This window comes from Narcine bancroftii, chromosome 8 (genome assembly GCF_036971445.1).
Source record: "Narcine bancroftii isolate sNarBan1 chromosome 8, sNarBan1.hap1, whole genome shotgun sequence".
Classification (NCBI taxonomy): Eukaryota; Metazoa; Chordata; class Chondrichthyes; order Torpediniformes; family Narcinidae; genus Narcine; species Narcine bancroftii.
In genome coordinates, this window is record NC_091476.1 from 80846713 (window position 1) to 80918801 (window position 72089).

General features: G+C 42.3%; 2 protein-coding genes across 2 annotated transcripts; one reads left to right on the forward strand and one right to left on the reverse strand.

Moving 5' to 3' along the window:
* Nucleotides 1-30269: 30269 nt before the first annotated feature.
* LOC138740968 (late histone H2A.3, gonadal-like) lies at nt 30270-31137 on the reverse strand. Its single transcript, XM_069894342.1, has one exon. It carries the CDS (start codon nt 31087-31089, stop codon nt 30829-30831), a length of 261 nt encoding a protein of 86 aa, XP_069750443.1. The 5' UTR covers nt 31090-31137; the 3' UTR covers nt 30270-30828.
* Nucleotides 31138-38009: 6872 nt separating this feature from the next.
* On the forward strand, nt 38010-38988 carry LOC138740965 (histone H2AX-like). The gene has a single exon (XM_069894340.1). The coding sequence runs from the start codon at nt 38051-38053 to the stop codon at nt 38429-38431; it is 381 nt and encodes a 126-aa protein (XP_069750441.1). The 5' UTR covers nt 38010-38050; the 3' UTR covers nt 38432-38988.
* Nucleotides 38989-72089: the final 33101 nt, after the last annotated feature.

Here is a 72089-nt window from a genome sequence, read left to right on the forward strand (position 1 = left end):
TGCTGCCCACATCTTTGCACAGCCACAGAAATATATCAGTCTAAGACACAGATTTTTATTTACTTTGTAACCAAAACATCCCTATGCTGAACTGTCCAGAACCAATAATCCATCGTCGCACTGTCCTGCAAGGGTATACCCCAATAAAACACACTATGCAGGGTTACAAGGCATTGTAATCCAGGGATCCAGACCCCAACAACCTCAGCATTGCTCTTCAAGAAGGACAATAGACAGAGTAAATGCTTTTCCAGAGTTAAAAGTGAGGTACATAACAGGGATAAAAGGGGAAAAGATTTTGGTGGAACTTCTTCACAAAGAGAATAGTGGGAATGGGAGTTCAGAATGCAGGCTTGTTGTAATATTTAGGAAAAAATGTGGACATTCTTGGATGAAAAAGAAATGGAGAGCTGTGGACTGGGTACAAATGAGTGAAACTGGGCTCATTATAGTTTCGCACATATTAGATGGGCCAAAGGGCATATTTTCAGCATTGGATGTTCTATGGTTCTAACATTATATTGACAGAATTGTAAATTAGAGGAATTTTTACACAATGTAATACACAATACTGCTTCCACATAAAAACAAATTTAATGACATGCTCATGACAATAAACCTGATTCTGACAGATACTCACTGTTCACTGCCCAGCAAGCTGGAGGAGAAGACACTGAGGTCCACAGTGGAAGAGCAGTCAGTCCCACCAGTCGTATCATAGTTCCACATGGGAATGGCAGAGAGAAAGGACCAGCTTGTTAGATAGCTGCAATCTCCATCTCTCCACATCAATCTGCAATCCACAAGAGAAGACGATCAGATCACCTTTCATCCTTCTAAACTTCACCAAGTACAGACTGATCCCACCAGTTCAGGCCTTGATCTCAATTTCTAATATTTGGACGGAAAATACTGCAGATGCTGTAAATCCTAAAAATCACAGAAATCGCTGGAAATGCTCATAGCTCAGGCAGTAACTGTGAAGAGAGAAGCACAAGAACATAAGAAATAAGAGCAAGTGTTGGCTATGTGGCCCGTCGAGACTCCTCCACCATTCAACGAGATCATGGCTGATCTGATGATGGGCTCATCTGCACCTACCTGCCTTTTTCCCATATCCCCAACTCCAGTAAAAATCCAAAAATCCAGACTTCTCGGAAGTTTTCAGCTGAAAACTGGACCACCTGAGAATACAGACTCCTCCAAAGCACTTGACTTTTGCATGTGTGTCTAAGTGCCACAAAACCACAGCCGCAACAAATGACCACTTGGAATTCATGAAAATGAAATAAAAATTATTGATTTTTTTGTACTTTGTACTTTATATGAAAAATGCTTCATTAATAAATTATTAAAATTTTCATGTTTATTCTCCTCAAATGAGAATTTTAAAAATTCTGCTGAGAATCTGAAAAATCAAAAACTCCAGTCTGATCCAATTCCTGAGCAGACCGGATTTTAGGAATTTACTGTATATAAATATCAATCCAACCTTGTCATTAATACATTTGTTGAGGACACCTCCACTGCTTCCATTGGCGGAGAATTCCATAGATTCATCACCCTCTGGGAAAACCAGTTCCTCCTCATCTCTGTCCAAAATCTACTACCCTGAAAATTGAGGCTATGTCCCTAGTTCTAGCCTCCCACCAATGGAAATAACTTTCACAATTCATGTCCAAACACTTCCACATCCCTCTGCACATCACTTCCATTTAAATAATAATCTGATCTATTTTTCTTTCCAAAGTGGATAACCTCACATTTACCAACATTGTACTCCATCTGCCAGACCCACTCACTTAACCAAGCTACATCTCTCTGCAGCCTCTCTGATTCTCTGCACAATTTGCTTTTCCATTCAATTTAATGTCATCAGCAAAGTTCAATACACTTTATTCTGTCCCTCTTCCGGATAGTTTATATATACTGTAAACAATTGCAGGCCCAGCACTGACCCCTGACGTGCCTCTGTCTCTTCTGTGTACTCAACCTGCGTCCTTCCATCTATAATATAACTGTGTTGGGTCAAAACTCCCTACCAGACCAGTCCATTTTTCTGATGTGATGGAAGTTCTCCTCCACTTCAGCCCAAACCTGCACCAGTTCCTCAGCCACAGAATCAACTTCACCATCTTTCAATTCCTTGTTCCTCCATGGCACATGCAGTAAACCTAAGATGAAAAGCTCAAGCCTTTTTAAAAAAAAAACTAACAAGTCTCGAGTTTTTCTTTGAAGAACCTCATCTCCTTACTTTGCCCACGTCATTGGTACGAAGGACAACACTGATTTGTAAACATCCCAACAGCTCTGGAAGAGAGCCCATCACACCTGCACCAACTCTTTCATCACATGTTTCACTAGAAGGTCTTCTAATTCCTGGCTTTATTACATCATTGCTTTATTGCATTCTGAGGTAACAACACTGCATTTCTAATTCTGTATGCTATAAACTCTTTCTGTAAGATCTCACCTCTCTTTTCGCCAATGTCATCAGTATTATGATGAACCACAAACTCTGGCTCCTCCTTCTCCCCCTCCAGGATACCTTGAACCCACTGTGACCCTGTCACCAAGGAAGAAACTGCCCATCCTGGATCCCCCCTCACACAAGTCCCTGTGTGTAGCCCAGACTAGAGAGTCCCCAGTCACTGCTGTGAGAGATGGGAAAACTGATCTAAAATTATGAACATGAAGGAAACTAAAATTCATACATCAGTTAATGGCTGTAACCAGTACAAACAGGATGAGCTTGGGAATTAGGATGCAGGAAAGCAGAGTCAGCACGATTAACATAAGAATCTTCTAGTCTTTGTGACAAGATCAATGAGCCACCATAAGAATAAGATAAGGAGCGGTAAGGAACAATAGAATGTAGGAAGTTGAGGTAGTCTGGATAGACAGAAGTGCCAAGTTCTACATATCTAATTAGTTAACCTTACACAGATTTACAAAGTTATACATATTAAATTAGCCAACCCTAGACAGGATTAGCCAACTCTACATACCAAGAGACTGTAGCTCCGAGAATCAGGAAGGTGTGAATAAGGACAATAACATGAAGGGACACTGACAGAATACTCCCTGGTCTTCCAAGTATACTGAAACTGCACGTAGGCAGGAAGGATTGCCTCTGCCAAACCCATCCAGGGGGCAGAAGAATGTAAGGGGGAGGGTATTCTGATACTGAAATTTACTGTATAAATGTTGGGTGAGCCCCAGTGTATGTGTGTATTCCCAGGGTAAGGGGAAGCAACCAACTTTGCATTGTTGTTGTAATAAATGTTCTTTGTTCTCAATTTTTGTCTCGAGCAATTTCTTTAAAGGTAATTCTGTTTCTAACACTGCTCATTGGGACTGTGCGCCACCCTGTTTCACAGCAGCCCCAGTGGCGGGGCCACTGACCTGGCTGGTGCTGCTGTTTCCCCTGAGAAGGGATCACCCCTAACTGGATTTCCCCGCATGTCCGCGTCTGACCGCCGGCCCTGCCTGCCCCTCCTGTCTGGGAGCCTGTCTACCTCCTGTCCGTCCCTCCATCAGTCCGACTGCTGCTCCCACACATCCGTGCGGGAAGGGGGGGGGAGAGGGGCTGCAGCCTGACACACTCGCTGCCCAGGCCTTGTCAGGGACATTTCTCCCTGATCGGGTCCGTGTGACATGAGGAGCGGTCCCTGCACTCACCCCCTTCTGTCCCCGGTCCAAGTGTGGGGATACGAGACCCAGGACCTTTATCCCGATTGCTCTCCTCCCCATGGTCGCACTCACATTCTGGCAGCTCCTTCACCTCAGGGAAGCGCGGCGCAAACAAAGGCCAGGCCCGCAACATGGATACCAGCTGCTCATGACCCACAATCCAGCCGCTCCGCCCGAGTCAAGTCTCACCTCCACGCCTGGGCCCAGGCCGCGGCTTCCTCCGTGGACCGACCGGCTGAGGGAAAAGCATTCATTGTCGTTGTTGGGCGCTGCGACGTCTTGACCTGGGCAAACCGTCACCAGCAGTGAAACATTCGTGACCCCAGCGTGCAACAACAGCCCGGGGAGAGGAGGGGGGTGTCAATCAGAGGAGCAATCTGTGCACAGGAGCTTCACAGAGATAGTTCCAGGCCCAATCTGCACCCAGGGAAGATAAGTGTTTATACTGACAATAACCACACCATATCACCACATTCACCCCCCTTAAAAAAATTGTTATTCCGCAAACCCCCACTGCCCCATACTTACTTTCCTGTTTATAAGTTCATAAATCCAAATTTTTCATGGCTTCCGTTGCCTTCTGGACCCTCCTCAGTTGTGGCATAGGGTGGGGAGTGCAGTCTGCCTTTCGGCCTGTCTTGGTGGAGGTTTGGGAGTGGGAAGTACTCGATGGCCATGTGGGCTGGGGATCTTCTTGTATGGGATTAGGTCCTGCCATCAAGTCTAGGGTGGTAATATTTTGTGGGGCGGGTGTACCCAGGGTCCTGATTTTCGGGGTGGGTGGTATAGTCCTCTAGGATAACTCGATGCACGACTGTTCTAGTGACTGCTGCTGCGCTCCTTGTTGCCCACGTCATTGGTACGAAGGACAACACTGATTTGTCCATATTGTGTTTTCTCTGTGTTGTTCACACATCCGGCCAGTGCGAGATCCCTGGTGGCCACCAAGTCTTCTCTTCCATCTGGGAATGTGACGAAGGTGTACTGAGGGTTTGCATGCCTCAACTCCACTTGATTCACCAGTGGGTCTGCTTTGTGAGGTCTGCAGTGCTTATGGAGGAGAGTAGGTCCTGGTGTCATCATCCATTTAGGCAGCACTGTGCCTGTCATGGCTTTCCTTGTGAAAGAAAAAATACGGTCATGTGGGGTCATGTTAGTGGCAGTACCCAACAAAGAATGTATAGAGTATAGGGCTTCTGCAACACTTTGTGCCATCTAGTAACAGGCAGGTCTTTTGCTTTTAAAGTCAAATGGACCATTTTCTAGATAGTGGCATTTTCCTTTTCGACTTGTCCATTCCCCCTGGGATTGTAACTTGTAGTGTGGCTGGTAGCAATCCCTCTCTCGTGCAGGTACTGCAGTACTTCTGCGCTCATAAATGCAGCACCCCTGTATGTAGTTTGGGTACCCAAATATGCTGAAGATGGGTTGGAGGCATTTTATAACAGTGGCTGCTCTTACCTCAGAACACGGGATTGCGAAGGGGAAATGGGAATATTCATCTATTACATTTAGGAAATAGACATTTCTATTATTGGATGGGAGTGGGCCTTTAAAATCGAGGCTGAGGTGCTCAAAAGGTTTGGTAGCTTTTATCAGCGTGGCTTTGTCTGGCCGGTAAAATTGCGGTTTGCCTTCTGCACAGATGGAGCAGCTCTTGTTCACTGACCTCACTTCCTCTATGGAAAATGGGAGGTTTTGGGTTTTAATGAAGTGAAACAGTCTAGCGACCCCCCCGCCCCCCCCCCCCCCCCACCCGGTGGCCCAGCTTATTGTGCAAGCTCTGCAACTGGGACGTGTGGTTAAGGATGGCACAAGTGCCTCTGGACAGCTGTAATGGAAAATTCTAACCTGTTTTTTTCAATTTGCTGCTCTTGGTTTTGCAAGGCTGAGAACCTGCTTGTGTTTTAGAATCAGCAGACATAAGCAAAATTCCACCGAGGGGCCAAAGATGCTGTTATCTGAAGAAAGGACATCTGTGTACCGAGAACATTTAATTTTCCTGCTTGTTTTAATCACAGACTGTCAGAGACCTAGCCTTGATGTAGAATAAACCATTGTATTCAAAGTGATAAGCTGAAAATTATGTTACTAGTTAGAAACCTAGTATGCTAGCTTTCTTGCTTATCTTTCTTGCTGTGCTGGAAATAGGTGCTTGGGTAAGCAGTTTTTGGGTAATATAAGCCATGGTCCCGCTGCTGAAGAGAGAGACTCTCCGAGAGGTGGCAACATCTCTCAGCAAGAAGAAGAACTTCTAGAGTCCAGCCAACGTCCCGGTCAGGGGAGGTGGAGAAGCTGCTACCGGCGCTCTGACAACCTACTACAAGTATGCAGTCGTTGCCTCGCTTCGGCAGTTGGGACCAGTCCAAGCATTGATAAGTATAGTTGGGAAGGGCTTGCATATTGTAGTGTGAAATCAGCTTTTGAATTAGTAATAAACATTTGTATAATCTGAACTGCTCTCGGTGTGTGTGTCTATATTCTTTCGTTAGTTCAAACACTGTGACCAATCTAAAACGAACTAAGTGAGAGGTACAAGTTTACCCAAGACAACAGCATGTCTGGGGGCTCGTTGTGTCTCCAGGGACGGTATAGAATGTCGTAGTTAAATGTAAACAATTCTATCCGCCAGTGCAGGATTTTATCGTTCTTAATTCTCCCCCTGTTCTGGTTACCGAACATAAAAGCCACAGATGAGGGTGATGTGCTTGCATGCCAAATAATGTCGCCAGTGCCTTACTGCTTCCACAATGGCTAGGGCCTCCTTCTCTACTGCCGAGTGTCTTACCTCTGACCCCTGTAGGGTTTGCGAGAAAAAGGCCACTGGTCGTCTGTCTTTAGGGTGGCTCTGGCAGAGCCATATCGGATGCATCCATTTCTACTTGAAACGGGATCGACTCATCTATGGACTTCATTGTAGCTTTAGCGATTTGGCCCCTAATGTCCCTGAATGCTCTGGTGGCTGCTGGGCACAGTGGGAAAACTGAGGCTTTTATAAGTGGGTGGGCCCTGTCGGCATAGTTGGGGACCCATTGGGCATAGTGAGCAAACAATCCCAAACACATTTTTAGTGCTTTCAGCGTATGTGGCACTGGGAGGTCTAGGAGAGGGCGTATACAGGTTGGGTCTGGCTTGATTTCCCCGATCTGCACTATGTAGCCCAGGATTGGCAACTTCCTGGCGCTAAAGACGCATTTGTCCCTGTTGTATGTCAGGTTCCTTTCCTTGGCTGCCTGGAAGAAGCATTTTAAATTTGTGCCATGATCCTCCTGAGTATGGCCACAGATTGTCGCATTGTCTAAGTAGGGGAACACCAATTTCAGTTGGAACTCATCTACTATTTGGTCCATTTCTCTCTGAAACAGGGACACTCCATTGGTGACACCAAAGAGGAATCGCAGAAATTGATACAGCCCACCGTTTGCCTCAAATGCCGTGTGAATCCGATTGCTGTTTCTAATGGGCAGTTGATGATATGCTGCCTTCAGGTCTATGGTGGAGAACACCTTATATTGTGCAATGTTGTTGACCATGTCTGCTATGTGTGGCAGGGGGTAGGCATCTAGTTGTGTAAATGTATTGATTGTCTGGCTGTAATCCACTTCTATGTGCAGTTTTTCTCCTGACTTTACTCCAACCACCTGGGCTCTCCAGGGGCTGGTGCTCTCCTCTATGATGCACTCCTGTAGTAGCCTGAGGACCTCTGTGCTAATGAAGGCTCTGTCCCTTGGGCTGTACCTCCTGCTGTTTGTGGCTATTCATGTGCATTCTGGGACAGGTACATGAACAGCGGAGGGGGTTCTATGTTCAGGACAGACAGGCTGCAGTGTTGTTTCTTCGTAAGGCGTAGTTGGGGTTGAGGCCTGTTGTGCACTATTGTAATGCTTTCTAACTGACACTGAAAATCTAACCCCAATAGTACTGGGGCAAAGAGGTGAGGGAGTACTAGTAATTTAATCCTTTTTATTTTGTGACCTGGATTTCTAGAGTAACCCTGCAAAATTGTTTTACCTCAGCCGCAAGGCTGCTAACAGGATCTGGTGCTCATTTGGGTGTGTGGGGAGGGCAAGGCAGTTGATTAACCCCTGGTCAACAAAACTTTCAGTGCTTCCACTATCTATTAAGAAATTTACCCTCACATCATTAATTTTGATGCACACAGTGGCATCAGATAAATTGTGTGGACTCGCCTGATTCATGCATAGGGAAGAAAATCTGGCGTGTCCTTCCATCCGATAGTACTCGGTGTCATATTCATCTCCTGAAGACTGTGTCCTCTGCTCTGTAGCATTTGTCCAAGATGGCCGGCTGCACATTTTATTCTTCTTCTTCTGTTTGTCTGTGGAGAAAGAAGAGCTTTCCCGCCTCTCATTAGCATGAGAATGGGCCTTGGCTGTGGCCTTGGGGCTTATGTAGACTTTTGCATAATGCCCACGTTTTCCACAGTTGGAACAGACATTTTCTCTGGAAGGGCAGAGGGCTCTGGGGTGCTTTCTTTGTCCATAGAAAAAGCTCTTGGGACCCTCAAGGTGCTGCTGCTGCTGTGAATTCCTGTGAGGCAACATACTTTTCTTTTCATGGGGCTAGAGAGTCCAGCAGTGTGACGTTTGTCCCAGCCCCAGGGTCCTGTGAGTACTCCTCCAATTCTTTCCTGATGCTTTCTAAAGCTTCTGCAATAGTCTCTGCCTCATCTATCTCCACCATTCCTTTCTCCAGCAATCAATGTCTCATCTCAGTGGACTGTATGCCCACAACTATTCTGTCCCTAATAAGGCCCTCTGCATACTCCTGAGCTGATACTGCTTTAAAGTTGCAGCCTCTCGCCAGGTCTTTCAGAGAAAGTATAAAGTCTCTGGTAGATCCCCCTACTTGTTGTGACCTGGTCATGAGCCTGTACTGGGAGTGGAGTTCGCTATGCCCCTCACTGTAATGCCTCTATAAAATGCTCATTGCCTCTTGGTAGTGTGAGAGATGAGTAAAACTAACATGAAAATATGAGAGATGAAGAAAGCTAGTATGGATATATGTGTTAGAAACAGAAGTACCTTCACAGAAATTGCTCGAGACAAAAATTGAGAACAAAGAACATTTATTTTACAACAATGCAAAGTTGGTTGCTTCCCCTTAGCATGGGAATACACACATACACTGGGCCTCACCCAACTTTTATACAGTTCATTTCAGTATAGGAATACCCTCCCCCTTACATTCTTCTGCCTCCTGGAGAGGTTTGGCATTAGGTAATCCTGCCTGCCTATGTGCTGTTTCTGTCTTATCATGTCATTATCTTCATTGTCCTTATTCACAACCCTGTCTTTGTTCTAATTTACACCTTCCCGACCCTCAGGGCTGTGTCCTCTTCAGATGTAGAACTGGCTAATACTGTCTAAGGCTTACTAATTACATATTCAAACTTGCTAATTCTATCTGGGGCTAGAAGACCCTTATCTCATTCAGACTAACTCTACTTCCTACATTCTATTATCTATTGTCTATCCTTATCTCATTCAGTGAACTTGCTGATTCTGTCTAAAGGCTAGGAGATTCTTATCTTACTCAGACTGATTCTGCTTCCTGCATTCTAATATCCATGTCTCATCCTGTTTGTATTGGCTTCATTCATTTACTCAGGTCAATTTTTGTATCTTCATGTTCATATTTGTATATCAGTTTTTATCATCTCTCACATATGTGTAATGAATAAAGCCCCAGTATGAAAAGGATAAGGGTAGATAATAGAATGTAGGAAGTAAAGTTAGTCTGAATAAGATAAGGGTCTTCTAGCCTTAGACAGAGTCAGCAAGTTCCGCATATGTAATTAGTAAGCCTTAAACAGAATTAGCAAGTTCTGCATATAAGAGTTAGTAAGCCCTAAGGGTTGGGAAGGTGTGAATAAGGACAAAGGCAGGTGAATAAGGACAATGACATGATGGGACACAGACAGGATACCCCCTGGTCCTCCAAATTCACAGAAACAGCACGTAGGCAGACAGGATTGCTTAATGCCAGGAGACAGAAGAATGTTGGGGGGGGGGGGGAGGGTACCTCTACACTGAAATGAACTGTATAAAAGTTGGGTGAGCCCCAGTATGTGTGCGTATTCCCAGGGTAAGGGGAAGCACCCAACTTTGCATTGTTGTATAATAAATGTTCTTTGTTCTCAATTTTTGTCTCGAGCACAGTAGGACCTGGCATCCTGTATAAGGGAATAAAGGTGCATTAACAGAAGCATTAATAGCTCTTTATCTGATGCCTCAGCACCCTCCTCATAATTCAGAAAGCATGTCTACCAGCAGCCGAAGTGTGTGCCGGCTCCGGGATTTCTGGGGTAGAGCTCCAGCCTGTCTGGTTGCAGCATTTGGCTAAGCTGCAGTGTCTGGTCCCTTAAGTGTAGCAAGGGCGGACCCTGGGGTACTGGGAGCTGCTGGTAGAGCTGCTGTGTGGCTTGTGTCTGATGGAGGAGTAACCTGGGTGCTTGGGCCTGTGAGCTTAGTTTCTGGCTTTAGGATGTTTGCAGCGAGCTTAGTGGGGATCCCAGCAGTGGTGTCAAGTCTCCGTGGTACTGGGGAAACTGCTGCTGGGGGAGTGACAGTAGCGGTGTCTGCTTTGCCTAGCTCTGGAGTGGTCAGGAATTCTGCACATACATGGCAATCGGGAGTATGACTTGTGAAGCTCCTTCCACCTGTGCTTGTAGTGGCCCCTTTCTGATTGGACTGGGGTTTAGGGTCAGCAGCACTTGTACCGGTGAACCCATGGCCAGGCAGGGCTCTTGGACATTTCTTACCTGCCCTATCATACTTCAGTTGTCTTCCCCGCGTTCCACCATGATTCGAGTACAGCAGTCCCTCGCCATCTCTGTCCTCATGTGCACGTGCGTGCTGGTTGTCCCCACATTCCATTCCTCAGGAAGAGTCTCTAGGTGGTTGGGATGCATGTTGGAGCAGAAGCAGCTTATCATATTAGTTTATTAAATTGTACTTTCAATAACCACATCAGCAGTGCGAGTATAAGACAGATTTAATAAACTAATATGTACACTAAGAAGTCTTGTCTCTCTGCAAGACGAACCTGGAAGGCTAGACTAGCTCTGGACTGCTTTATATACAAGGTTTCCAGGATGACCCCTGGTGACATCTTGGTGTAATTACATATCACCACAGTGTTCATTGGAACTGGGAACAAGGGGGGGGGGGGGGGATAAAGCAGCGATGGATGAGAGAAATAATTTAAGAAGGGATAAAAATGGGCTGAAATGTGAAAAATAGACCATCAGAGTTAATGTTGAGGTTTTTAAAAGGAAAACTGTGAAGAAAGTGAGGGGTGAAGCTGTGCTCAGTGAGTCTTGGGCAGGATCTGGGCTCAGTGATGGACAATAAGGAAATAGTGTCATGGTTTGTCGAATGCAAGAATGACCAGGAGACACAGAAGAATATTCAAGAAGTTTTAAACATTTATTTGCAAACAAAAGCCGTGGCAATCAAAGAACTAGTCACTGACTGCCCACAATACAGCGCGTAGCCTTTTTTAATATTATTGTCCTGACTTAATCTCATTTCTGCACCCTGTACCACCAATTAATCGGACAGAGTATCATGGTGTTTAATAAGCTTTATTCACCTTAAAGTGTCTGCACAGCTTGCAAGTTGCTGGTCTGGTTCTAAGGCGAGTACTGAGGGAAGGATATGTCTGGGAGGGAGGAGTCACAGGTTCAGGGGACGGGCCAGCCCATACAGCACACATATTAATGTATACGCATCGTGAGAGTACCACACACACAATCATTCATAACCACATATCTTAGCAGTTTGTCAATCCTTTGGCTAGTCACAATTATCTTCATTATTTTCCACCCATAAATCTCATCATGTTTTGTACCACATGTTTCATCATATCCTGCAACTGATACCTTATCCTTGACTCATTCCCTGTGGCATAGTGTAGTAAATATATAATGAATTGTTATTTTGTATAATGTGAGTAAATTGTTACCTTAGTAATGGATTACTGAAAACAAAATAGATAGTACATAGTTCATGCGGTTTATTTTCCACAATAGCAGATTGAGAAAGAGGTGTTTAGCATCATCCTGGTTCAATGTTGGTTTGAACAAGCTGGAGGAGTGTGGAAGTTCTGATCCCCATCCTGTAGGAAGGACATGACTGCAGGGAACAGGGTGCAGAATGCAGGAGGTTGTCTGAAATGGAGCCTTTGAGTGAAGGTTAGAGACTGGAAAGGCAGGCTTTGTCCTTCTTGGAATGGAGGAGGTTGAGGTGATGTGATTGTGAGGGGCTCAGTCAGGGTGGGCAGTGAGGAAGTTTCCTCCATAACAGCCACGTTAAATTTAAGTCCGTCGGTGCCGGGTAAGGAAGAGGTTTGAGGGGACCAACGATGTTGGATTCACCCAGAACGTGGTTGCAATCGGGAACGAACTGCCTGAGAATGTTGTGGAAGCAGGGAATCTCACATTTCCTCTCATGTCCGGATGAACAATCGGATCATCAAGAACAATGCTGATCAATTCACATTATGTAAATAGTGACCTGATATTCAGCATTGACTTGGTGGGCCAAATGCCCTGTTTCCATAGATTCACAGGAGACTGTAGATGCTGGAATCCGAATCTAATCACAAACTGTGGAGCAACTCAGCGGGTCGAGCGGCATCAGTGGGACAGAAAGAAATGGTGAACTTTATTTTTCTCCCACTGGCACTGCTTCACCTACTGAGTTCATCGAGCAGATTATGTTTGGCCAGTTTCTATGTTGTATGATCACAGGGGTCGACATGGGATACAGGTAACTTACCAGAAGTGGTTGTCTGTTCAGATTTGGAAAGGAGGGGAATCTCAAAAGATTACATTCAACAGGGGAGTGGTACTGAGCCCAGCGTTGGAGGTGAGGGCTGACAAGTCTCTGCGTCCTGATGAACTTCATCCCAATATCTTATAGGTGAATGGGTTAATGACTCGTTTTAAACTTAATAAATGCCCAGGATTTATGGATGATTCTGTGAATTTTTCAATTTAACGAACTGTCGAGGGAAATAAAAAGGTGAGAAGCTGTTTCTGAAGAGGTTTTTTTTAACACGACTGTTCAAAGTAAATGGAAATTGTGAAGAAGTTCTATTTGATTGACCAATTGAACAAAATTCTTTTGAAAGTGATGTGTTTTGGATCAGGTGTTTCGGCAGATGTACTGAGGCTTGCAGGAAATTAGTCCTCTGTGAGATGGCAGCGTGAATCTTGTGTCCAAGTCAGGTTGCACAACCTCAGGAAAGACATCTGCCGCTGAAGAAGGGCAGAGACTGTTCCCAGCATTGACAGGACTGGTTCCTATGATGGCAGGTATGAGTAGATTGGGCTGGTCTGGGGCTGTGCTGGCTGGAGGGCAGAATAATTTGGCGAGACGGTGAGAGGCATTGATCGTGTGGATGGCTTGTTCCCATGGCAGAAATAGCTAACTGGAGCAGCACACTTTGGGAGAGAGGTGTAAGAGGTACATTTTTAACACAAAGAGTGGTTGGTGGAGAAGTTCAATTTGATTGACCAATTCAATGAAATAGTTTTGAAAGTAACATATTTTGGTACAGGTGTTTCTGCAGATGTACTGAGGGGTGCAGGGAGTGCTTGATAAGGTGACACGTTGAAGTTTCGTGCAGAAGTTGAAGAGGTGGTGACACAAGACTGAACATATTCGGGTGAATAAAAGATTCCCTGTTCACACAGCAAAAGGGAATGGGAATTCATGTGTGTTTTTCTGGTTAGCGAGGATGAGTGGTACGTCAACAGGATCAGTGCCAGGGCCTGAACTAAAGTAATGAAATTATCTTTTAATCAGACGGCCTATTGTTTAAAGATAAACTCATTTAACGGAGTTGAGGCGGATCAGAATCCAGGGTAGAGAGACCGTGAGGAGCGTCGTACTCGGAGAGTTTAAATGAGCTGAGAACAAGTACTTCCCGAGAACCGCAGCAGAGTGGCACAGAGGGTAAAACATGGTGGGGAGCTGTGCTTCGGTCAACAGTTTGTGTTGTAAATGTGGAGATGGTAACATTGTGTGAAAGAGAGTGTGTTCAAGAGGCGGTGCCTTTGTTTGTGGGTGTGATCATATCACCGGGTTTGCTAGCCCCTCCTGTGGAATATGAAAAGATTTCCCTGACACGGTAAAGCATCGCTTCCCAGTTCAATCCTGAAATGGGAATTAACCGCAACTTTCTTGTTGGTTGTAATATTTCTGTTGAAAAGCAGCGAACATGTCTCTGAAGGGATTCTCTTCTGCTTCTCGCTCTCCTGTTGTTAGGGGCGCCGGGCAATGCTCATGGCGGCTCTTTTTTTGCCTCACGCCAGACACTAGTTGAAGTGTATCATGTATTTTACGTTTTAATGTATTTTTATGTGAGGATAAAAGAAACCTTTGATTGCCCAACCCTGAATGAATCACATCCCAGATCGTTAAAGGAAAGAGGGGATGTCACTGTTCCCTTTCTCCTGCTGTGGGGAGCAGGACCAGTGGAGTAGGGGATGAGAACATCCCATGGTGTGAAATGTCAGGTAAGTGTGGACTAAGTGAATCCAGTTATGGCGACAGTTGGCGTAACGGTTAGCGCAATGCTTTCACAGTGCCAGCGTTTGGGATTGGATCGTGGATTGAATCCCGTGCTCTCTGTAAGGAATTTATATGTTCTCTCCATACCTGCATGGGTTTTCTCTGGGGCTTTCGGTTTTGCTCCCACCATTCAAAACGTACTGGAGGTGGTGAGAATAGGGTATAAATTGGACCTAAATGACCTGTTACCACGCTGTATGTCTCAATTAAAATTAAATTCATTTGGAAAGGAGGAGATGAATCAGAGTGGGGTCACGGTTGAATTTATTGAGGTGGAAAGCTGAAGAGGATTTCACAACCTCAGGATGGACAGATCTGCCACTGAGGGAGGGCAGAGAATGTTCCCAGCATTTAGCCAGGAGAGCCTGGTGACTGCTGTTAATTGATTATCGTAGGAGGGATTAATTGTGTAATTGAGAAAATTAGCAGGGACCAATAAAATGGAGGGATTGCTGAAGGAGTAGCCCAATGAGTGATTGGCCTAGTGAAGGAGTGGGATTTCGATGCATTGGATTGAGAGCTTCAGTGAGATGCAGATGAGCCTACTACAATGAAAGATAAGGCGAGAATGATTTAAGTGCATTAGTTACATATAGGTAATGGAGCCTGACAGGTTAATGGTGTGTTTGGGATGTGAGAAATCTGAGATGTGACTCTTCTCCCTGATAACTACACCTGTAGGTGATACATTCAGCTACAGCTCCTCACAACCCAAGTTAGAGTTGGATGAACTGTGGATCTTGGGGGTGACAGAGGTAGTTGCAGATAGGAGTGTTAGGGAGGCAGTCACCCCAAAACTTCAAGAGACAGGTAGAGTGGTGATTGTCAGGAGAGAGAAGGGAAAGGTTCAGACAGTGCAGGATTCCCTCTGGCCATTCAAGTCAACAACAAGTATGGGGGCGTGGCAAGTTGGCGTAGAGTTTTAATGTACTTTTAAGTACCTGTTTTTTAACCCTTTGTTTTCAAGTTTAAACTTTTTAAAATTTTAGCTTAAAGTATTGAGGAACTATTATGGCCATTAATGGTAAAAAGATTAAACCTCAAGTGCAGAAGAAGTTACATTTTCAAAGTGCTGAAGATTTGGGGCCGAAACGACTTGTTACAGCTTCAGGTTTAATTTCTTCAGTGTCTAAACCACAAAGACCGCCTATGGGAGCTGAAAAGAAAAATGTCTACTACTCACCAAGTGAAGGATGGTGCTGCAATTACCCATTCTCTGGAAGAAGGTGCATGGATTTCGATTCTGGAAGCTTTTCGATTTTAACGGAGGGCGCACGCAGGAAGACCATATAACCATATTACCATATAACCATTTACAGAGCGGAAACAGGCCATGTTGGCCTTTAGAGTCTGCACCGGTTCACTAGAACAGCTCCACTAGCTCAAACCTCCCACTCTCTTCCAATAACCCTCCAACCCCTCACCTCCATGTACACATCCAACCTTTTCTTAAATGACAGAAGGGACCCTGCCGCAACTATCTCATTCGGAAGCTCATTCCATTCTGCTACCACTCGCTGAGTGAAAAAGCCACCTCTAATATTTCTGGACTGGAAAATTTGTTATATACTGTAGTACCATTGCCCCAAGAAAGTTATGAGCAAATTAACATCTCTCCACATTTCTATTTGTCTTTGAAGTGACTTTTGGATTACTTTTCAGGTTTACAAACCTGCACCATACAGTCCTACAGAATTACTAAAATGATAGACAACACTGACAGCAAGACATGGAGGAAAATACAGTGGAAAGCTTTTACAAGATGATTACAGATCTATTGGATTTGATTGACCAGAATGATGATAAACTGAGGAGAGATTTTTGTAAACACTTGGACAGCAGTACAGATATTTTTCTTCTTTGGCTTGGCTTCGCAGACGAAAATTTATGGAGGGGTAATGTCCACGTCAGCTGCAGGCTCGTTTGTGGCTGAGAAGTCCGATGCGGGACAGGCGACCCCATTGTTTGAAATGCATCAGGAAGCATTTCAACCTGGGGGGCGTGGCAAGATGGCATAGGGAACAGATGTGCCTTCCAGACCTCTCCTGACTGATTTATTGTTTTGTCTTTAAGTGCCCGTTAAAGTTCTCTTAAAAGTTTATAAATAAGAAGAGGTGTTGGATTAGTGGCTAATGGTTTATATGCAAAAAAAGAGGTAAAAGAAAACATCAACAGACTGTTAAAAAAACTACATTTTCTGAAATTGTCTGAGCCTACTTGTTTACAAGAAGCCAGGACTCAGCGTAGAATGGATCCAGAGGAGGACGTACAGAGTTCGGCATTGAAGCTCCGTTTTAAGCCGGTGAGGCTCTTTGAAGGTCGCATTCAACAGCTTTCGGACCAAGGAGCTGGACGGGTGCCAGTACTTCACACAACGGCCACTGTGAGTGCTGTTACTCAGTCGTTGACAGTTGAATCAGCTGGGGCGCCACCAGCTGGAGAGTTAAAGAGCTGTCATTCGACTGCTACAGTGGTGGCGCTGCAAAATGCATCTTCAATTACAACGGTTTTTCCAGACATTGATTCAGTGAAGATGATTAAAGAGATTTGGCTTAAAGATAACTCTGATCTTCAGTCTCCTGGCATTGCTGGGGAGACTTTGAGAGGGATTTTTATACGAAGTCAAACTGCTAGAAAAGATACTAAATTAAGAGAAGGGACAGAAGATCCCGTGGTCTCTAAGGAACAGCAAGACCCCATTATGCCTGAATCTACTTCTGTTGAAATGTCTGTTAAGGATCTTGAAGATAAGATATATTCTGTATCGAGTCACTTAGCTAATTTTGTGAACCTGTTTATTTCCAAGATTAATGCAATGGCGGAATGGAGCTTTTAAGCTTGAAACCATTGAAAGATTTGAAATGTGTGATCAAGGTTTAGTCGATATACAGTATCAACTGCAAGATGAAAATAGAATAATTGAAACATTACAGATCCAAAATAAAAATTTAGCAAAAAAGGTTGATTATTTGGAGAATCAATCTAGACGGAACAACGTGAAAATTGTTGGTTTGCCAGAAGGCATAGAAGGACCAGATCCAAGAAAATTTTTTACTGAATGGATTCCATGAGTGTTAGGACAGGATAAATTCCCTGAAGGTTTAATACTGGAACGTGCTTATAGAGTTTTAATAAGAAAATCTTTTTCAGGACAGAATCCAAGATCTGTTTTGATCCATTGTTTAAACTATTGTGACAGAAAGACAATTTTACGTACGGTTACTAGAAATGCACAGTAAAATAGATCTCCTTTGATGGTTCAGAATAATCCTGTTTTCTTCTATCAAGATTTGAGTCAAGAAATTATGTTTCAACGACGCGAATTTAATTCTGTGAAAGAATGGTTGTGGGAAAAAAAGACATAAGGCAACATTCAGGTATTCTGCAGTACTGAAGATTTTTTAGGATGGAAATTAGCCAAAGTTCTTTGACAATCCTAAAGAGGTTATGGACTTTGCTCAGTCTCTACCAATCATGCAGTTTCAGGAACGATGTAGTCCTTCAAGGTCTCCAAAGAGAGTAGAGCTGTAAGGTGGGATCCAGATTTTTAAAAGAAATGGAAGCAATGGTGACCGAAGTGGTAACGTTGATTTAAAAAAATTAATCTTTTATCCTTTTTTTTGAGAAGAGTTTAAATAGTTTAAATAATGAAGATAGTTTAATGAAATGTGAGTTGGGAGAGGGAACTGGGTGGGCACTAGTTTCCAGAAGTCATCAGCTACCTGTGAGTTATCTCACACTGCTTTGGGCGGTTTAAACAGGAGGAGGTAGTTGTGACCTCCGACCTGTTTTTTTTTTCTTTTTAATTTTTGGGTCAAGAAGTGAAGGTTTTTTTTAATTATTTTTTTTAAATAAATATTTTTTTTAACTCTTTTTGTTTTCTGATTGTAATTGTGAGGGAATTAGGAGGTTTTTTTTCTCTCCTTTTTTTCTCTCTTTTTTCTTTCTTTTTTAAGAGGATGATGTCACAGAAGATAATAAGTCAAAAATTGAGGATGTTGAATTAGATGAAGAGGAAGATGAGGGGAAAGGTGATAAGAAGAAAAAGAAGAAAATTAAGTACAAATACATTGAGGGAGAAGAGTTTAATAAAATTAAGTTAATTTCGATAGAGAATTTTGAAGATGTTATAAATGAAGAATATGGAGAATTTTATAAGAGTATGAATTTTTTCTTTTTTTTTCTTTTTTTTATATAAGGGGAGGGGAAGGGAATAAAAAGTTTATCTGATTGTTTTTCTAAGGGATGTTTTTGTTCTCTCGATTAATTATAAAGGAAACTTGGTATTAATGGAAATTCTGTATTTATGTATTATTAATTATGATTTTTTGTATAACAGATATGTGGTTGATATATGATTTTAATATTTGAACTTAGTTTTAAAATGGATTTCATTTGTTAAATACATGTATTCTTCTTTGGCTTGGCTTCGCGGACGAAGATTTATGGAGGGGGTAAAAAGTACACGTCAGCTGCAGGCTCGTTTGTGGCTGACAAGTCCGATGCGGGACAGGCAGACACGATTGCAGCGGTTGCAGGGGAAAATTGGTTGGTTGGGGTTGGGTGTTGGGTTTTTCCTCCTTTGCCTTTTGTCAGTGAGGTGGGCTCTGCGGTCTTCTTCAAAGGAGGTTGCTGCCCGCCAAACTGTGAGGCGCCAAGATGCACGGTTTGAGGCGTTATCAGCCCACTGGCGGTGGTCAATGTGGCAGGCACCAAGAGATTTCTTTAGGCAGTCCTTGTACCTTTTCTTTGGTGCACCTCTGTCACGGTGGCCAGTGGAGAGCTCGCCATATAATACGATCTTGGGAAGGCGATGGTCCTCCATTCTGGAGACGTGACCCATCCAGCGCAGCTGGATCTTCAGCAGCGTGGACTCGATGCTGTCGACCTCTGCCATCTTGAGTACTTCGACGTTAGGGATGTAAGCGCTCCAATGGATGTTGAGGATGGAGCGAAGACAACGCTGGTGGAAGCGTTCTAGGAGCCGTAGGTGGTGCCGGTAGAGGACCCATGATTCGGAGCCGAACAGGAGAGTGGGTATGACAACGGCTCTGTATACGCTTATCTTTGTGAGGTTTTTCAGTTGGTTGTTTTTCCAGACTCTTTTGTGTAGTCTTCCAAAGGCGCTATTTGCCTTGGCGAGTCTGTTGTCTATCTCATTGTCGATCCTTGCATCTGATGAAATGGTGCAGCCGAGATAGGTAAACTGGTTGACCGTTTTGAGTTTTGTGTGCCCGATGGAGATGTGGGGGGGCAGGTAATCATGGTGGGGAGCTGGCTGATGGAGGATTCAGTTTTCTTCAGGCTGACTTCCAGGCCAAACATTTTGGCAGTTTCCGCAAAGCAGGACGTCAAGCGCTGAAGAGCTGGCTTTGAATGGGCTTTTATTATGTTTGATTTAAATATATGTTTAAGGGTATTATTTTAGTATTGATATTTTTTTTGTTAGTAATTTTTTTGTTAAGTTTTATCTTTTTTTTGTAAGTGGGGTTTTTTCCATTTTATTTACAACATTGTTAATTAATTCTTCACTCTTTATTTTGGGGGGGAGGGTTGGACTAATTTTAAATTAGATGATTAATGTTGTGTTATAATTATTGGGGGGGGGGGTTATTTTGTGTAGTTTAATGATGTAGTATTCTAATTTTTATTATCTTATTTTTTAATATTTCTTTAAATGTAATTTTTATTTTATTCATGTCATAAAATTTTAAATAAAGTTTTAAAAAAAAGGAAGCATTTCAACCTGAAGATATCGATTTCCTCCGTGATTTTGCGAAAAAACAATGAGCTGCGGGGGGAGAACAGCGGCGACCCCCTGAGGAAGTCGGGGTGCAGTTGCTGGGAGTCCAGACCCGCAGTAAAACTTTTAAAATGCCTTTTGTTGAGTTGCAGCAGGAGCTGCAGTTACCTGGTTCTGCCACTACGTCAGAGAAAGCAGGGCTGAGCTTTTCTGAGTTCCAATATAAGCAACTAAATGCAGTCATTCAGCCTTTAATGAATGAGATGGCTCAAATGATAAGTTAAGAATTTAATACAGTTAAAGCACATGTGGATGCATCTTATGAAGAATTTAAAAAAATTTCAGTCTGCCTTTTTGGACTGTAAACAGCAAGTGGTTTCGAACACAGAAAAAGTGTTGAAGGTTGAAAAATCAGTCATAGAATTGGGAGAATGTGAGAAGGAGTTAGAGAGGAAAATAGACTATTTGGAGAATCAAAGTAGAAGGAATAACGTAAAAATCGTTGGTTTGCCAGAAGGTATGGAAGATCCTCTTTTTTTTTAAAGACTGGATCCCACAAGTATTAGGGCAAGATTTTTTTTTCTGGAGGCTTGGTACTGGAAAGAGCTCATAGAGCTTTAAGAATAACACCTTTACCTGGTCAACCACCAAGACTGATAATAATTCAATGTTTGAATTATCTGGACAGAGAAGCAATACTTCGACTAGCAGTGCAAAATGCGAGACAATGACAAGTTCCGTTATTGATTCAGAATAGCAGAGTTTTTTTTAATCCTGACTTGAGTCAAGAGGCTATTCAACATCGATGTCGATTTAATCTAGTTAAAGAAGCTTTGTGGCATAGGTTATGTCTACTTTTCGCTACCCGTCAGTGTTGAAGGTGTTTTATGGAGACCATCAATTTCGGTTTTTTGAGAATGATCGTGAAGCAATGACTTTTGCTGATTCATTGCTAGACATGAGGACAAAGACGTAGTCCACCACTGTCTCCTAAAGAAAAATCTGCTTGTTCTGGAAACTGAAGAAATGGTAGAAATGGGAAAAACGGGAATGGAAAGAGTCCAACTTTTTCTGAAATGGAATCTCCGAGATTGGATGAATAGAAGAATTTTCTTATTCTTATTTTACCTTTTTCTTGTTATTATGATATTTTGATGTTATTCATTGTTTGGCTGGGGAGGGAGAGATTTGCTCTAAGTTCTTTACTAGACATCAGCCACTGGTGGGTGACCCACACCCAATTTTTGTTTAGGGATTACTACCTTTTGGTAGTTTTTTTTAGGGAGAATTTTTTTTAATTATTTTTTTTATTTTCATTTTAATTAGCTTTTAATTTGTGATTTTTTTTCTCCTATTGGAGGGCCTATATATGTTGATTTGAGTTTTCATATAAAGATATTATTGGTATTTAGTAATAATAGTAGAAATGTCGAAGTTGAGGTTTGCTACTTTTAATGTTCGAGATTTAAACAGTCCGATCAAGCAAAAGCGAGTCTTGGCGTACATTAAGAAAATGAAAATTGATGTTGCTTTTTTACAAGAAACACATTTGAATCTGAAGGAAAGTATGAAATTAAAGAGGGATTGGGTAGGGCATGTATATTATTCTTCATTTAATTCTAGGGCTAAAGGTGTAGCAATTTTGGTACATAAAAAAATATTGTTTGAATTACAATCAATGGAGGAAAAAGCTGGATGTATTCTTAAATTGAATTGTAAGATTTTTTGTGAATTTTGGTCTTTATTTAATATTTATGCTCCAAATGTTGATGATGAAATATTTATTTCAGATGCATTTTTATATTTGGGTCAGGCTAATGATAATATTTTAGTTGGTGGTGATTTTAATTGTGTTTTGGAAACTTTATTATATAAATCTCCAGAGAAAATTAAGAAATCTAAGATGGCAGTTCAGGTTAAAGCGTTGATGAAAGATCTTAATTTAGTAGATATTTGGAGACGACTTAATCTGACAGAGAAAGATTTCTCCTTTTATTCATTTAGACTTGAATCGTTTTCAAGGATTGACTTTTTTTTAGTATCGGCACATTTACAAGGGAAGATACAACAAGCAGAATATAAAAGTAGGGTGATTTCAGATCATTCTTTGTTATATTTTACATATGCAACTTCTGAGAAAATTCAAGTGGCCTATCGGAGGTTTAATACTATATTGTTAAAAAATATGGAATTTATTGATTTTTTGAAAAAAAATTAATTTTTTTTGAAAGAAAATTCTAATTCTGTTCAAAGTACGTTTGTATTATGGGATGCTATGAAAGCTTACTTGAGAGGACAAATAATTAGTTATACTTCTAAAATAAAAAAAAGAATCAATTAAATCAGAGTCTTGAATTAGAGAAACAGATCGCTGAGTTAGAAAAGGAATTTCAGAAAGATGCTCCAGAAGATCAGAAACTAGAACTATCTAGGTTGAAATTGGAATATATAACCTTGCATTTTATCAATTTGAATGTGTGATTAATAGGACGAAACAACGGTATTATGAACGGGAAGAGAAAGCACATAAGGTATTGGCATGGCAATGAAAGAAAGAACAGGTTTTGAGGACTATTAATGCTGTTAGACAGAATTTTCTTATTACTTATAAACCTTGTGAGATTAATGATGAATTTTGTTCATTTTATTAAAAGTTATATATATCTGAAGAAAAATAAGAAATTGGATCGATTGATTTTTTTTCTATCACAGTTGAATTTACCGATATTAGAGGATGCAGATATACAGGAGTTAGAGGAACCATTTACTGATTCGGAAATTAAAATGGCTATGATGGAAATGCTGAATGGTAAATCGCCTGGTGATGATGGATTTTCAGTTGAATTTTATAAAATTTTTTATGACGATTTCTCTACAGTGTTTGGGGATGTATTACATCAAGTTGGAGAACATTAAGAATTACCTGAGTCTTGTTCTAGTGCTTTAATTACAGTAATCCCAAAGAATGATGGAGTTCCTTTGAAAGTATCTTCATATAGACCAATTTCGTTGTTAAATGTAGATTATAAAATAATAGCTAAAATATTAGCGAATAGATTAGCTAAATTTTCACCTGAGTTGATTCATATGGATCAAACAGGTTTTATAAAGAATATATATGCTTCAGGTAATATTCTGCGCTTGATTAATTTGATTAATAGATTTTGGCAATCTTCAGATCACCTGATGGTGATATCTTTAGATGCAGAAAAAGCATTTGATAGAGTTGAATGGAATTTTTTGTTTAAAGTTCTGGAGAAATTTAAGTTTGGTCCTTTTTTTGTTGGTTGGATTCAGGCTTTATATAGTAAACCGGTAGCTAGAGTATTGACAAATGGCTTGATTTTGGAAACTTTTAAATTGACTCAATCAACTCATCAAGGTTGTCCTTTATCACCAGCTTTGTTTGCGTTAGAGATTGAACCTTTAGCACATCTGATAAGACAAAATACACAGATACAAGGTATGAAAGTTTTAGATGAGGAGTATAAAATTAATTTATTTTCTGATGATGTATTGGTTAATTATTGGTTAATAAATTATTGGTTAATTATTTATTATTTAATAAACCCAGTTCAGTCACTTTTGCACTTGAAGGAGTGTTAATACAATATGGATGTCTTTCTGGATATAAAGTTAATTGGGAAAAAAGTGAAATATTACCAGTAAGTGAAGGAGATTATTCAGTTTATAAGAATATTATTAATTTGAAATGGACTGATTTAATTAAATATTTAGGTATAATTCTGAATGTTGATTATCAATCTTTATATAAATTAAATTATGTACCATTAATTTAAAAACATTAAAACTGATTTGATTAAATGGAAAGATTTACCTATTCATTTAATGGGTAGGATAAATACAATTAAGATGAATATTGTTCCATGTATGCAATATTTGTTTCAATCTATTCCATATTTATTTGATTATTTTTTTTCGAGAGATGAATAAAATGGTTAGGTAATTTTTATGGAGAGGTAAATTTTCAAGAGTAGCTTTGAATAAGTTAACTTGGAAATATGAGTTAGGGGGATTACATTTACCACATTTTCAAAATTATTATGAAGTAGCCCAACTTAAATTTATTAATTCATTGATGGATTTGGAACGGCCTCCTTGTTGGGCCAAAATTGAGATGGCAAATCTTTCTGAATTTGAAATACATCAATTTTTGTTAAGATTGTATAAAAATTTGTTATAGCAATATAATGTCCCTATATTAAAACATTTAATGACACTATGGATTAAGAAAAATAAAATGATAGGCTCCAGGGGTGAATTATCGGCTTTGACTCTGTTGTATAATAATCAACTTATTTATTTTTCAATACATAATCAAAGTTTATTGCACTGGAGATTTAAAGGTGTGAAAAATTTGGGACATTGTTTTAAAGAGGGTAAATTTTTATCTTTTAATCAGATGAGGGACAGTTTTGGTATTGATAAGAATTCTTTGTTTCTCTATTACCAAATTCAATCTTTGGTAAAACGTACATTTGGTAGAGATATGATTTTACCTGAAATGACTAAATTTGAGATTTTTTTAATGAAGATACCAGAGAAGGGTTATATTTCATCTATGTATCAAATATTACAGGATGGTATGGATAAAAAGGATTGGGATAGGTCTAAAAGTAAATGGGAAGCGGATACTGGTTTCATTTTTCCCGAAGATGATTGGTTAGATATTTGTTATGATAGTGTTACTAGATTGATAAATGCACATTATGCAATGATTAACTATAATTTTTTACAGAAATTATACTTAACACCTGAAAAATTTAAAAAAGTATGGTTTTCATGAATCAGATTTGTGTTTTAGATGTGGTAATTCTGTTGGAACGTTTTTTCATGCTGTTTGGTCATGTATACATATACATTCTTTTTGGAAGAAAATTCTATTGTTTTTAGAATACCTGTATAAGATTAAAAGAGTAGTTCACAGACAAGTTGCTCTTGTGTCTTGGTGTGAGCTTGCAGGCGCCTCAGATTGAAGAGACTGCCATCCGTGCAGTACCGGATGTAAACAGCATCTTCATTGTTGAGGTCTTTCATGGCTTGTTTCAGCATCATGCTGAAGAAGATTGAAAAGGGGGTTAGTGAGAGAACGCAGCCTTGCTCTTTGCAGACAATGCCACTTTAGTTGCCCATTCAGAGCCAGCTCTTCAGCGCTTGACGTCCTGTTTTGCCGAAACTGCCAAAATGTTTGGCCTGGAAATCAGCCTGAAGAAAACTTAGGTCCTCCATCAGCCAAAGAGATACAGCAATGAGCTCTCTGAACCCTTCTCCATTAACAATGGCGTGAAGCAAGGCTGTGTTCTCGCACCAACCCTCTTTTCAACCTTCTTCAGCATGATGCTGAACCAAGCCATGAAAGACCCCAACAATGAAGACGCTGTTTACATCCAGTACCGCACGGATGGCAGTCTCTTCAATCTGAGGCGCCTGCAAGCTCACACCAAGACACAAGAGAAACTTGTCCGTGAACTACTCTTTGCAGATGATGCCGCTTTAGTTACCCATTCAGAACCAGCTCTTCAGCGCTTGACGTCCTGCTTTGCAGAAACTGCCAAAATGTTTGGCCTGGAAGTCAGCCTGAAGAAAACTTAGGTCCTCCATCAGCCACCTCCCCACCATGACTACCAGCCCCCCCCCCACATCTCCATCGGGCACACAAACCTCAAAACGGTCAACCAGTTTACATATCTCGGCTGCACCATTTCATCGGATGTAAGAATCGACAACGAGATAGACAACAGACTCGCCAAGGCAAATAGCGCCTTTGGAAGACTACACAAAAGAGTCTGGAAAAACAACCAACTGAAAAACCTCACAAAGATTAGCGTATACAGAGCCGTTGTCATACCCACACTCCTGTTCGGCTCCAAATCATGAGTCCTCTACTGGCATCACCTACGGCTTCTAGAATGCTTCCACCAGCGTTGTCTCCGCTCCATCCTCAACATTCATTGGAGCGACTTCATCTCCAACATCGAAGTACTCGAGATGGCAGAGCATCGAATCCACGTTGCTGAAGATCCAACTGTGCTGGGTAGGTCACGTCTCCAGAATTGAGGACCATCGCCTTCCCAAGATCATATTATATGGCGAGCTCTCCACTGGCCACCGAGACAGAGGTGCACCAAAGAAGAGGTACAAGGACTGCCTAAAGAAATCTCTTGGTCCCTGCCACATTGACCACTGCCAGTGGGCTGATATCGCCTCAAACCGTGCATCTTGGCGCCTCACAGTTCGGCGGGCAGCAAACCGCTTTGAAGAAGACCGCAGAGCCCACCTCACTGACAAAAGACAAAGGAGGAAAAACCCAACACCCAACCCCAACCAACCAATTTTCCCTTGCAACCGTTGCAACCTTGTCTGCCTGTCCCGCGTCGGATTTGTCAGCAACAAACGAGCCTGCAGCTGATGTGGACATTACCCCTCCATAAATCTTCGTCCGCGAAGCCAAACCAAAGAAAAATAAGATTAAAATACTTTTAGATCGGACAGTGTTTTTATTGGGTAGTTTGTAACCTTTGAAAGGTTTGGGATTAGATAAGTTTCAACTTGCTTTTGTATATTTAGCTATATCTGTAGCGAAAAAATGTATTGCTAGTATGTGGAAAGATACAAATATGATTGATATTAATAGATGGCATAATGAGATGAAATATTGTTTAATAATGGAAAAAATTACATATGTTTTGCCTGATAATTATAGATTTTTTATTAATAAGTTGTTGTTATATTCAGAATATTTACATTTCAATTTAAACTGATTAGATCTTAATATGTATGTTTAATTTTTTTTAATATATTTTTTCTTTCTTTATTGCTCTCCTTAGGAGAGTTGGCTGAAGGATAATGTTCATGTTTAGGGTTAATTGTTGTATATGTTACGTATTATTTTTTTTTTAACGAATAAATAAAGTTTTTTTTTAAAAAGTCAACAACAAGTATACCCTTTTGGATGGAGATGATCGTCCAGGGACAAGTTGAGTTGTTGATGTCTCTGGTGCAGATGATGCCCCCCAGCTCAGAAGGGAAGTGGGAAGAAGAGAAGAGTGATACTGATTGAGGACTCTTTGATTAGGTGTGTTGATAGGGGTTTCTGTGGATGAGATCAAGGCTCCGACTGGTGTGTTGCCTCCCAGGTGTCAGGGTAAGAGATGTCTCTAATCAAGTTCACAGCATTTTGGTTTAGGAGGGGCAGCAGACAAATGTTCTGGTCCATGTGGTGACTATTAACATAGAGAGGAGTAGGGATGAGATCTTAAAGAGAATACAGGGAGTTAGGTAGGAAAGTAAAGAAATAAGACATCAAGGGTGGTGATCTCAGGATTGCTGCCATTGTTATGTGCTAGAGAGGGTAGTAATAGGAGGATGTGGCAGATGAATGCATGGCTCAAGTGTTGGTGCAAAGGGCAGGAGTTCAGATTTGTGGATCATTGGAATCACTTCTGGGGAACGTCTGACCTCTACAAACAAGAGAGGCTTCACCTGAACTGGAGAGACTAATATCCTGGCAGGCAGGTTTTCTGGAACTGATGGGGATGGTTTAAATTAGTTTGGTGTTGGGGGTGGGGGGTGGAATGTGATTCTCAATCTTAGTGCTGAGATCAGGGTAGAAGGAAATCAGGTGTCATGATAGTCAAAGTTGAAATCAGATTCTGGTCTAAGGGTATTGTACATAAATGCACAGAGTATTAGGAATAAGGGAGATGACCTAGTTGTGCAGATGTAAATGGAAAGCTACGATATTGTGGCCATCATGGCAGAATAAGGGATGGGATTGGGAACTGATTGTACAGTATAGGAAAGATTGGCAGGTAGGTAAAGGGGGTGGCATGGCCCTGATGGTAAACAATCCTATTAATTCACTTGAAGTTAGGGACATAGGGACAGAAATTGTGGAATATTTATGGGTTGAAATAAGAAATGGGAAAGGTAAAAAGCACTTGCTATCTATAATATACAGGCCCCCAAACACCAACCAGGAAGTGGATTATTAGGTGCAGCTGTTAATGGAAAAAAAGCATGTCAGAAGGAGAATGTCAAGATAATTATGGGAGATTTTAATATGAAAGGGGCTTGGGATTGTCAGGAACGTAAAGGATCTCGGGAGAAAGAGTTTATAGAATGCCTATGGGATGGCTTTTTGGAACAGCTTGTCGATCAGCTCATCAGAAGATTGGTGGTTTTGGATTGGGAGATGTGTAATTAGGGATTTAAAGGTTGTGGAGCTCTTGGGAAGTAGTGATCACAACCTGATAAAGTTCAGTTTCCAATTTGAAAGGGTAAAAAATGATATCTGGTATGTAAATATTTCAGCGGAACAAAGGGAATTATAGTGGTATGAGAGAGGAACTGGTCCAAGTTGACTGGAAAAGTAAGCTAGATGGGGGGAGGGGGGATGGCAGAAGAGAATTGGTTGATATTTCCACAAGAAATTTAAAAAAAAAGCACGGGATGGATATATTCCAAGGAAAATTATGAATGGTAAAATGATGCAGATGTGGCTAACAAGAGGAGTTAAAGTTTTTCAAAAAAGGAGGGTGTACAGGGTAGCAAAAATTACTGAAAAAGCAAAGGACAAGGAAATGTTTAAACACCGAAAGTCATTAGGAAAGAAAAGATGAATTATGAAAGGGAATTGGCAAATAGCATACAAATGGATACTAAGATTTTCTTCAAATATATTAAAAATAAAAGAGAGAAGGGTAGATATAGGGCTGATTTAAAAATGAAGCTGGAGAAATTATAATGAGTAACAGAGATGGCAGAGGAACTAAATGAATCTTTTGCATCAGCCTTCACTGTGGAGGACATTTGCAATATACCTGATATTCAAAGGTCTCCTGGAATAGAATTGTTCAGTCAGGATTACAAGAGAGGTAGAGCTTAGTAAACTGAATGCTCTAAAAGTAGGTAAGTCTTCATAACCAGATGAGGTGCACCCATGGGTTCTGAAGGACATGGGCTTGGAGATTGCAGAAGCATTGGAAATTATTTTCCAGAAATAAATAGACTCAGGCATAATTCCCAAGGATTGGAAGGTTGCAAATGTCATTTAGCAGTTTAAGAAATGAGGAAGGCAGAAAAAAAGGAAATTAGAGGCCTATTTGTCTGACTGCAGTAGATGGAAAGTTATTAAAATCGATCCTCAAGGACAAGGTTATGGAATACTTTGAGGTGCATGGCATAATAAGTCCAAGCCAGCATGGTTTCATGAAGGGAAGATCCTGCCTGACCAACCTAATGGAATTTTTTGAGGAAATCTCAAATAGGGTAGACAAGAGAAAGACTGTGGATGTAGTATATTTGGTTTTTCAAAAGGCCTTCGATAAGGTGCTGCAAAAGAGGCTGCTTAATAAGATGAGTGCACATAGAATTACCAGTAAAATAATAGATTGGGTAGAGCATTGGCTGATAGGCAGGAAGCAAAGGGTAGGAATAAATGGATCCTCTGATGGGTTCCCTATTAATAGTGATGTTCACAAGGGTCCATGTTGGGGCTGCTTTTTACAATGAAAATAGATGATTTAGATTGTGGATTAAATGGTTTTGTGGCAAAGTTTGCAGATAAAACAAGATAGGTGGTAGAGTATGAAGTGTAGAAGAAATCGGAATGGCTGAAGAAATAGCGGAAGAGATATAAAGTTGAAAAATGTATGGTTGTGCATTTTGGTAGAGGAAATAAATGTTCGATTATTTGGATGGGGATAAAATTCTGGTTGGCGGATGAGTGGCGTGTCACTGGGATCATAGATATGAAGAGCGCGGGACTCGGAGAGCGTAACGGTAACTGAGTTGAGAATCTACAAGTAACTTCCGAGAACCGCAATGCAGTGGAGCGGAGGATAAAACTTGCCCTGAGAACTGTGCTCCGGTCAACAGTTTGTGCTATAATGTACAGATGGAGAGATTGTGTGTGAGAGTGTGTTCAATGGGCGGCGCCTTTGTCTTAAGTCCCTGTGTTTGCGGGTGCGATCACATCACCGGGGTTGCCAGCCCCTCCCTCCTACGGAATCCAAAAATGGGAATTAACTGCAACATTCTCGCTGGTTTTAATATTTCGGTCGAAAAGCAGCGAACATGTCAGTGTCGACGCTCAGTGAATGTCCATGAAGGGATTCTCTTCTGCTTCTCGTTTTCCTATTGTTAGGGGCGCCGGGCAATGCTCAACCGGCTCTTTGTTTGTCTCACACCAGACACTAATTGAAGTGTATCATGTATTTTACATTTTTAATGTATTATAACGTGAGGACAAAAGGAACATTTAATCGAGGGAGAGAACGCGGTCAGTACAGCAATGAAACGAGTTTAAAGGGAAATCGCGTCCATTAATTCGGATCAAACTTCCTTTGCAGCAAACATTCCGGCATCGGAGAAGTACGGGGTCAGCCTGGGATTTCCCGTTTCAATAGAAATCGAGAAAAAAAAATCGAAGGGAGAGAAACCGAGAGGCGGAGGTGCCGGGGCTGACAGCTCTCGGCCAGTCTGCTCGCTGCCATGAAGTTGCTTTGTGCTCCCGCGTCTCGCTTCACTCATTTCCCAAAACCGGAGTTTGTACAGAGTCGCCCACATGATCCAGACCGCAGCCGCCACAGCAAGTCCTCCCTCCCCGCTCCTCACTTAGGCTCCGTGATTTATTTATTGTCCGTTTGAAATGCAGTTCTTTACCCGCTCCCCAGTCAGTCCCTCCAAACACTGTAAGCGGCTCTGAAGAGCTTTTGGATCACTGAGTTCACTTTCTGCCGCTATTTGCTGGCTGTGCCGGTTTTCTTAGGCGATGGTTAACCCTCCCAGTAGCTTGTTGAGCTCCTCGTCATTGCGGACGGCTAGGTGCAGATGTCTGGGGATGATGCGGGTCTTCTTGTTGTCCCGGGCCGCGTTGCCGGCCAGCTCGAGGATTTCAGCCGTCAGATACTCGAGCTCAGCATAGTTGCCTTTTCTTGGGTGCCTGTGAGCACGGCCCAGCAGGAACGGCAGTCTGGTCTGGGACGAGCGAGACTTGGCTTTGCCTCCTTTCCCTCCTCCAGACATTTCCACCAACTCCTCGGCAAAAAACAAGGAAATCTTCCCGCGCTGGCCTTTCCTGTAGGTTCTGCAGGAATGCAGAGCGGCGCTTCTGATTGGTGGAGCAGCGCTTCATCTCATTGGTGTAATGAAAAACTCCAATCAGACAGATGGCTCATTCACCAATGATCAATGAAAAAAACAGCAACGCAGGAAAAAAAAACTGGCAATCCCCACATTTGATAAGCCAAGAAAACGTCTGAAAAGTATCCAAAAACCACAAATCTGTGAGAGATGATTAAAAACTGATATACAAATATGAACATGAAAATACAAAAATTGACATGAGTAAATGAATGAAGCCAATACAAACAGGATGAGACATGGATATTAGAATGCAGGAAGCAGAATCAGTCTGAGTAAGATAAGAATCTCCTAGCCTTTAGACAGAATCAGCAAGTTCACTGAATGAGATAAGGATAGACAATAGATAATAGAATGTAGGAAGTAGAGTTAGTCTGAATGAGATAAGGGTCTTCTAGCCCCAGATAGAATTAGCAAGTTTGAATATGTAATTAGTAAGCCTTAGACAGTATTAGCCGTAGGCTCCTAGAACGCTTCCACCAGCGTTGTCTCCGCTCCATCCTCAACATCCATTGGAGCGCTTTCATCCCTAACGTCGAAGTACTCGAGATGGCAGAGGTCGACAGCATCGAGTCCACGCTGCTGAAGATCCAGCTGCGCTGGGTGGGTCACGTCTCCAGAATGGAGGACCATCGCCTTCCCAAGATCGTGTTATATGGTGAGCTCTCCACTGGCCACCGTGACAGAGGTGCACCAAAGAAAAGGTACAAGGACTGCCTAAAGAAATCTCTTGGTGCCTGCCACACTGACCACTGCCAGTGGGCTGATATCGCCTCAAACCGTGCATCTTGGCGCCTCACAGTTTGGCGGGCAGCAACCTCCTTTGAAGAAGACCGCAGAGCCCACCTCACTTTATTAAACCAAAAGGCAAAGGAGGAAAAACCCAACACCCAACCCCAACCAACCAAATTTCCCCTGAAGCCGCTGCAACCATGTCTGCCTGTCCCGCATCGGACTTGTCAGCCACAAATGAGCCTGCAGCTGACGTGGACTTTTACCCCCTCCATAAATCTTCGTCCACGAAGCCAAGCCAAAGAGACAGTATTAGCCAGTTCTACATCTGAAGAGGACACAGTCCTGAGGGTCGGGAAGGTGTAAATTAGAACAAAGACAGGGTTGTGAATAAGGACAATGAAGATAATGACATGATAAGACAGAAACAGCACGTAGGCAGGCAGGATTACCTAATGCCAAACCTCTCCAGCAGGCAGAAGAATGTAAGGGGGAGGGTATTCCTATACTGAAATTCACTGTATAAAAGTTGGGTGAGTCCCAGTGTATGTGTGTATTCCCATGGTAAGGGGAAGCACCCAACTTTGCATTGTTGTTTAAAAAATGTTCTTTGTTCTCAATTTTTGTCTCGAGCAATTTCTGTGAAGGTACATCTATTTCTAACAAATCCGTTACAAATCTATGCGAATGTGAATTCCCCGCTTCGCCAGATACTTGCTTCTGACACACTCACAACATCCATCGAATGTGATTTATTCCAGGAGAGATGCTGCACCATTAAGAATCATGAAAGCTGGTTTTTCACCCTTCCCTTTCAGAATGTCCTGCAGCTACTCCGACACGTCCTTGACCCTTGCACCCTTGGAGAGGTTGGGTATCATCCGTGGTTCAAACAGCCTCTGGGTGTCCCCACCATTCATGGTCCAGAAGAACCCCAGTGGTCGGCCTCCATGTGGTGACCACAGGTAACTCAAGGCCGTCACTGTCCCAGATAGAAACTTAATCTCACACATCTCAGCCTTCACTGCACGGCTCCAGGGTTGCCAGATTTTTTTTAAAAGGTGGACCTTGACGAGAGGTACCATCAGATCTGGTGCATCCGAACTATGTCCTGAAAATGACCATATTACACCTTTTGGCCTTTTCTATTTCTTCTGGATGCCTTTTGGACTAAAGAACACAGCCCAAACGTTTCAGCATTTCATGGATGTGGTTGCAGGGACTTTGATTTCATTTTCCTTGATCTGGATGACATTTACATCACCAGCCTCTACACCAGGATGCACCTGACTCACCTTTTTGACAGGTTGCAGGAAGTCAGACTCACTGTGATCCTGGCTGCACCAATTTGGCCTAGAAACAATTGATTTTCCTGGACACCATGTCACCTGTGAAGGTGCCATGCCATTGCCAGATAAGGTAGAAGCCATCCAGTGATTATTTATTTCCCCCTGCCCCCCCACCCCTGACCGAGCATGATCTAAGTCCTAGAGGAATTCCTAGGGATAGTGAACTTCCATCATAATTTCATGCAACCCCTATTGGACCTCATCAAACTTGGCAACAATGTGCTCCAGTGGACACATGAAACCATTGAAGCATTCCAGGCAACTAAAGTGGCACTATTGGAGGCCACATCTTTGGCTGATCCTGATTCTTTTTCCCCCCGGCCCTTACAAGTGTCATATCATACTGAGTGGTCAGTGCAGGTTGATGAATGGTGGCACCCACCTGGCCACCTTCTACAAATATCTCTGGACACAAGAACTCAAATACAGAGCATTCGACTGTGAGATGTTCACTCTGTACCTGGCAATATGACATTCCCAGTACATGTTAGAAGGAAGGGTTTTCATCACCTACTCTGACTCGTGCACTCAGCAAGATCTCAGACCCATGGGCAGTGAGACAACAATGACACCTCTCCACATTTTGGAGTATACAATTGACATTCACCATGTCCAATGTGGTGGCAAGACACGCTGTCCACACCAGCCATCTCCACTATCTCAGGAGGACTTGATGTTGCTCAACTGGTCAAAGACCAAGCAGAGGATGCAAACATCCCCAGGGGTCTGCAACTCATGGCTCTTTCATCCCTCTGCTGTGGGTTTGAATAAGTAATGTGAATACAGTAAATGGCTATTTTATTTATATTATTTTTTAATTAGTTAGTTTTTATCAATGTAATAATTATTTCAGAGATTAATGTGATCTTGTAACATCAAAATAAAATGAATTGTAGTATTTTGTCGATCAAAATTTGCATTACAGCACTGTAGTTGTTAATACTACTGTCTGCATCACCTGTCACCAGCTGGCAAATGACTTGTTTTGAACTTTTGACCCCCGGTAAGCTAACCATGGATAAATAAATTTTAAAAATCTGTTGAAAATAGAACATTTAATGCTTCATGGACAGATTCATTTGCTTTCACTGCTAACAAAGCTGGTTTACCTGTATGCTTAATATGTGGTGAGAAATTAGCAAACAAAAAATGTTGAAAGACATTTCTAGAAAAAACACAGAGCTTTTTGCTGAAAAATACCCATCTGGAGATGAAAGAAAATGAGCAGTTTTGGAACTGCTGCGGAGAGCTGATCAGAGTAAAAATACTTTGAAGAAGTGGATGAAATCTACAAATTCAAGTACTTCTGGTAGTTTTGTGGCAGCACAGATGGGGAACATATAAAAGAATCATTTATCAAGATGTCAGTACATCTATTCTCGGACTTCAAAACAAGAGTGAAATTGTTCAGATCAATTATGAGCATTTACAGCGTGCAATGCAAATTGTTCAGAAAATCAGAGATCCCTGCCACTCTCTGCAAAGACTGTGAAGGACAGGACCATAAAAATGGCAGCAAATATCACCAGACATTAATTCGGCTCCAGGATACTCAATCGGCTGTGACGAATCAAAAGATATAAGTGATATCAGCAAATAGCACTATTATGCAGATATGTGAACCCTACTGGGCCACAGGAAGAAATCGTTGAGTTGATACCACTTAAAGGCTAAACATGGGGTGGGGGGGGAGGACATCTGTAAGGCTGTGTTAGATTGTTTAAAGACCAAAGAAATAAACACCACCCACTTGGTGTGAGTGGCTTCTGATGGGGCACCGAGTATGACAGGAGCACAGAAGGGGTTTGTGACTTTACTTCAGAAGTTGCTAGATTGAAAACTGCTGACATGTCACTGCACTCTGTGTCAAGAGGCATTCTGCGCTCAAACGCTTCCTCTATAATGCACAGAAATGATGAATCTTGTCATACAGATAGTGAACAAAATAATGACAAAAAGATTAAACCACTGACAGTTCCATTCATTATTGGAAGAAGTTGAAAGCACATACTCTGATCTTCTGCTACATAACAAAGTCCGGTGGCTGCCCAAAGTGGAGGTGCTGAAGTGATTTGCTGTGTGTCTGGAGCTTGTAAACACTTTCCTGGAAAGCAAAGGACTCACCTTTCCAGAGCTAAAACAGCAAGATTGGCTGGAAAAGCTGCACTTCATGGTGGATATGACAGCGCATCTTAACATGCTGAACAAAAGTCTTCAGGGGAAAGGAGGCTCAGTCTTGCAGATGCTGGAGGAGGTTTTGGCATTTGAGCCCAAGATTACAGTGTTTGCTAGAGATGTACAGAGAGGTACGCTGTCTCACATCCCCTCTTTGAGAGATTTCAAAGGACACAATCAGATAAATTATGAGAATTTACAGCGTGCAATTCAAATTGCATTTGGGTAAAGATTCTGTGAGTTCAGAGAGGGGTAAAAAACTTTTTCCTTCCCTGCCACTGCCTAAATATTGATTTATCGCTGTTGAATATGACTGCATTTACAGAAGTAAGTCTTGAGATCGAACTGGCCGATATAGCTGACAAAGACTAGCTTGACAGCTGATCTTGAAGATGTTGCTCATCAGAAGGCCATTCTTGCTCAGAAGCACAAATGGAGTGAAATTGAAACAGCACCACCTCCCCCACCCCAAACTGGGCAAACTTGTGTTCAAAACATGGAATTCACTTCCTGATACTTGTATGAACATGGATGTCGAAAGAACCAAAGACTTGTTGATCCAAACCAAGGCTTTTATTAAACTAAAAGACTGGAGCATATCACAAGTTGGTCGACCAGTCCAGAATGACCTGGTCTGGCTAGGAGCAATGTTTAGGACCTGCCAGTAGGTGTGGCTATGCTCTCAACCAATCACAGTCATCCTACACTGCAATCTGTACATATACACATTGGTGATAGAATCTGTACCATCACATTCACCCCTTCTTAGAGAACTGACCCTGGATGGAAGTTAGGGTCTGTACCATTCAGGGGGCATGACCATCCCACATGACTACTGTGGTGCTGGGATTGGGGCCACCGGAGTCGTGTCGCTGGCAGGTTCATAGGGTACGGCCACTGCTTCGCTCAATTCCCCAATGGCGTTGTCGACAGTCTGCCCTGAGCTGGTGGGATGGTGCTGGTCCCTCTGTTCAAGCACATGACCTGGGGAGAAGGAATAGGGGGAGGTTCCATGGTGCTGAGAGGGAGCAGATAGAGTGTAGGGCATTAGTGAATATCACCAATGTGAATATGTACAGATTGTAGTGTAGGATGACTGTGATTAACTGAGAGAGTAACCACACCTACTGGCAGGTCTTAAAGGATTGCTCCTAGCCAGACCAGGTCATTCTGGACTGGTCAACCTACTTGTGATATGCTCCAGTCTTTTACAGTCATCCTACATTACAATCTGTATATATACACATTGGTGATAGAATCTGTACTATCACATAGTCCAATCTATCTTTGGATCCACATACTTATACGAGCAGGTTTTCTCCAGAATGAACTACATAAAAAGCAAACATCGCTTGCGCCTCACGGATTAAAGCATGCAATCCTGCGTGAAGATCAATGAGATGTCTTACAGAGATGTCTGTGCAGTGAGGTTCAGGAGCAGAAGTCACATTAACCAGGTGAAAGAAATCATTTAATGTGTTATATATATACACATATACATATATATATATACATGTATGTAGATATGTATATATATAAATATATATATATATATATATATATATATATGTAGATAGATATTTATATTGGACATGGAACTGATGTAGTTGTGTTTTATATTTAGGTTGGCGGTTGACTTCTGTAGTTATGTGACTGAGGAAATCAATGGATGATGGCAACCTTCAGAATAAAATACAAAGTGGCATTTTTTGTTTGCTCTTTTTAATTAAAGTGAATATTTCTTTTAAAAAAATTCACAATTAAGGGATGGACTCAAACAAGCCCGCATTGTGTATTTTATTTGAAACTTATATGTGACAGTGCCTTTTTTTAAAAGAGTTTAAAAGAATTTGTTGTTTTGCTTTGTTACAAACAGAAATAAAATGTCAGTTGTTTTCTGTTTGTACTTCCTTTATTTCGTAAATGTAACAAATTATAGTCCTTGTCTACAGCATATGTGTTTTCATTTTAGGGATCAAACTGGTTTTGTGGCTCCAGATGGGTTTTATTTGGTGGGGTTCGGCCCAAATTGCTCTTTTAACACTGAAGGTTGTCAATCCCTGGTCCAGGCCTACGGGACTGCCATCACCAGTCAAAAGGTTAGTGATTTCTGTTCTTCACCGGAGGGCCTGATTTCACTGTGCAAAATGTCCACAGGCATCCCCAGACCCTGGAGACTGCAGTTGAGGATTATTTCCTTTTCAGCATCTGATAGTAAAAAATCACTCAACAAAGTTCCCGGGAATGATCGGAACATCAATGCACACAATGTAAAAGTGAGGTGTTGGAGAACAGAAATCACGTCAACGCTCAGAGTCACAACTTGTTTCAGACTCTGCACAAAATGTCTTCAGGCCGCTTTTCAAATGTCAACGATTTGGGCACAGGCAGAAATTTTTCGCGCTCAACAATCTGCCGCCCGCTCATTGGTTCATAGAGAAGTTCTCGGATTGGGTCTCGCTCACCAATGAAATCAAGCGCTTCATCTCCAATCAGAAGGTTCCCTTGCATTCCTCCACAAGGTATAAGAAAGGCGACTCCGACGCTATTTCATCATTCTTGGTGAAGAGCCTGAAAGAGTTGTGGAAATGAGCGGAAGGGGTAAAACCAGCGGCAAAGCTCGCGCCAAGGCGAAGTCTCGCTCGTCCCGGGCTGGACTCCAGTTCCCAGTGGGCCGTGTTCACAGGCTCCTGAGAAAGGGTAACTATGCTGAGCGGGTGGGCGCCGGAGCCCCGGTCTATCTGGCTGCTGTGCTCGAGTATCTGACGGCCGAAATCCTCGAGCTGGCCGGCAACGCGGCCCGGGACAACAAGAAGACCCGCATCATCCCCAGACATCTGCAGCTGGCCGTCCGCAACGATGAGGAGCTCAACAAGCTTCTGGGAGGGGTGACCATCGCTCAGGGAGGGGTGTTGCCGAATATCCAGGCCGTTTTGTTGCCCAAGAAAACCGGCGCAGCCAGCAAATAAAGCGGCGGCAGAAAGAGAACTTGGTGATCAAAAGGCTCTTTTCAGAGCCACTCACAGTGTCTGGAAGAGCTGACCGGGATGGGATAGGATGAGATGGGGAGTAGAGTACGAGGAAAGAGCTAAATGAGAATCGCACATTGACTGAATTACGAGCGGCCGCCTTGTTGGGAGGCTTGGTTCGGGCGGCGGGAGAGAGGAACTGCAACGGTGGCTGCGGTCTCGTCAAGTCAGCGACCCTGCACAAACTCTCCGACTCCCAACGGCGGCGGCACAGATCAACTTTATGGCAGCGAGCGGACGTGCCGGAAACCTGCTGTCAGTACCCGGCCACACCACCTCTGTTTCTCTCCCTTCGAAAATTCTCCGATTCCGATTAAAACCGGAATCCCATACTGATCCCGTACGTCTCCGATGCCGGAATCTTTTCTATAAAGAAGGTTTGATCCGAATTAAATGAAGCGATTTCCCTTTAAACCCGTTTTATTGTACTTACCGCGCTCTCTCCCCAAATGAAAGGTTCCTTTTATTTTCATATAATAATACATTAAAATATAAAATGCATGATACACTTCAAATCGTTTCTGGCGTGAGGCAAACAAAAACCCGCCATGAGCGTTGCTCGGCGACCCTAACAACAGGCGAAAGAAGCAGAAGTGAGTCCCTTCGTGGACATTCATTGAGAGACGATCACTGACATGTTCGCTGCTTTTAGACAAAAATATTAAAACCAACTGTCAGAAGTACAAATTCTCACACATGAGTCTCTTTAAAATTGATGACACACAAGCTTTATTTACAAGTCTGCAGAGTTGGACTCAACTGGCTTCTCGCCAAGTCAAGCCCCGATACATACAGTGCATTGATTTTTATACCTTTTTTTGTTTGTCCTTCCCCTTCTTTTTAACACTGTTTTAATTGGTTAGTTTTTGCAAAATCATCCTAAGTACACTTGCATTTGTAATTATCACGTTTGTCATGTACACTACGAACTCTACACACACTAAATTCTGTTTCTCACTCTTTTTATCAATCTTTGGCTCCTACATGTCTCTCTGTGACCATGAAAATCTCTGTTTGTTATAACATTGTCTAGCTGAACTTTTATGGTAAGGTCCCTGTCTATTCTGGCTTCCCCTTTTATGATTAATCATCACATTTTAACTTAAGCCCTTTTTAACCTAAATTCTCTATCTATAACAATCCACCCCTTTCTTTCTTTAAAATGTGTGTATTATTTCTGAATGGGGACCTTAACCCAGGGAAGAGAACCATCTTCTGATAAATCAATTTCATGCTGAAGTAAAATTCTAACTGGGTCTCCCAGGCCCCCTGGTTGCATGGTCTGCTGGACCATCGAAATCACTAGGCTGCGCAGACAGGGAATAAGACAGGGCAAAACAAGCAGGAGGAACAAAACACCCCCGATGACCCACAATAAGGTGCGCAATTTAATTTTGCGAAAGGATGCCAGGTCTGGACTGGTACATGGGACAAAGTGCGAATATTATCAGCGATTTTGCGAACGGCTTGGCCATTAGCATCAATCTTTAAACAGCAGTTAGTCAAATTAAGCTTTCCACATACACCCCCTTCTGTGGCCAGCAAATAGTCCAGGGCTAGACGGTTCTGATATGATAGATAGCAGAGCGCATCTGACCTTGCTGGGATGCAAGTAATTGCAGGGCTAGAGCTGTTTGGTTTGAAAAAGGACGACTGTGTCTCTGCACTTCTTACACTTCAGACCTGACAAAGACATAGGCAAACCAAGAAAAATCAAAGCATTAAATAATAACATTGTCAATTAAGTCTTTCTGCGAAATCGCAAAGTAAGAGGTTTGTCTCCAGGAACACGTCCAATCTGAGTCCGTATCAGGGTCCTGAGGCGCCTCTACAGGTCCCTTAAATCTGGATGCGTGCGTCCACCCCTTCTCTCTTGTTCGTACTGCAGCCTCTGTAGTCAAGAGAACTTGGAATGGACCTTCCCACTGTGGCTGGAGTTTTTCAGTTTTCCAGGTCTTGATGAGAATCCAGTCTCCCGGTTCCACCTTGTGTAAAGAAAAGTCTAGAGGCGGTGTTTGTGCCAATAGTCCCCTCTTTCGTAAATCTGTAAGAGAGCGTGACAGTGCCTGTAAATAGTTCCTAACAAAAATATCCCCTTCCCCCAAGGTGGGACACCCCTCAACTGTACTCCAGAAGGGAAGCCCAAATATCATCTCATAAGGGGACAACCCCACATCCCTGCGTGGGGCAGTCCGAATTCTCAATAAGGCCAGGGGCAGACACTTTATCCAAGGCATTTTAGTCTCCACTATTAATTTTGTCAATTGCGTTTTTAGGGTTCCATTCATACGTTCAACCCTCCCTGAGCTTTGTGGATGCCAAGGGGTATGCAGTTTCCAAGAGACTTGCAGGGCATCACAAATCAATTGGTGAACTTTGGAGCAAAAGTGTGGACCCCTGTCCGAGTCTATAGAATCCATTATGCCATATCTGGGGATTACCTGCTCTAGGAGGAGGCGAGCTACTGTAGAGGCTGTAGCATTTACTGTTGGGAAGGCTTCCACCCATCGGGTAAAGTGATCTATCACCACCAACAGATACTTCCATCTTTGGACTTGAGGTAACTCTGTGAAGTCAATCTGGATTCTTTGGAAGGGGCGTATGGCCAACGGTTGACCTCCCATGGTACTCGTCCTCATTATCTTCTTTCTTGTGCAGATGTGGCAGTTCTGCACCTCCTGTTGGGCCAAGGTGTAGATCCCCTTACACACATATTCTCGAAGCACTGTGTCGCACAAGGCCTGGGTGCCCCAGTGGCTCTGATGATGCAGGTGTTTTAAAATATTGCGAGTTATTTCCTTATTTAGAACCATTCTTCCATCCGGTGTCTTCCATGTTCCATCAGGCAGCTGGCTTGCGCCCAGCTGAGCCATGTCCTTTTCTTCCTTAGCAGTGAAAATGGGAGCCTTTTTTATACCTTGTCTTATTGGGATTAAGGTCAGCAAACGGACTTCTTGTTGCATGGATGCCCTTTTGGCCTCTTCATCAGCCAGTCTGTTCCCAATTGCGGTCGGGGTATCTCCCCTCTGATGGCCTGGTCTGTAGACCACTGCTATTTCCCGGGGTAATGTCAGGGCTTCCAAAGTCAGAGTAATCATCTGTTCGTGTTCCAATTCCTTTCCTCTTGATGTAATCAGACCGCGCTCCTTCCAGATCTTACCAAAGGTATGCACTACCCCGTATGCGTATTTGGAGTCAGTGTAAATTGTTCCAGTTTTCTCTGCCAGTACTCTGAGGGCTCTCTGCAAGGCATATAGTTCACAGGACTGTGCCGACCAGCTTCCGGGTAGCCTCGCGGATTCTACCACTTTCCAAGCATTTCCTTCTATTATGGCATACCCGCTTCTCCTCATTCCGTCAACACATCTGGCGGAGCCGTCAATGTAGAATTCATATCCCTCTCCCAGAGGAGTATCGCAAAGGTCCTCTCGGGTCTTGGTCTGAAGATCCGTCAACTCGACACAGTTGTGCTCCACTTCTTCCCCTGTTTCACTGCCGTATAAAAACTGAGCTGGGTTGCAACTATTATTCTTAGCAAACTGTAGATCTTCTCCGACCATTAAAATGGTCTCGTACTTTAATATGCGGGAATCAGTCAGCCATCGATGGGCGGTTTGTGTTAATAGAACACTCACAGAATGGGAGGTGTACACAGTCATCCTTCCTCCAAAAGTAAGTTTACGTGCCTCCTCCACCAACAGAGCAGCAGCCGCTACTCCCTGGATACACGTCGGCCATCCGCGAGACACTGAGTCCATCATTTTGGATAGGAAAGCCACTGGGTGTCGCTGACCGCCTTTTTCCTGCGTTAAAACTCCCACAGCTGTTCCTTGGTTATGAGTGACAAATAGCTGGAAGGGTTGTTTTAAAGAGGGCAGAGTGAGTACCGGGGCTCGCGTCAGGCGATGCTTCAAGTCCTCAAACCATCCCTTCTCCTCCTGGGTCCATTTCAATGGATATTCATCTTCATTTGTCAGCTTTTCATACATAAACTTCACCAACGCTGAGTAGTCCTCTATCCATAACCTACAGTAACTTAAGAGTCCCAGGAATTGTCTTATTTCCTTCTTATTACGGGGCAACGGCATTCTAGTGATTCCCGCAATCCGTTCAGGGGTAATCCGTCTCTGTCCTTTACTTATCTGGTGTCCCAGATATACCACAGTCCTCTCAACGAACTGTAACTTGTTCCTGGACACTCGCAGACTCTCTTTCCCCAGATAATTCAAGAGTCTAATTGTATCTCCCCTCATTTCCTGTTCCTTGGGTCCTGATAACAGTAAATCGTCCACATACTGCATCAGTTGTGAATCATCGGATCGTGGATAGTCCGCCAGGATTTGTTCTAGCATTTGTCCAAACAGGTTCGGAGATTCAGTGAACCCTTGGGGCAATACAGTCCACCGAAGCTGCCTCCGTCTACCTGTCCATGGATTCTCCCATTCAAACGCGAACATATCTCTACTTCCCTCTTCTAGTGGACACGTCCAGAAGGCATCCTTCAGGTCGATAACACTAAACCACTCATGGTCTGGGGGAATCCGATTCATAATAGTATAGGGATTAGGCACCACTGGCTGGCGGGTCTGAACAATAGCATTCAAACTTCTTAGATCCTGAACTAGACGATAGGATCCATCTGACTTTTTCACTGGGAGTATAGGGGTGTTATAGGGTGACATGCATTCCTCCAATAGTCCGTCTCGTATTAGGGTCTCAATTACCGGCTGTAGCCCCTTCCTCCCTTCCAAATAAATAGGATACTGACGTTTCCTTACCGGCTGATGACCTGGTATTAATGTGACATGTAAAGGTGGGATGTCCAGACCTCCTCGATTTCCCTTCTTATACCAGACTCTCACGTCAATCTGCCGTTCATCCTCCTCCTTCAGAGCACAGAGGTGGACTCTCACTTCTCCGTCCACGGGGAGAGCACCCAAACCTAGGAGAGCCTGTAAATCTCTTCCTAGGATGTTAAATCAACAAGAGGTCCTGTACCCCTTCTCTCCCTTCCAGCTTCACTGTCACTTGGGGAATTATTGATACCATTCTGGGAGCCCCTTCTATCCCAGAAATTTTCAAATTGCTTTTTACAGGCTCGGACCCGATCGGCACAGTTATTACACTACTTCGTTCCGCTCCCGTGTCCACCATAAACACCACCTCTTCTCCCTGGGGACCAATTTTTAGTTTTACCAAGGGTTCCCTCTTATACCTGGTCCCCAACATTAGGAACCCCTGACCCCCCTAATCTTCTTCCATGAGTTCGAGGGTACGCACTTCCCTCTTATATTGGGGACATTCCCTCTTGAAGTGTCCTTCCTCGTTGCAGTAATAGCACTTAACGGGTCTCCGGGGTCTCCCCTCTCTTGGATATCTTGGGTTGCTTAGAGGAAGGTTTTGTTTCCTTTCCCCTCTGGACTCGGCATTTATCTGTCGGATAGTCTGTACCATAATCTTCGCTGCCCTCTTTTGACCTTCCTCTTCCCTCTGCACATATACTCTTTGCGCCTTTTTCAACAGGTCGCTCAGGGGTTTTTCATTCCAGCTCTCCTCCTTTTCTAGTTTCTTTCTAATGTCCTGCCACGATTTGGTAACAAATTCAATTATACTAGGGTCCACACCCGCATACTGTTGGACATTCTTTCTCACCCTCTCCAAGAAATCAGTAGGGGACTCATCTTTCCCCTGGTGGTTCCCAAATGCCTTGGTGAAATTGTGACCCTTTGGCACAGCCTCCCGTATCCCTTTAATCGTCCACTCTCTATATTGTCTCATACTTGCCAATCCCTCAGGTGTTCGTTTGTCCCACCTGGGTTCATTCAAGGGATATTTTTGTTCATGGGGTCTGGGGTCCCCAGGTTGTTCACGTTCCCACATGAGGAGGGCAGCCTGTCGAATCATCTGCCTCTCCTGGGGTGAGAATAATGTTCCCATTATTGCGTGCATCTCTTCCCAGGTATATGTGTTTGGTCCCAGGAACTGGTCGAACTGTTCGGCCAGTCCCATGGGATCTTCCAATAGATTTTTCATTTCCTTCTTAAATCCCCGCACCTCCGTACTAGTTAAGGGAACGTTTACATATCCTGTTCCCCCTCCCGGTCCTCCCATAGGAACTTCCCTCAGGGGATTTAGGCTTACTGAAGACTTTGATGGTCCTGGACCAGTCTGGGATCTGGTCCAGGGTCGGTTTACCGGTGGAAGTTTAGGGTCCGACTCCCTTAATTCATCCCTTTGTTCCCGGCCCCTTCCGGGGCAATCAGATTCATCACCTTTCTCCTCCAGCAGCGAGCTTCCCTCGGGTGCAGTGGGCACCGGGGGAACATAAGGAGGGGGGAGGTTGTCCAGAGGTTCCCACTTCTTTTCTCCCGCTACCCTCAATTTAAAACATTTTGTTAAGGATCCTGGCCAGGGAACCCAACAAAATGCATATGCTGACTCTTCTTGATTCACCTTTTGTCTCGAATTTACATATATGTTTAATGCTTGTCTAACCCAATCCTCATCAGATCCAAAATTCGGCCACCAAACCGAGGAACCTTTGATAGGCTGTTTCGACCAAAGAAGACAATATTGAACCATCTTATCTTTTTCTTGTTTTTGTCTCGATATCGTTTACTATCCCAATTTTCAAACATTCTCCCCAAAGGGCTGTCAAGGGGAACTCCCGGGAAATGTCCTGATCTTTCAGACGAGCCCTTAGATTTTGATCCTCCCATTTTTTTCCCACCTAGATCCGTTTATCGTTGCTGAGGACCCTCCCGTTCGGAACCCTACTCCCTTTCTTCTCGGACGCCTCGTCGGAGGTACTATCCCTCCGCCGGTTCCCGCTGAGGTTTCCCTGGGGTATATCCTAGGGTCCCACGACAGGGTCCTCACGCCACGACAAAGGCTCTACACCTGATTTATCGTTTTATAGTTTTTTATCCCGTCATGACCGTTACCTGGGTGGTCTCATCCGTCAATCCCCACACCACAATCGTAAGTCGTCACTTACCGGTGTCTTCCTGGGGATTGAACCGTCACCCCTCTCCTTTTCGTCTTGTCGTGTCACCTTGTCCGGATACCACTCGCTCAAGCCGCCCGAGGCGACGAGCAAGGGACTAGGAGCCGCTGAACTCAGCGGGGTGCACCACCTCTGATGTCCCTCTTTCTCGCCTCCTCCCATGGCTAGAGTGTAGATCCCGGACGACCCCCCAATTGTCAGAAGTACAAATTCTCACACATGAGTCTCTTTAAAATTGATGACACGACAAGCTTTATTTACAAGTCTGCAGAGTTGGACTCAACTGGCTTCTCGCCAAGTCAAGCCCCGATACATACAGTGCATTGATTTTTATACTTTTTTTGTTTGTCTTTCCCCTTCTTTTTAACACTGTTTTAATTGGTTAGTTTTTGCAAAATCATCCTAAGTACACTTGCATTTGTAATTATCATGTTTGTCATGTACACTACGAAGTCTACACACACTAAATTCTGTTTTTCACTCTTTTTATCAATCTTTGGCTCCTACATGTCTCTCTGTGACCATGAAAATCTCTGTTTGTTATAACATTGTCTAGCTGAACTTTTATGGTAAGCTCCCTGTCTATTCTGGCTTCCCCTTTTATGATTAATCATCACATTTTAACTTAAGCCCTTTTTAACCTAAATTCTCTATCTATAACACCAACGAGACTGTTGCCGTCAATTCCCATTTCAGGATTGAGCTGGGAACCGGCGCTTTCCCGTGACGGAAAAAAAATTCAATATTCCCCAAGAGGGATTGGGAAATCAGGCGATGTGACCGTACCCCTCATCACAGGGACTTCAGTCAAAGGCGTCGCTTCCTGAACACTCACTCTCACACAATGTTCTCATCTGCACATTCACAGCACAAACTGTTGACCGGAGCACAGTTCCCAGGGCAGGTTTCAGCTTCTGCGCCACTGGGCTGCAGTTCTCGGGAGTTCTCACGGTTTCTTATCCTTGGATTCTGATCCGCCCGATCTCTTTATTAAATGAGTTTCTCCTCTTTTAAACAATAGACCACACCGTTCTCCACGACCCATTGAATTAAAATGTAATTTCGTTGCTTTAGTACAGGTCCCGGCACTGATCCAGATGACACACCACTCATCCTCGCCAACCAAAAGAAAAACACCCATGAATGCCCACTCCCTCTTGCTTGGTGGACAGGGTATCTTTTATTCACCCGAATATGATCCGTCTTACACTCCTGGTCTCTTCAATTTTGTTTGCGAACCTTCATCTTATCAAGATCTTCCTCCACGCCTCAGGATATCTGTAGAAAAACCTCAACCAAAGCACGTCACTTCTAAAAGAATTCCGTTGAATTCGTCAATCAAATATAACATTTTCCCAAATTCCCTTTTACTTTGAAGGGTCCTATTATTGCATCTTCAGTAATAGCTTCTCATGTTTTAATTTCGTGAGACAGTTTGTTAATTTTAAACAATAATATTTGAACCGGCGCTAAATCAAGGACACATATAAAATTTAAACCCACTCACCAGCCAATTCTATACCACCCTGGGTGAAGTTCACCGGACACAGAAACCTGTCATCCCGCAACACCAACGCTGGGCTCAGTACCATTCTCCTGTTGAATGTAATCTTTCTGAGATGCCTACCTTTCCAAATCCGAACAAACAACCGCTTCTGCGAGGTTACCTGTATCCTCTGTCGAGCCCTGTGGTCACACAGTACAGAAACCAGCCAAAAACACAATCTGCTGGACGAACTCAGCGGGTGAAGCAGCACCAGTGGGAGAAAATAATGGTCACCGTTTCCTTCTGTCCCACTGATGCCGCTCGACCCGGTGATTCCTCCACAGATTGTGTTTGGCTTCAGATTCCAGCATCTGCAGTCTCCTATGTGTCCATTCGGTCCATGCCGAATATCAGGTCCCTATTTATATACTTTCCATTGATCAGCATGGTTCTTGGTGACTCGATTGCTTATCCGGATATGACAGGAAATGCGAGAGTCCCTGCCTCCACAACATTCTCAGGCAGTTCATTCCCGATTGTAACCGCCATCTGGGTGAATCCGAAATCTTCGGTTCCCCTCAAACCTCCTCAATTAACGTGGCTGTTATGGATGAAACTTCCTCACTGCCCAGTCTGACCGAGCCCCTCACAATCACATCAACCTCAGCCTCCTCCATTCCAAGGAAGACAAAGTCCGCCTTTCCAGTCTCTAACCTTCACTCAAAGGCTCCATTCCAGGCCATCTCCTGGTGAATCCACTCTGCACCCTGTTCCCTGCAGTCTTATCCTTTGTACAGGATGGGGACCGGAACTTCCACACTCCTCCAGCTGTGGCCGAACCAACGTTTGTCCAAGGTGATGCTAATCACCTCTTTCTCAAACTGCTGCCTCCTTATTGTCCATCACTGAGCCCAGACCCCGACCCAGACTCACTGAGCGCAGCTTCACCGCCCACTTTCTTCACAGTTTTCCTTTTAAAAATCTCAACATCAACTATGACGGTCTATTTTCCATATTTCGGGCCAGTTTTATCCCGTACTCCCGTTTTCCTTCTTTATTTATTTCTCTCCGCCTTCGCAGCTTTATTTCCCCTTGTTCGCTTCCCCGGGCTCAGATTGGAACTGGAAATGCCTCTGTGAAGCCGCTGAGCACAGTGACCGCCCGCGGCCGCTCCTCTGATTGACAGCTGCATCCGCCCCATCACATGACGGCATGCCTTGACAAATCGTATGCGTGGTGACATCACAGGCACACGATCTTCATTCAACACCGTTTCCTCAGCAACGGTTCGGTCCACGGAGAAGGCCGCGGTCTGGGTCCGCGGCTGGAGGTAAGTCATGCCCCGTGCTGAGCGGAAGCAGATCCCGGGGCGCGGCCGGGCCTTTGTTTGTGTCGCGCTGCCCTGCGGTGGGGGAGCTGCCGAGTTGTGAGTGCGGCCTTGGGGAGGAGGGCGAGCGGCACCAAAATCCGGGCGAGGTCTCCAGCATCTTTGGGTCTCGCATTGTCCTTGACAGGGGCTGTGCTCAGACGGCTCAGGGAGCTGGGAATTCAGGCCAGTGTTATTGCAGCCGTCACCACACTGGGAACTTCAGAGGGAGCTGGTACTCTGGACGTGGACAGACTGGGTTCTGGCCAGGTTCCCAAGGTTCACTCTGAATCCCTATCCCCAACTTACAGGGGTCATGGATTTATCACAGGTTGTAACCGTGATAAGGCTCAGGCACAATGGTGGTGGTGGGGGTGCAATGCCAACCCAAGAGCCCAGAATCAGTGATGCAGAGTGACGGATACCCTTCCTCACAGGAGCAGAACAAGTCATGCAAAAAGTGAATGGAATCTCTTATGGTATGTCAGGCAGAGGGACCGTGAATATATTTGTCAATGTACACACATGCCACACACACTCACGTGCACACACACGCACACAAACACATGTAGACACAGGCACCCACACACGTTCACAGACACACACAAGACTGCACACATTGACATGTGCGTGTCTGCACACACAGAGATCTATACGGACAGATGCATGGACACACACATATGCGCAGACATGCATGTACGGACGCAGACTCATGCCCAGACACAAAGACATGTGCAGTCGCACACGCAAACACAGCTGTACACATGTAAACATTGTACGATCTCCCATCCTTCTGCTCATTCCCCCTCAGACTCTCACCAGTTGATGTCGCTTTGTCGGATGAAGACACCCCTCGCTGATCCAATCTCTCCTTAGGCTGAAATGTTGCCGTCCTGGTGAAGTGTTACACAGAGGTTGGAGGAGTGAGAGGAGGCGAGAGAAAGTAGCAGGGCAGGTTGGAAAAGTGGGGACGAATCCCTAGGATATTGGACTTTAAAATGATAAGTACAGAGTGCAAGAACGGGAAGTGCTGGGGAACCTACACACTCCACTGGGGTGGTCACACCTGGAGCTCTGTGACCTGGTGCAGTGAACTGGAATTCACTAGGTTCTTTCAAATTGTATTGTAAATTGAGGTTAACCGGGTAATTTGCCTGGTTAGTACCGCACTCACAAGGCAGCTTGAAAGGGTTCGACCCGGTCAGCGTCGTCCAAAGTCACCCGGGTCCTTGCCCTACCCCGGAGGTTGTCATGGAACCCAGTTAAACTTACCCAGGACACGCCGACCGGCGGTTTGAACAGCAATATGGCCGACATGGTTACTCCTGTGACGTCAGTGCTTACGAGCCAGTGTAACAGGGAAACTCAGGCTGAAGTGTCTGCAGTGATCAGGGCGAGAGAAGGGTCCCTGTTAGGGCCTGGGGTGGAGAAGTTGGGGGGTAGGGGGGGATTGTGAGAGGTTGCTGCTGCGAGGGGGAGAAAAGTCGGTCATAATTGGGAGGAATTGGGTCGATGTCGCGGTGGGGAGGTGGGGGGTGCCGTGATCAGGGAGAGAAGGATTGCTGCTGCGTGGGGGGAGAGGAAAGGGGTCGGCTGCTGTGGGATGGAGAGCGCGATTGATGGTGGGAGGGAGACTGACAGCTGGTGGGAGGGAGACTGACAGCTGGTGGGAGGGAGACTGACAGCTGGTGGGAGGGAGACTGACAGCTGGTGGGAGGGAGACTGACAGCTGGTGGGAGGGAGACTGACAGCTGGTGGGAGGGAGACTGACAGCTGGTGGGAGGGAGACTGACAGCTGGTGGGAGGGAGACTGACAGCTGGTGGGAGGGAGACTGACAGCTGGTGGGAGGGAGACTGACAGCTGGTGGGAGGGAGACTGACAGCTGGTGGGAGGGAGACTGACAGCTGGTGGGAGGGAGACTGACAGCTGGTGGGAGGGAGACTGACAGCTGGTGGGAGGGAGACTGACAGCTGGTGGGAGGGAGACTGACAGCTGGTGGGAGGGAGACTGACAGCTGGTGGGAGGGAGACTGACAGCTGGTGGGAGGGAGACTGACAGCTGGTGGGAGGGAGACTGACAGCTGGTGGGAGGGAGACTGACAGCTGGTGGGAGGGAGACTGACAGCTGGTGGGAGGGAGACTGACAGCTGGTGGGAGGGAGACTGACAGCTGGTGGGAGGGAGACTGACAGCTGGTGGGAGGGAGACTGACAGCTGGTGGGAGGGAGACTGACAGCTGGTGGGAGGGAGACTGACAGCTGGTGGGAGGGAGACTGACAGCTGGTGGGAGGGAGACTGACAGCTGGTGGGAGGGAGACTGACAGCTGGTGGGAGGGAGACTGACAGCTGGTGGGAGGGAGACTGACAGCTGGTGGGAGGGAGACTGACAGCTGGTGGGGGGGTATGGGGGAGACGAGTTTGCGTGACGTGTCACTGCATCATTACGGTGGCGGTTCCCCCTTAAATCGCTGGGTTGGTGATTTACTGGGGCTATCACCGCCTCAGCTTAAAATGTGCTGGAGGAACCTTTGCCCCACTAATCACACCTCAGTCCTAGGAGGTCTACTTGCGTCCTGCAGCTTAAAAGCACTTATTGTCTGGGTGTAGAGTAGATGGCCGCCCCCTCCTTTTGGCTCCGCCCTCATCGGTCCCGATATAAACCCCGTTTTCCCATCTTACCTTATATTTACCTTTAGACCTCTGTAAATACTGGCCGTTAGATGTAAGCCAATAAAAGTGAGTATGTGATCCTCACAAGTCTATGAGTAGTATTGATCACGTTACAATTTTATTGGCTTTCTTTTAAAGACAGGATAGAATCCCTCTTAAAGCCTGGCATACTCCAGGTCAACCCTCTGTCCCCAGAGGCCCTGGAGGAAATCGCCTACTGGCTGGAGTGCTTCCAGTCCTGCAGAGCCACCCAAGAAGTTTTCCACTCCAATGGCCTCCAGAAATCGGCCCTCCTTTCTGAGTTGGCCCCAATGGATACATGGTCATCAGGGACTATGCGACATACGAGGAAGCCATCGAAGGTTTGAAAGCCCACTACATGAGGCCCCAGAACGACATGTTGACAAGATACCGACTCTCACCACGATAGGAACAACCTTGTGAATCGCTGGATGACTATGGATGCTGACGAGAAAATGCCACCACGAGGACATCTCAGCCCGGATGATGGAAGAAGAACGTCTGGGATAGTCTCGTGGCTGGAATGAGTTCGAGGTACCTCAAGCTCTGACTATTGGAGTTGGAGAAGAAAGACCTTGATCCAGCAAAATCCCTCGAACAGGCCAAAGACTGGAGCAGACCACGTCACTAACAAAAGCAGCATCTTTTCAGAAATCCATACCTGTGGAGCACAGCTGTCCCACGTATGTACTACCGTGGCCACACACGACTAGGAGTTCTACTTCTGCGGACAGGCCAAACACTCCCACGCCAGATGCCCAGTGAGAGACTCCATGTGCTCAGGATGCGATAAGCGGGGGATACTGGCGAAAGTCCGTCGGGCAAAGTGAACCCCCAAGAAGGCTACCATGTGCGTGGCCCCTGAACAGTTCTGCACACCTTCCCCAAAGCCAGGTACAGGCCCACACTTCTCTACGCTGTTCGCCACTGCCATCTAGTTGCACCTCATAGCTGGAACCGCTACTGGAAGAGAAAGAACGGTGGCCATCTTGCCACTCCTCGTGGTCGATGTCAACTCTCCGGCCTTCAGATCAAGACGACGTCAGCAGTGGGAGCGATACAATCTCCAGAGCGCTGGCATCAGTCACCCGCGACCAAGCAAAACCCAACCAGCTGAGAAACTCGACGATGGAGGTGAAAGTGAATGGACATATGACGGACTATTTAATAGACACCGGTTCAATGGAGAGCTTTATAAACTCTATGACTGCTCATCTGTGCAAATTAAAGGTTCACCCCACAGACTACCATATCCTAGCATCACAATTCTATTCAGACACTATTTGGGGGTATTGTACTGTGCACTTAACTCTAAGGGGGAGGGATTTTGCAAGTTCTGACTGTATGTATTGAAAGGTTTGTGTGCTTGTTTGTTGGCGGGCCGAGATGTCCTGTGTCACCTTCCCCCAATCACAGTGCAGAACGGGAGGTCCCAAAACCCTGACACTACATGCAGTCTCTCTGTGCTGAATGTCGATGCCTCACCCACCCCACCCCTTGTGTCAGAACCTAACCCCAAATAGCCACAAAGAGCAGGTGATACAGTGCAGGCGACCAGGAATTTATTAGAGCTGAACACAGCAGCTGCTTAAGAAACAAATTGTTCAATCCAGCAACAGTCCATGGAGAGTTCGTTGTCGTGCGAGGGTGATAAAAACCCAGGCTAGTGAGACTATAGCTAAACTATTAATCATTTCACACACCTGGACACATAACCCCTTGCCCGAATCTCAGACATGGTGAATGAAATTGCGCAATACCAGGTCTATTTGACCATCAACCAAAACGCTGCATATCACCAGTTACCAATCCGTTTCAAGGACCATCCCTACACTGCATTCGAGGCTGATAGGCGGCTTTATCAGTTACTGAGGGTCCCTTTCGGCATTATGAATGGAATCTCGGTCTTCCAGAGGCAGATGGACGAAATGGTAGATAAGTACAGGCTAAGGGCTACCTTCACCTATCTCAACGTCACCACTTGCAGACAAGCTGGAAGACCGAAGCCAATTTTCCGAAGTTTCTCCCTGAACCTCACATACAATGCCAGTAAGTGTGTGTTCAGGACCAAACGTCTAGCTATCCTGGACTATGTGGTGGAAATCAGCATCATTGTCCCGGACCCCAAGCGTCTGCGCCCCCTCTTGGACCTCCCTATCCCGAAGACTGTGAAGGCGCAAAGGAGGTGCCTGGGCTTCTTCTCATACCGTGCCCAGCGGGTACATCATTACAGAGACAAGGTACATCCCTTTTAATTTCCACTTCCTTCCCATTGTCGGCCAAAGACCAGGTAGCATTTAACTACATCAAGAGCTAAATCGCGAAAGTCACCATGCATGCGGTGGACGAAAGCGCACCATTCCAGGTGGAAAGTGATGCCTCTGGCATAATGCTGGCCGCAACCCTTAACCAGGCAGGCAGTCTAGTATCTTTCTTTTCCTGCACCCTGCTAGGCATGAGCTCCGAAACCCATCTGTGGAGAAGGAGGCTCAGCTATAGTGGAGGCCATCAGACACTGGAGGCACTACCTTTCCAGTAGGAAATTAACTCTGCTCAGTGATCTGTAGCATTCATGTTCAATAATAGAAACAGGGGCAAAATAAAAAAAATGACAAAATCGCGAGGTGAGGGATTGAACTCTCCACCTCTAACTATGAGATAGTGTATAGGTGAAGCACGCTCAATGAACCTCCAGGTGCCCTATCCCGAGGAAGCTGTGCCACTGCATACACCAGTCAGTTGCAGTCTCTTTACGATGAGCTCTGTCACCCTGGCATCACCCACTACCTGTCCTTCTCTATCGAAGACATCAAGGAGATGATCAGGTCATGCCAAATCTTGCAAACCACACTTTTATCACCCTGACAAAGCGCACCTGATAAAACCTTCCAGCTCCTTCTAATGACTCAGCATCAATTTCAAGGGCCTCTCTCCTTCTACAATGGAAACGTATACATCCGTATGTTATTGATGAGTACTCGCATTTTCTGTTCACTCTCCCCTGTCCAGATACCTCTACCACCACAGTCGACAGAGCTCTGCACACCATTTTCACCATGTTCGGGTATCCCAGCTATATTTACAGCAAGCGGAACTCATAGTTTATGAGTGAAGAACTGCACCAATTCCTGTTCGCAAGAGGATCACCTCAAGCAGACCAAATAGCAACAATCTCCTGGGAAATGAACAGGTTGAAAAGGAGAATGAAACTGTTTGTATCTCTGTAAAATTGGCCTTCCGATCTAAAGGCCTTCCAGATTCATGCTGACAAGAGGTTATGCCCACTGTGCTCCACTCCATAAGGTCGCTTCCCTGCACCGACCAATGCGACTCTTCACAAACTAATATTTGCATTCCTGAGAAAATCCATGTCGGGGATCACTCTTCCAGCATGGCTAACGAGACCAGGCCTGGTCCTGCTGAAAAAGCACGTGACGGGGAGCAAAACAGACCTCCCGGTGAAGAAAGTTCACCTACTGGATGCCAATCAGATGTATACCTATCTGGCATACCCGAATGAAAGGGAGGACATGGTCTCAGTTAGAGATCTGGCCCCTTCAGGAACTGAGGTCCTGACGCTCGCAATAGGCCTGGAACCTTCAAACACTCTGTGCAGAGTTCCAGACGAGGTGGTTCCAACAGAGCATCTATTGCATCTAGTGCCCCAGGGTCCTAGTTTGACGCTAACCAAGAACCAAATGAGGCACAGAAAGTCCTGGAAGAGCGAAGACGACCAGTGCCAAGGCGCTCGAGCAGAATAAGTGAGCAGGGAAAATACATACGTAATTTATAAAGGAGCGACGGAAAATACATACATAATTTATAAAGGAGCGAGGGAACATGCATGCATAATTTAGAAGGGTGCATGGGAACATACGTGCATAATTTATAAGGGAGCGAGGGAACATATATTTGGAATTTATAAGGGTGTGAGAAACATGTGCATAATTTAGAAGTGATCGAGGGAACATGTATGCAAAATTTATAAGGGAGCGAGAGAACATATATAAATAATTTATTAGGGAGCAAGGGAACGTACGTACGTAATTTGAAAGGGAGTTCGGGAATGTATGTGCATAACTTATAAGTGAGTGAGGGAACATGTGCATAATTTATAAGAGAACGAGGAACATGTGCTTAATTTATAAGGGAGTGACGGAATAAGCGTACCTAGTTTATAAGGGAACAAGAATTACATACATAATTTATTGGGGAATGGGAATGAGAGAACATAAGGGAATGAGAGAACATATGTATGTAATTTATAACAGAGTGAGGGAACATAGGTACGTAATTTATAAGGGAGCGAGGGATCATATGTAGGTAATTTATCAGGGAATGAGGGGCAATATACATGCATAATTTATAAGGGAATATGCGAACATGAGTATGTAATTTATAAGGATGTGTGGGAACATGCATAATTTATAAGGGAGTGAGTGAACATGAGTGCTTAATGCGAATATCATAAGTGTATAATTTATAAGGGTGTTCGGGAACATACGTGCATAATTTATAAGGGAATGAGGGAACATACATAGGTAATTTATAGGGAACGTGGAAACATACATGCACAATTTATAAGGGAGCAAGGGAACATGCGTATGGAATTTATAAGGGAGAGAGAAACATACTTGCATAATTTATAAGTGAGTGAGTGAACATCATGGAATATTTATAAGGGAGCCAGGGAACGTAACTACATAATTTATATGGGAGCGAAGCAACATAGGTACATAATTTACAATGAAACGAGGGAACATATGTGCGTTATTTATAAGGGAGTTTGGGAAAATATGTGCATAATTTATAAGGCAGTGATGGAACATACATACATACATAATTTATAAGGGAGCGAAAGAACATACGTGCATAATTTATATGGGAGTGAGGGAATTTAAGTACATAATTTATAATGGAGTGAGGGAACATACATATGTAATTTACAAGTTAAGGAGGCAACATACGTACATAATTTATAGGGGAGCATAAGTACATAGTTTATAATGTACTGTGGGAACATACATAATTTTAAGTGAGCAAATGAACATACATGCATAATTTATAAAGGAACCATATATGATATATACGTAATTTATAAGAGGGCGAGGGAACTTACATGCATAATTTATAAGGGAGTGAGGGAACATACGTACATAATTTACAAGGGAGTGCGCAAAAATAAGTATGTAATTTAGATGGGAACCTGGGAACATTCGTACATAATTTAGCAGTGAATGTGGGAACATATGTGCCTAATTTATAAGGGAGTGAGTGAACATACGTACACAATTTATTGGGGATTGATGGAAAATATGCATGTAATTTATAACGGAATGAGGGAACATATGCATGTAATTTATGAAGTAGTGAGGTAACGAACATGCATAATTTAGAAGGAAACAGAAGAACATATGTACATAATTTAGCAGAGAAAAAGGGAACAAACGTGTGAAATTTATAAAGGAGTGAGGGAACATACATAATTTATCAGTGTGCGAGGAACATAGTTATGTAATTTATAAGGGATCAAGAGAAAATGCAATTCTAATTTATAAGGAAATGTGGGAACACACATGCGTAATTTATAAAGGAACGTTGAAAAGTGCATAATTTATGAGGGAACAATGATCCAACATGCTTAATTTATAATGGAGCAAGGGAACAGGTACATAATTTATAAGGGAGGGAGGGGACGTACGTGCATAATCTATAAGGGAACTTCATATGATACGTACATAATTTATAAGAGGGCGAGGGAACTTACGAGCATAATTTATAAGGGAGCGAGGGAACATAAATACATAATTTGTGAGGGAACATACGTAAATAATTTACAAGGGAGTGTAAAAAAATAGGCATGCAAATTAGATGGGAACCAGGGAAAAGACATACGTAATTTATCAGTGAACGTGGGAACATACGTGCCTAATTTATAAGGGAGTGAAGGAGCATATGTACGTAATTTATAAAGGAAAGTCGAAGCATATGTACGTAATTTATAAGGGATTAAGGGAACATACGTGATAATTTAAAGGAGAGTGAGGGATCATATGTACATTATTTATAAGGGAGCGAGGGAACATACATAATTTATTTGTGAGCGATGAACATACTATGTAATTTATAAAGGAGTGAGAGAACATAGGTGTACAACATAAGGGAGTAATTTACAAGGAGTGAGGGAACATACATATTTAATTTGAGGTAGTGAGGGAATGTACGTGCACAATTTAGAATGAAATTGGGGAACATTCGTACATAATTTATCAGCGAACAAGGGAATATACATGTGAAATTTATAAGGGATCGAACATACATTCATAATTTATTGGGGACTGAGGGAACACATTTGTAGTTTATCACGGAGCGAGGGTACATATGTACATAATTTATAATGGAGCAAGGTAAAATACGTACATAATTTATAAGGGAACGAGGAAACATATGTACATCATTTATAAGGGAACCATAGAACATACGTATGTAATTTATCACAGAATGAGGCAACATACATGTGTAAATTATAAGGGAATAAAGGAACATAAGTATGTAATTTATAACCAAATAAGGGAACATAAGTATGTAATTTATAGCGGAGCGAGGGAACATAAGTACGTAATTGATAATGTAGTGAGGGAATATATGTACATAATTTATAAGTGAGCGAAGGTACATATATACATTATTTATAAGGGGAGATCAACATATATGAATCATTTATGAGTGAGGGAACTTACGAACTTAATTCATAATGGAGCAAAGGAAGATATGTACGTAATTCATAAGGGAATGAGCGAACATGTATATGTAATTTTCAAGTGAGCAAGGTAACATACATGCATAATTCGGAGGTGAGCGAGAGAAAATACGTACGTAATTTATAAGTGAGCAGGAGTACATACATACAGTATTTATCGGTGAGGTATGAACATATATGCATAATTTATGAATGAAGGAACTCACGTATATAATTCATAATGGAGCAAGGGAACATGCATACCTAATTTATAAAGGATCAAGGGAACATACAGTGATAATTTTAGAGGGAGTGAGGGATCAAACGTACATAATTTATAAGTGAGCGAGGGAACATACATGCATAATTTATGAGGGACCATGCATAATTTATTTGTGAGCGAGTGGACATAATATGTAATTTATATAGGAGTGAGAGAACATAGGTGCACAACATAAGTGAGTGGGGGAGCATATGTGCATAATTTATAAGGGAACGAGGAACATATGAACATAATTAAGGGAGTAATGGAACAAACATACATGGGTTATAAGGGAGCGAGGGAAACACATGTAATGTATAAAGGAGTTAGGGAACATACGTATGCAATTTATGAGGTAGAGTGGGAACTTAAATGCATAACATAGAAAGAAACCTGGGAACATTCATATATATTTTATCAGAGAACAAGGGAACATACGTGCATAATTCATAAGGGAATAAAGGAACATACATACATCATTTCTAAAGGAGCAGGGAACATATCTACGTAATTTATAAATGAGCAGGGTAACATACATACATTATTTATAAGGGAGGGATGAATATGCATGCATAATTTATGAATGAGGGAACTTACGAACATAATTCATAATGGAGCAAGGGAACATACGTATATAATTTATAAGGGAATGAGCGAACATCCGTACATAATTTATGAAGGAGCATTGGAAAATATGTGCATAATTATTGTGAGAGCGTGGGAATATACGAGCATAATTTCTGAGGGTGCGTGGGTACATATTGTCATATTTCATAACTGTGCAAGGACCATACGTGGATAATTTATAATGGAGTGCATAATTTATCAGAGAATGAAGGAACATACATAATTTATAAGGGAGCCAGGGAACATACGTTTGTAATTTATAAAGGATAGAGGGATCATATGTACGTAATTTATAACTGAACAAGTGAACATAAGTGTGTAATTTATAAGGGAGTGAAGGAACATATGTACACAATTGATATGGCAATGAGGGAATATATGTACTTAATTTTTAGGGGAGCAAGGGTAGATGCATGCATAATTCATAATCGAGCGTGGGAATAGACATGCACAATTTATAAGGGTGCATGGGAACATACGTGCATAATTTATAAGGTAGTGAGGGAACATGAGTGCATAATTTATAAATGAGTGAGGGAACATACATAATTCATAAGAGTGTGAGGGAACATATGTATGTAATTTATAAGGGAGCAAGGGAAAATGCATGCGAAATTTATAAGGAAGCGAGGGAACAGGTGTGTCATTTATAAAGGAGCATTGAAAAAGTGCAAAATTTATGAGGGAGCGAGGGAACATAGGTACCTAATTTATAAGGGATGGAGGGAACGTATGTGCATAATTTATAAGGGAACAACATATGATACATACATAATTTATAAGGGAGGAAGGGAAAATACGTAAATAATTTACAAGGGAGTGCGAAAAAATAGGAAGTAAATTAGATGGGAACCAGGAAAAAGACGTATTTTATTAGTGAAAATGGGAACATACGTGCCTAATTTATAAGAGAGTGAGGGAACATATCTATGTAATTTATATAGGAATGAGTGATCATAGGTACATAATTTATAAGGGATCAAGGGAACATACGTGGACAATCTTAAAGGGAGTGAGGGATCAAAGGTTAATAATTTATAATTGAGCGGGGGTACATTATTTATATGGGGGGAACAAGAACATATATGAATAATTTATGAATGAGGGAATTTACAAACATAATTCATCATGAAGCAAGGGAACATAAGGACGTAATTTATAAGGGAATGAGCAAACATGCATACACAATTTATAAGTGAGCCAGGGAACTTATGTGCATAATTTATAAAGGAGCATTGAAAAACATGTGCATAATTATTATGGGAGCATGGGAATATACATGCATAATTTATAGCTCTGTATGGGAACATATTGGCGTATTTCATAAGTGTGCGAGGTCCATACATGGATAATTTATAATGGAGTGATGAAACAAACATACATAGTTTATAAGGGAGCAATAGAAAGTACATATGTAATTTATAAATGAGGGAGGGAACATAAGTACGTAATTTATAAGGGAGCGGGGGAACATATGTATGTAATTTCTCAAGGAGCTAGGGAGCATATCTACATAATTTAGAAGGGAGTTCAGGAACATACTTACATAATTTATGAGGGAGCAATGATCATACATGCATAATTTATAAGGGAGTGAGGGATAATTGGTACATAATTCATAATGGAGCGAGGGAAAGGACGTGCATAATATATAAAGGAGCTTGGGAATATACGTACATAATCTTTATGGGAGCTTGGTAACATGCATGCGTAATTTATAAATGAGCATTGGAAAACGTGCATATTTATAAGGGAGCATGGGAATACAAATGCATAATTTAAAAGGGTGGATGGGAACATACGTGCATAATTCAGAATGGAGCGAGGTACCATACGTGCATAATTTATCAGAGAATGAAGGAACATACATAATTTATAAGGGAGCCAGGGAACATAAGTTTGTAATTTATAAAGGATAGAGAGAACATATGTACGTAATTTATAAACGAACGATGGAACATAAGTGTAATTTATAAGGGAGAGAGGGAACATATCCACATAATTGATAAAGTAGCGAGGGAACATATGTACTTAATTTTGAAGGGAGCACGGGTAGATGCATGCATACTTTATAAGCGAGCGTGGGAATATACATGCACAATTTATAATGGTGCATGGGAACATACGTGCATAATTTATAGTGGACCGAGGGAACATACATAAATAATTTATGAGGGATTGAGGGAACATAAGTGCATAATTTAGAAGATAACCGGGTTATATTCATACGTAATTTATCAGAGAACAAGGAAAATACTTGTGTAATTCATAAGGGAGCGCAGGAACATACATACATAAATTATCGGGGAAGGAGGGAACATAGGTTCCTAATTTATATGGTAGCAAGGTAATATACATATGTAATTTCTAAGGGAATAAGGGAACATATGTACATAACTTATAATGGAGAGGTGGAACCAATGTACGTAATTTATAAGGGAATAAGGGAAAATATATACATAATTTATAAGGGAGCGAGGTTACACACGTACACTATTTATAATGGAAGGATGAACATGTGTGCATAATTTATAAGGGAGTGAAGGAACTCATGTACATAATTCAAGAGGGATTGAGGGAACATACATATGAAATTTATAATCGGAAGAGGGCACATACGTATGTAATATAAAAGGGAAAGAGGGAGCATAAATATGTAATTGATAAGGTAATGAAGGAACATATATGTACTTAATTTTTAAGAGGTCGAGTGTACATACATACATAATTTATAAGAGAGCAAGGAAGCATAAGTGCATAATTTATAAGGGAGTGAGTGAACATGAGTGCGTACTTTATAAATGAGTGAGGGAACATACATAATTCATAAGGGTGTGAGGGACGATATGTATGTGATTTATAAGTGAGCAAGGGAAAATGCATGCGTAATTTATAAGCATTGAAAAAGTGCATAATTTATGAGGGAGCAAGGATCATACGTGCATAATTTATAAGGGAGCGAGGGAACATAGGTACATAATTTATAAGGGATGGACGGAACGTGTGTGCATAATTTATAAGGGAACAACATATGATACGTTCATAATTTATAAGAGGGCGAGGGAAAATACATAAATAAATTACAAGGGAGTGCAAACAATTTGGCAAATAAATTAGATGGGAACCAGGGAATAGACATATGTAATTTATTAGTGAACATGGGAACATATGTGCCTAATTCATAAGAGAGTGAGGGAACATACTTATGTAATTTATACAGGAATGAGTGAACATAGGTACATTATTTATAAGGGATCAAGGGAACATATGTGGACAATTTTAAAGGGAGTGAGGGATCAAACATTAATAATTTATAATTGAGTGGGGTTACATACATATATTATTTATAAGGGGGGAAAGAACATGCATACGTAATTTATAAGTGAGCCAGGTAACATACATGTATAATTTGGAGGGGAGCGAGAGAACATATGTATGTAATTTATAAGTGAACGGGGTACATACTTTCATTATTTATAAGTGAGGGATGAAAATACATGCTTAATTTATTAGTGAGGGATCTTCCGTATACAATTCATAATGGAGCATGGAACATATGTACGTAATTTATAAGGGAATAAGCGAACATATGTACATAATTTATAAATGAGCCAGGAAACAGACGTGTTTAATATATAAATGAGCATTGGAAAACATGTGCATATTTATTATAGGAGCGTGGGAATATATGTGCATAATTTATGACAGTGCATGGGAAAATATTGGCATATTTCATAACTGTGCGAGGAGCATACGTGAATAATTTATAATGGAATGATGAAACAAACAGACATAGTTTTTAGGGGATCAATAGAAAGCACATACTTAATTTATAAAGAGAGAGGGAACATATGTACATAATTTATAAGGGAGCGAGGGAACATACATTCATAATTTCTAAAGGAGCTAGGGAACATACCTACATAATTTAGAAGGTAATTCAGGAACATTCTTGCATAAGTTATGAGCAAGCAAGGATCATACATGCATAATTTATAAGGGAGCGAGGTAAATAGGTACATAATTCATAATGGAGCGAGGGAACAGATGTTCATAATAAAAACCAACTGTAAAAGCTTTTATAGATATGTCAAGAGAAAAAGATTGGTGAAATCCAGAGTAGGACCCTTGCATTCAGAATCAGGGGAATATATAATGGGGAATAATGAAATGGCAGACCAATTAAATTCTTACTGTAGTTCTGTTTTCACAAGAGAGGATACAAATAACCTCCCAAGGATGTTGGGAAACATAGAGATTAATGCAAGGGAGGAACTGAAGTAAATCAGTATCTCTAAGGACATGGTCTTGGTGAAATTGAAGGCCGATAAATCCCAAGGGCCTGATAATCTACATCTTAGGGTACTTAAAGAAGTAGACATTCAGATAGCAGATGCTTGAAGAAATATTTTCCAGAACTCGATAGACTCAGGATCAGTACCCATGGATTGGAGGGTAGCTAATGTTACCCCACTATTTAAAAAGAGGGGTAGAGAAAAAGTGGGGAATTATAGGCTGGTGAGCCTTACATCAGTCATGGGAAAAATGATGGAATCCATTATTAAGGATGTAATAGCGGAGCATATGACTAGCAGAGAAGGGATCGGACAGAGTTAACATGGATTTACAAAAGGTAAATCGTACTTGGAATTCTTTGAGATGATGACAGATAAAATAGATGGGGGAGAGCCTGAGGATGTGGTGTACCTGGATTTCCAAAAGGCCTTCGATAAGGTTCCACATAAACGATTGGCATGCAAAATCAAGGCTCATGGAATTGGGGGCAAGGTATTGATGTGGATTGAGAACTGGCTGGCAGATAGAAGACAGACAGTTGGGATAAATGGCTCATTTTTTGAGTGGCAGGCGGTGAGCAGTGGGGTGCTACAGGGATCTGTACTGGGACCCCAGCTGTTCACAATTTACATTAATGATCTAGATGAGGGGATTGGATGTAATATCTCCAAATTTGCAGATGACACTAAGCTAGGAGGGGTTGTGTGCACTGAAGAGGGGGTCAGGAAGATCCAATGTGATTTGAATAAATTGGGGGACTGGGCAGATACATGGCAAATGCACTGCAATGTGGATAAATGTGTGGTTATCCACTTTGGTAATACAAACCTGAGGACAGATTACTATTTGAATGGCAATAGATTGGGAGATGGGGAAGTGCAGAGTGACCTAGGGGTTATTGTGCACCAGTCACTGAAGGCGAGCATGCAGGTACAGCAGGCGGTTAAAAAGGCAAATAGTATGTTTGCCTTCATATCAAGAGGATTTGAGTATAGGAATAAGGATACCTTACTGCAGCTGTACAGAGCCTTGGTGAGACCACACCTGGAGTATTGTGTGCACTTTTGGTCGCTTTATCTGAGGAAGGATGTTCTTGTAATGGAGGGAGTGCAAAGGCGATTCACCAGGCTGATACCTGGAATGGCAGAAATAACTTATGAGGAAAGATTGCACAAAATGGGATTGTACTCGCTGGAGTTTAGAAGACTGAGAGGGGATCTCATGGAGACATATAAACTTCTGGCAGTACTGCACAGAATGGATGCGAAAGGGATGTTTCCAATGGTAGGGGAGTCCAGAAACCAAGGCCATTGTTCGAGGATAATAGGCAACCCATTTAGAACTGAGATGAGGAGGAATTTCTTTACCCAGAGGGTGGTGAATCTGTGGAATTCATTGCCACAGAGAGCAGTAGAGGCAGGTTCATTGAATATATTTAAGAGGGAATTAGATATATTTCTTCAGTATAAGGGAATTAGGGGTTATGGAGAGAAGGCGGGGACGGGGTACTGAACTTTAAGATCAGCCATGATCTCATTGAATGGCGGAACAGGCTCTAAGGGCTGAATGACCTACTCCTGCTCCTATCTTCTATGTTTCTATGTTTCCATAAGGGAGTTTTGTAACATGCATGTGTAATTTATAAGGGAGCCGGCGAACATACGTGCATAATTTATCAAGGAACATTGGAAAACATGTGCATAATTTATAAGGGAATGTGGAAGTACACATGCATAATTTAAAAGGGTGCATGTGATTATGCGTGCATAATACATAACGGAGCGAGGTACCATACGTGCATAATTTATTAGAGAATGAAGGAACATACATAATTTATAAGGGAGGCAGGGAACATACGTATGTAATTTATAAATGATAGAGGGAATATATGTACATAATTTATAACCGAACGAGGGAACATAAGTATGTAATTTATAAGGGAGCATGGGAACATACATACATAATTGATAAGGTAGCGAGGGAACATACATACTTAATTTATAAGCAAGCGTGGGAATATACATGTGTAATTTATAAGGGTACATTGGAACATACGTTCATAATTTATAATGGAGTGAGGGAGCATTCGTACATATTTATGAGGGAGTAAGGGAGCATACGTGCATAATTTAGAAGGAAACCATGTTAAATACTTACGTAATTTATCAGAGAACAAGAGAACATACTTGTGTAATTCATAGGGGAGCGAGGGAACATAGATACATAAATTATCGGGGAAGGAGGGAAGATACGTACGTAATTTATATGGTAGCGAAGGAATATACATATGTAATTTCTAAGGGAGTGAGGGAACATACGTACGTAATTTATAATGGAGAGAGGGAACCTACGTATGTAATTTATAAGGGAGCGAGGGAAAATATGTACATAATTTATAAGGCAATGAGGGAACATACATACATAATTTATGAGCGTGCGAGTGATCATATGTACATAATTTATAAGGGATCTAGGGAACATATGTATGTAATTTATAACAGAAAGACGGAACATACGTATGTAATATAAAAGGGAACGAGGGATCATAAATACTTAATTGATAAGGCAATGAGGGAACATTTATGTACTTATTTTTAGGGGGCGACTGTACATATGTACGTAATTTATAAGGGGTTAAGGGAACTTATGTGCATAATTTATAAGGGAAGCACATATGATACGTACATAATTTATAAGAGGACAAGGGAACTTACGAGCATAATTTATAAGGTTGCGAGGGAACATACGTACACAATTTGAGAGGGAACATACATAAATAATTTACAAGGGAGTGCAAAAAAAGATAGGCACGTAAATTAGATGGGTACCAGGGAAAAGACAAATGTAATTTATCACTGAACGTGGGAGCATATCTGCCTGATTTATAACAGAGTGAGGGATCATATGTACATAATTTATATAGGAATGAGTGAACATGTGTACATAATTTATTCTTTTTCTTTCTTTGGCTTGGCTTCGCGGACGAAGATTTATGGAGGGGTAATGTCCACATCAGCTGCAGACTCGTTTGTGGCTGACAAGTCCGATGCGGGACAGGCAGACACGGTTGCAGCGGTTGTAAGGGAAAATTGGTTGGTTGGGGTTGGGTGTTGGATTTTTCCTCCTTTGTGTTTTGTCAGTGAGGTTGGCTCTGCGGTTTTCTTTAAAGGAGGTTGCTGCCCGCCAAACTGTGAGGCGTCAAGATGCATGGTTTGAGGCGATATCAGCCCACTGGCGGTGGTCAATGTGGCAGGCATCAAGAGATTTCTTTAGGCAGTCCTTGTACCTCTTCTTTGGTGCACCTCTGTCTCGGTGGCCAGTGGAGAGCTCGCCATATAACACGATCTTGGGAAGGTGATGGTCCTCCATTCTGGAGACGTGACCTACCCAGCGCAGTTGGATCTTCAGCAGCGTGGATTCGATGCTGTCGGCCTCTGCCAGCTCGAGTACTTCGATGTTGGTGATGAAGTCGCTCCAATGAATGTTGAGGATGGAGTGGAGACAATGCTGGTGGAAGCGTTCTAGGAGCCATAGGTGATGCCGGTAGAGGACCCATGATTCGGAGCCGAACAGGAGTGTGGGTATGACAACGGCTCTGTATACGCTAATCTTTGTGAGGTTTTTCAGTTGGTTATTTTTCCAGACTTTTTTGTGTAGTCTTCCAAAGGCGCTATTTGCCTTGCCGAGTCTGTTGTCTATCTTGTTGTCGATCCTTGCATCCGATTAAATGGTGCAGCCGAGATGGGTAAACTGGTTGACTGTTTTGAGTTTTGTGTGCCCGATGGAGATGTGGATGGATCAAGGGAACATACGTGGATAATTTTAAAGGGAGTGAGGGTTCAAGAGTACATAATTTATAAGTCTGCGAGGGAACATACGTGTATAATTTATGAGGGAATGAGTGACCATACATAATTTATTTGTGTGCGAGTGAACAAAATATGTAATTTATATGGAAGTGAGAGAACATAGGTGCACAACAGAAGTGAGTGAGGAACATATGTGCATAAGTTTTAAGGGAAAGAGGAACATATGAATGTTATTTATAAGGGAGTGATGGAACAAACATACATAGTTTATAAGGGAGCAAGGGAAACAGATAATTTATATAAAAGTGAGGGAACATACATATGTAATTTTGAGGTAGTGAGGGAATGGACGTGCATAACATAGAAGGAAACCGGGGAACATTCATATATATTTTTATCAGAGAACAAGGGAACATATGTGAGAAATTTATAAGGGATCGAACATACATACATAATTTATTGGGGAATGGGGGAAAATAGATATGTAATTTATAATGGAGTGAGGGAAGATATGTTCGTAATTTATAAGGGAGCGAGGGAAAATACGTATATAATTTATGCAGGAATGTGGGAACATATGTACGTAATTTATAAGAGAACTAGGAACATACGTATGTAATTTATCAGGTAACGAGGCCACATACGTGAGTAATTTATAAAGGAATAAAGGAACATACGTACGTAATTTCTAAAGGAGCTAGGAAACATATCAACATAATTTAGAAAGGAGTTTGGGAACATACTTGCGTAATTTTTTGAGGGTGCAAGAATCATAGGTGCATAATTTAATGGTGAATGTGGGAATATATGTACATAATTTATAAGAGAGCATGGGTATATACATACATTATTTATAAGGGGGGTGAACATACATTAATAATTTATGAGTGAGGGAACTTACGAACATAATTCATAATGGAGCAAGGGAACATAATTTATAAGTGAGCCAGGTAACATACATGCATAATTTGGAGGGGAGCGAGAGAACATATGTACGTAATTTATAAGTGAGTGGGGGTACATACATACATTATTTATAAGTGAGGGCTGAACATACATGCATAATTTATGAGTGAAGGAACTTGCGTATATAATTCATAATGGAGCAAGGGAACAAATGTATGTAATTTATAAGGCAATGACCGAACATGTGTACATAATTTATAAGTGAGCCAGGGAGCATACGTGCATTATAAATAAAGGAGCATTGGAGAACATGTGCATAATTATTATGGGAGCATTGGAATATACATGTATAATTTATGAGGGTGCATGGGAACGTATTGCCATATTTCATAAATGTGCGAGGACCATATGTGGATAATTTATAATGGAGTGATGAAACAAACATACATAATTTGTAAGGGAGCGAGGGAAAACACATGCATAATTTAAAAGTGTGCATGGGAATATATGAGCATAATACATAGCTGATCAATGTACCTTACGTGCATAATTTATCAGAGAATGAAGGAACATACATAATTTATAAGGGAGGAAGGGAACATACGTATGAAATTTATAAAGGATAGAGGGAACATATGTACATAATTTATAACCGAATGAAGGAACAAAAGTATGTAATTTATAAGGGAGAGTGGGAACATACGTACATAATTGATCAGGTAGCGAGGGAACATACATACTTAATTTTTAAGGGAGCGAGTGTATATGCATGCATAATTTATAAGAAAGCATGGGAATATACATGCATGATTTATAAGGGTACATGGGAACATACGTTCATAAGTTATAATGGAGTGAGGGAGTGTATGTACATAATTTATGAGGGAGTGAGGGAACATACGTGCATAATTTAGAAGGAAACTTGAATGCATACATATGTAATTTATCAGAGAACAAGAGAACATACTTGTGTAATTTTTAAGGGAGCGAGGGAACATACATACATAAATTATCGGGGGAGGAGGGAACATATGTACATAATTTATATGGTAGCGAGGGAATATACATATATAATTTGTAAGGGTGTGAGGGAACATACGTACATAATGTATAAGGCAATGAGGGAACATACGTACATAATTTCTAATGTGCGTGAGATCATATGTACGTAATTTATAGGGATCCAGGGAACATACGCATGTAATTTATAACCAAAAGAGGGAACATACATATATAATATAAAAGGGAATGATGGATCATAAATACTTAATTGATAAGGTAACGAGGGAACATTTACGTACTTAGTTCATAAGGGGTCAAGAGAACATACGTGTATAATTCATAAGGGCACAACATATGATATGGACATAAGAGGGTGAGGGAACTTACAAGCATAATTTCTGAGGGAGCGAGGGAACATATGTATGTAATCTTGAAGTGAGCGTGGTACATACGGACATTATTTATAAGTGAGGGATGAAAATGCATGCATAATTTATTAGTGATGGAACTTATGTATATAATTCATAATGGAGCAAGGGAACATGCGTTTGTAATTTATAAGGGAATGAGCGAACATGTGTACATAATTTATAAGTGAGCCTGGGAACATACATGCATAATTTATAAAGGAGCATTGGAAAACATGTGCATAATTTATATGGGAGTGTGGGAATGTACGTGCATAATTTATGAGGGTACATGGGAACATATTGGCATATTGCATAACTGTGCGAGGACTATATGGGATAATTTATAATGGAGTGATGAAACAAACATATATAGTTTGTAAGGGAGCAATAGAAAGCACATACAACATTTATAAAGGAGAGAGCGAACATATCTACGTAATTTATAAGGATCAAGGGAACATACGTGGACAATTTAAAAGGGAGTGAGGGATCAAATGTATATAATTTATAAGGGAACGTGGGAACATATGTGCATAATTTAGGAGTTAACGAGGGACCATAAATAATTTATTTGTGAGCGAGTGAACATACAATGTAATGTATAAGGGAGTGAGAGAATATAGGTGCACAACATAAGTGAATGAGGGAACATATGTGCATGATTTATAAGAAAATAAGGAAAATTTGAACATAATATATAAGAAAGTGATGGAACAAACATACATAGTTTATAAGGGAGCGATGGAAAACACATACATAATTTATAGAGGAGTGAGGGAACATAAGTATGTAATTTATGAAGTAGTGAGGGAACGTACATGCATAACTTAAAAGGAAACCGGGCAACATTCTTATATAATTTATCAGAGAACAAGGGAACATACGTGTAATTTATCAGGGAATGAGCGAACATGCATACGTAATTTATAAGTGAGCCAGGTAGCATATGTGCATAATATGGGGCGAGCGAGAGAACATACGTATGTAATTTATAAGGGAGCAAGGGAAAATGCATGCGTAATTTCTAAGGAAGCGAGGGAACAATTGTGCGTAATTTATAAAGGAGCATTAAAAAAGTGCATAATTTATGAGGGAGAAAGCATCATACGTGCATAATTTATAAGTGAGCGAGGGAACATTGGTACATAATTTCTAAGGGATAGAGGGAACTTACGTGGATAATTTATAAGAGAACCACATATGATACTTACATAATTTATAAGAGAGTGAAGGAACTTGAGCATAATTTATAAGGGAGCTTGGGAACATATGTAAATCATTTACAAGGGAGTGCGAAAAATAGGCACGTAAATTAGATGAGTACCAGGGAAAAGACATACATAATTTATCAGTAAATGTGGGAACATACGTGCCTAATTTATAAGAGAGTGAGTGAACATACGTACTTAATTTATATAGGAATGTTTGAACATATGTACGTAATTTATAAGGGGTCAAGGGAACATACGTGTCTAATTTTAAAAGGAGTGAGGGATCAAACGTCTATAGTTTATAAGTGAGCGAGTGAACATAATATGTAATTTATATGGGAGTGAGAAAACATAGGTGCACAACATAACTGAGTGAACGAACACATGTTCATCATCTATAAGGGAACGAGGAACATATGAACATAATTTATAGTGAGCGTTGGAACAAACATTCATAGTTTATAAGGGAGTGAGGGAACCACATAAGTAATTTATAATGGAGTGAGGGAACATATATATGTAATTTATAAGTTAGTGAAGGAACGGACATGCATAACTTTGAAGGAAACTGGGGAATATTCGTATACATTTTATCAGAGAATGAGGGAACTTACGTGTGAAATTGATATGGGATCGAACATGCATACATAATTTATTGGGGAATGAGCGAAAATACATATGCAATTTATAATGGAGTGAGGGAAGATATGTTCGTAATTTATAAGGGAGTGAGGGAAAATACGTACATAATTTATAAGGGAACGTGGGAACATATGTACGTAATTTATAAGTGAACCAGGGAACATATGTATGTAATTTATCAGGGAACGAGGCAACATACATGCTTAATTTATAAGGGAATAAAATAACAAACCTACATAATTTCTAAAGGAGCTGGAGAACATATCAACATAATTTAGAATGGAGTTCGAGAACATACTTGTATAATTTATGAGGGAGCAAGGATCATATGTCCATAATTTATAGAGGAGTGAGGGAATATTCGTACATAATTTATAAGTGAGCGGGGGTACATACATACATTATTTATAAGGGGGTGGGTGGTGAACATACATTAATAGTTTATGTTTGAGGGAACTTACAAACATAATTCATAATGGTGCAAGGGATCAAATATACGTAATTTATAAGCAAATGAGCGAACATGCGTACATAATATATAAGTGAGCCAGGTAACCTACATGCATAATTTGGAGGGGAGCGAGAAAATATGCATACCAAGTTTATAAGTGAGCGGGGGTACATATGTACATAATTTATAAGTGAAGGATGAACATACATGCATAATTGATGAGTGAGGGAACTTACATATATAATTCATAATGGAGCAAGGGAACATATGTTCATAATTTATAAGGGAATGAGCAAACATGAGTATGTAATTTATAAGTGAGCCAGGTAACATCGTGCATAATTTGGAGGGGAGCGAGAGAAGATACGTACGTAATCTTGAAGTGAGCGGGGTACATACGGACATTATTTATAAGTGATGGATGAAAATACAAGCATAATTTATTAGTGAGGGATCTTCTGTATATAATTTATAATGGAGCAAGGGAACGTACGTATATAATTTATAAGGGAATGACCGAACATGCGTACATAATTTATAAGTGAACCAGAGAACATTTGTGCATAATTTATAAAGGAGCATTGGAAAACATGTGCATAATTATTATGGGAGGGTGGGAATATAGGTGCATAATTTATGAGGGTGCATGGGAACATATTGGCATATTTCATAACTGTGCGAGGACCATACGTGGA

Coding starts and splice junctions, on each gene's coding strand:
- LOC138740968 (XM_069894342.1), bottom strand. CDS start 31,089: ATGTCTGGAGGAGGGAAAGGAGGCAAAGCCAAGTCTCGCTCGTCCCAG.
- LOC138740965 (XM_069894340.1), top strand. CDS start 38,051: ATGAGCGGAAGGGGTAAAACCAGCGGCAAAGCTCGCGCCAAGGCGAAG.